Source organism: Tauraco erythrolophus, chromosome 2 (genome assembly GCF_009769465.1).
Source record: "Tauraco erythrolophus isolate bTauEry1 chromosome 2, bTauEry1.pri, whole genome shotgun sequence".
Classification (NCBI taxonomy): domain Eukaryota; kingdom Metazoa; phylum Chordata; class Aves; order Musophagiformes; family Musophagidae; genus Tauraco; species Tauraco erythrolophus.
Window position 1 is genome coordinate 66055094 of NC_141466.1, and position 70752 is coordinate 66125845.

At 48.7% G+C, this 70752-nt stretch overlaps 1 protein-coding gene across 1 annotated transcript; it reads left to right on the forward strand.

Moving 5' to 3' along the window:
* The first annotated feature begins 1956 nt into the window (after positions 1 to 1956).
* On the forward strand, positions 1957 to 36584 carry TNFRSF21 (TNF receptor superfamily member 21). Its single transcript, XM_086625556.1, has 7 exons — positions 1957 to 2010; positions 8026 to 8680; positions 10418 to 10915; positions 26182 to 26447; positions 32873 to 32926; positions 35244 to 35476; positions 36330 to 36584. The coding sequence occupies exons 1-7, from the start codon at positions 1957 to 1959 to the stop codon at positions 36556 to 36558; spliced, it is 1989 nt and encodes a 662-aa protein (XP_086481682.1). The 3' UTR covers positions 36559 to 36584.
* The last annotated feature ends 34168 nt before the right edge of the window (positions 36585 to 70752 follow it).

Genomic DNA, 70752 nt, shown 5'->3' on the forward strand with positions numbered 1-70752 from the left:
GAGATAATGCCTTGATTTGGTGCATCCAGAGGGGCTGAGTGATCTGAGGGTGCTCATAAACCTTGAAGGCCCTGATCAGCCTTACCTGGGGCCTCCCCAACCCCTGCCTCAGTCTCCTGGTTGGACCTTGGATCCACCTTGAAGCCTCATCTCTGTTCCTGTCTCCTGGAAGGACTTTGGACTTATGTGGCAGCCTTTCCAGTCCTGTCTCTTGCCCCATCTCCTGTTCCTCCTGACTCCCTGGGTAGATCTGTTTCCATCACTTGCCATGGCCATCGATGGACACTATGACCAGCATGCACCCTACTCTGTCCATCCTGTTCAGATGCTGCAGGATTTGCCTTTGCTGTGGCCACCCCTCAGCTTCTAGCCAATCCTCATTCATGGAGGGATGTGTCTACACCCTGACGCGTTCCTCCATCACAGGGAATGTGCTACATGTTCAGAGAATCATAGAATGGTTTGAGTTGGAAGGGACCTTTAAAGGTCATCTAGTCCAACCTCTCTGCCATGGGCAGGGACATCTTCAACTAGATTAGGATGTTCAAAGCTCTGTCCAGCCTGGCCTTGAACACTTCCAGGGACAGGGCTTCTATGACCTCTCTGGGCAACCTGTTCCAGTGTTTCACCACTTTCATCATGAAAAATGTCTTCCCTATATCTGTCTGAGTTGGAGAACAAGAATAAAAAAGAATATAAAAATCTCACCCCAAAATTACACCCACCACCCTGCAATTTTTACATGCTCACGGCCTTAGGATGGCTGAGCCCCATCTGAGCAAAACTGCCACGAGGAAGAGAAAATACTCGTACCTCATTTGTAGGGAGGATGACGGAGGGAGATGCTAAAGCAACATGGGGTAGAGATGGAGGAAACCCATTTCCTTCACAGCCCTACACAGAGCTTCCATCCCTGGGGTCCCAGGCAGGTGGGACGTGGTGCTCCCTGGACAGAAGGACAGGCAGCACAGGCAGTGATCAGTGTAGGGTCCCCACTTCCCATATGCTCAATGCGACGATGGATCCAAGGGCTGGAGCACCTCTGCTATGAAGACAGGCCGAGAGAGTTGGGGCTGTTCAGCCGGGAAAAGAGAAGACTCTTGGGTGATCTTACAGCAGCCTTCCAGTACTTAAAGGGCGGCTACAGGAAAGCTGGTGAGGGGCTTTTTACACGGGTGTATAGTGATAGGACAAGGGGCAATGGCTTTGAACTGAAAGAGGGGAGATTTAGACTGGTCATAAGGAAGAAATTTTTTATAATGAGAATAGCGAGGCACTGGAACAGGTTGCCCACGTAAGTTGTGGCTGCCCCATCCCTGGAAGTGTTCAAGGCCAGGCTGGATGAGGCTTTGAGCAACCTGATCTACTGGAACATGTCCCTGCCCATGGCAGAGGGGTTGGAACTAGATGATCTTGAAGGTCCCTTCCAACCCAAAGCATTCTGTGATTCTATGATTCTGTGACTTGGCCGCGGCTTCGCACACCCCGGGAACGGCGGCTCAGCGGAGCGCAGCAGCCGGGCGAGGGGTGCGCTCCGCGGGCGCGGAGAGTCGCGCAGGCTGCGAGGGTCCGCCGCCGTGCTACATGTGAAGACGGAGAAGGAATACGGGAGAAGCGGAGAGGACGCGCTGCGCGTCGCTGCGCGGGGGGGCGCCCTTGCGCGGCCGGGTGACGCCACAAAGGGCGCCCCGCCCCGCCGCCCCACGTGCGCGCCGCCCCGCCGCGGCAGTGCGCAGCCGGCGGCCCCGCAGGCAGGTGGGAGCGCGGCGGGCGGCAGGGCCCCCGCCCCGCCCGGCCCCGGCCCCGGCCCCGGCCCGCCGCCATGGGCGCCTGCCCACGCCGGCCGCCGCCGGCCCCTCGCCCCGCTGCGTGAGGCAGCGCGGCTGGACGGGCAGCGTCTCGCCCGCAGCCCCGCTGCGCTGCGCGGCGGCCCCGGCTCCGGCCCCGGCCGCCACCATGGGGGCCGCCGCGGCGTGCCGGAGCGTCGCCGCCTTCGCCGGCTTCCTCACGGTGAGTGGGGGGGGTGTGCGCGCCCGTATGGGGGGGTGTCGGTCCGTCCCTGCGTGCTCCGGCGGCGCAGCGGCGCCGCCCGCGCAAGATCCGCGCGTCCGCGGGGGGGTGTGGTGGGGGATGTGCTGCAGTGCGGGGCTGCCCGCCCGCTCCTCCTGCCGGGGGGAGAGGGGCACACGTGCTGCCGGGGGGCAGATAGGCAGGGGCGTGTTTTGGGGAGATAAGGGGGGGTTTGGGTGTTCTGCCGTCCCCCGTCCGCGGCGCCGTAGGGTGTGCGGTGCTCCTCTGTGCCTTCCCTGGGGGGGTGCTCCCTGCACCTCCCTAACTCTGGCAGCGGGCACCGGCTGAACGCGCTATTTCCCCTGCTCCATCCTCTCCATCCCCGTTTTACCGCAAGCGGGCAGAGGGCGGCATCTTCCCTTCCCCGGAGCCTTCATCCAGGGCTCTGCTGCGCCTCGAGGTCGGAGCAGATCCTCGCTTCGCCCTCCTGCCCCACTCCCGAAGCTCGGCACCGAGCTGGGGTCTGTCCGTCCATACATCCCCTTTAGCTGCTTTTCTTGCCACCTTTTGGAAAAGCAACAAAACTTGCTGCCGCTAATTGCAGCCAGCTGCCCTGTCTTAACACGGAAATATTTTCCGATGGCTTCACCTCCAGGTTTAACGTCCCAGGTATGGCCCTTCCGAGTCAACCTTTCAGGGGCATGTCCCGTCTTTTTTTGGGGGAGAGACAGTAATTCGGTGTGTCAGGCGCACGCCGCAGCTGCTGCGGCTGGGTTGTGTAACCCAGGAGTGCACTTACTCTTGGATTCAAGGTGGATCTTTGCAAGCTGGTGCTGGCTCGACAGGAATCCCGAGTAAACAATAAATAATCTAAAGCTCGGAGAGTATTAGCTGGGAAACGGCCTCTTGACTTTGAAGGCGAAGGGGGATGGCAGAGCAGCCGGGGTGCGTGCACAGTGCTGGCTGGGTGCTCCTGAGCACTGGTTTCCCACTGGGAGAGGTGAGTGCTGCTGCACATCTAGAAGATGAGATGCTGATGGGGAGCTTGAGATAGGGAGCTCCAGCTGGGATCCTGGAGGTCAGCTGGGAATGGTGGGTATAGAGAAAAGAGGGGAAAAAGAGTGATATGAAGGTGTAGGGAAATGCAACAGCAATTTTATAAAACGAAACTGAGACACTGAGTGAACACACGCGTGTATTGCTTACGTGTGTGTGTACTCAAACCTCCGCATCTGCTCATTGTACAAGGAAACGAGATGTTAAGACAAAACTCCCGTCTGCTCGTGAGCTGACAGGACGCTCCCTTGGCCCCTGGCCGGCGTTTCTTCATCCAGCGTCTTCATCTTTGAAATTTTGGGCAGCTCCCTTTGGCCTTGCAAGGAGTTAATGTCTTTCCAGCCTCATGGAAGTAAAGTTCAGGTCAATAGTTGGTGGGCCTCTTACTGGTGCAGCAAACCCAAATCTCTGGCTGCTTGGGTTTTGAGTGACAGTGGTTGTACAAGGCTGGTGGTGGTCATGGTTTCCCTTGCTTGGCTTGGGCTTTGGGTGGCTGCAGCGAAGTAGTTTCTCCCATCTCCCCCAATGCTGTCACCTCGAACCACCAAAACGCTGCCTGGCTTTGACTTGAGGCTTTGGGGAGCCTGGGGGATTTCAGCTGCTCCAGCAAAGCCATGGGATGCTTGTGAGCTCTGGTCAGCGTCAGCTGTTGGGAATAGCTGCTGGGTTTTCCTTCGTGGGGACCAGATGTGCCAGCGCTGCTGTTCTGGCGCTCTCGGCTGCCTGCGTTTCGCTCTCGAGCCGTAGCGAAGGGACAGCTGAGCAGGGTAAGCCCCAGACTCTCAGTTTCACAATGCCCAAACCAGATGAAATAGCTGGATGCTTTGCAAGAAGCCAAAACTCTCTTTGCTCTTCGATACTCTCCTCACAGGCGACTTTTTTTCAGAGAGTAACTTGATGCTTTTTGCAGTGAGCAGGGCAGGAGATGGGCTCCTCCCGGCTGCAAAGTTACCATAAAACTTCCAGACCAGCTTATTTGCCTTTCTAAGTTTGTTTTATTTTTTTTTATTTTGATTTTTTTTTTCTCGTTAAGTGTGTCGCAAGCGACTTCCCGGTGCTGGTTGGCGCAGGGTGCAGCTGGTCTTCGGGGAAGGGCAGCGGGGCTGTGCAGCCTGTCCCTGACCTGTGCCAAGGCATCGTTGTGGAGCCAGCTGCCGTTTCTGCCGAATTCTGCTGGTTTTGCTGGGAAACAGTTCCCAGAGTATTGTTTGAATGCTGTTGATCCCTGCTCACTTACAGCTCCCTGCTCCTCTTCTCTGCTGGAGTGAAGTGCCCAGCATCTAGTTAGCTTTTTTTTTTTAAAGGTTTATCTCTGCCTCCCCTGAGGGCTGCCAACGGTGGGAGAGGGTGGTGTGGGGGGATCACTTAACACAGCCCGAGGCGTTGAGTGTTTCGAGGTGTCACGCTCTTTTAGGACACAAATGCCTGTTGATCCACCAACTTTCTGCCCTGGTTGACTCACCAGGCCACTGAGCAGGTTTGGGTCCTGAACGAGCCGTTATATTCCCTGCTGTATTCCCCCTGCACATGCCTGGGAAGCTTGTGGCCTCCTAAAAGCTGCTTACTGTGCCAGTTGCCCATTGGGTCTCTTGTGCAGCGTGCGGTTATTTAAGAGGTTGATGGAGGCACAGCTTAGATGTGACCATTGAGATGGAGTCATCAGGCTGGGAGTTGCTAAGGTCGGTTATGCCCACTTCACCTGCAGGGTGCTGCTGGCTCGAGGGTTTGTTTGGAGCCAAGTGTGAGGATCCTCTTGTCTGAGCCGTTTCCCTGATGTGGAGAGGTGAGATTGAGAGCGTTCCCAGGTCTGATCTGCTTTCCTGTTCCCATCAAACCTCCACGTGTTGGACTAGGTGAAGGCAACTGGGAGGTGCCTTTGCCCGCATGGTACAGGGTGCCGATGCTGAGCTGGGGATGCTGTTTGGGATTGTGGCCGCCCTGTCTGGCTTGAGCCTTTTGGCTTCAGTGTTGTGAGCTGGTTCTGCATCGGGCACGGAGAGCAGTGCCGAAACTGCTTGAAACCAAGTCTGCTCTGTAGTGTTGTCTTGCACCAATTCCTTCTTTCTGTTTTGTGTTTTGTTTTTTTTTTTTCCCCTTTGGTATTGGAGTAATGAACTGAAATCCCGTGGTGCTTCATTATTCTGTTGCTTTTGCCACTGAAACTGGGTTTATCAGCCAGAAATGTCTGGCTTTGTGTGCTGCTGGACAGCTGTCAGGATGAAGCACCCAACCAGGAGACATCACTTTTTGTTGAAGATGCCCTCTTGCTCCTGGCCTTCTCTTTCAGAGATCTGAGTGGTGCCAGCCATGAAACCTGAGCAGCTGGATGTTTTTAAGGACCAGAAGCACCAATCTGAATAAATAGCAGATACTCAGCACTACTTAACCTTCCCCCACTGGGACTTGCTGTTGTCCCTAAGCTTGGAAGCACGTGTGCAGCTGAAGATCTGGAGATGTTCAGAAGTGCCGGTGTGACTTTGCTTGAGATAAGGTTTAAAAAAAAAAACCAAAACCAAACAAAAAACAAACCTGGTGCTGTTACAGTGGTGCAGGTGCCATTGACTTTGGTTACCTGGAGGAGTGATGGAAAGATACTGGAGATGGGATGAAAAGGGAGAGCAGGATGGGACTTGCAGCACATGGTTGTAGCAGGGTTGTCAGTAGGTTTCCCAGAGTCTGGCGTGGTGCAGAGGGAAGAAATCAGGATCCGAGATGGCATCACACAGCTCATCCCTGGTGTCATGAAGATTACGGGCGGCAGGTTTCCTTCGAGCCAGCTAAGCACTTCGTTAAATCATGTCTTACGGGAGGGGGGAAAAATAAAATGCATCCTGTAAGCCTTCACTGCCTGCTGGGGCAGCCCCGCTTTTTGTTTTAATTTGATGTGCCGTAATTAGTCTGGCCGCTGCAGGATCCTTGTCAGCTCCTGTGGGCTTGCCTGCTTCTGCCTGCTTTGTAATTGCTGCTTCAGGAGGGGGGAAAAAAAATAAAAAAATAAAAATTGAAGTGTTTTGTAGAAATCCCGAGCCGTGAATTATTTAGCAGGTGAAACAGAAATGTGCTGTGTGTTTCCAGGAAGCCAGAGACTGCACCAAAAAATGACGCGGCGCAGCTTGCGGCTCTGCTGCGATGTGCCTTCTGCAGAGTCATGTTGTTGGAAGGCTTTTTTTTTTTTTTTTTTTCCCTCCTCTTCCAAGCATATTCTTGCTGGCTGATAGCCTGGAATAGGTAGCGGAGTGAGAGGCAAGGGCTTGTATAACATGGCCAAGTGATTTATGTGCCTGGCTGTGCAGTTGAAAAGTGTTAGGGTCTCTGGTCTTTTTACCTTTACTGTAGGAAAACACCTTTGGAAGTTCAAGGTAATGTTGGTTTGTTCCTCTCTCTCCCTCCTCGCTCAACCTGCAGTGGTTTGGAAATATTCTGTTTTTTTTTTCTATTGCTTTGCATGTTGTATGAGGTTGTGTCAGCCTTTCTTTTGATGTACCTTTTGTTCTTGGTGTCTTCTTTACCCTGTAACTGGCATTAAATCCATAAACCAGAGGTCTTCTGGAGAAAGCGGAGATCCTGCTCTGTCCTAGTAGATGGAGCTTGTCTTGGGGATGGAGCAGGCTTGATGCAGAGAGAATAGGTGGGACTGGAAATAGATGGAGACCCACTGTTGGAGCAGGTCCAGAGGAGGGCCATGAAGATGATCCAAGGGCTGGAGCACCTCTGCTATGAAGACAGGCTGAGAGAGTTGGAGTTGTTCAGCCTGGAGAAGAGATGGCTTTGGGGAGATCTTAACAGCAGTCTTCCAGTACCTAAAGAAAACTGGAGAGGGACTTTTTACAAGGGCATGTAGTGATAGGACAAGGGGCAATGGCTTTAAACTGAAAGAGGGGAGAGTTTGATTAGATCTAAGGAAGAAATTCTTCCCTCCAAGGGCAGTGGAGCACTGTTGCCCAGAGAAGTTGTGCCTGCCCCATCCCTGGAAGTGTTCAAGGCCAGGTTGGATGAGGCTTTGAGCAACCTGGTGTAGTGGAAGGTGTCTCTGCCCATGGCATGGGGAGCTGGAACCAGATGATCTTTAAGGCCCCTTCTAACCCAAACTGTTCTATGATTATATGATAAACAGATTTGTAATCGTCATCCAGCCAAGCCCAGCTGGGTGCAGTTCGGTGTCTAAAGACTGAAGACCTTTTGCCTGTATCTGATGCAATGAGGAACTGACTTACAGCGGAGCTCCTTAAAGAGCTTAAAAATAGCATCGGGTTTTCTCTCCCTTTGCTAATGCATCCAGTTTAAAGTGAGTTCAGATGTGGTTGGAGGCTCGAAGCAGAACATGCCTCGCGATCTCACCAAACCCTGTGCTTGCACATGACCCTGCTTGCACAGGGTCATGAAAAATTGTGGAAGGACGGAGGGGCTGAGAAGTAGCCTGGTAATGCCAGCTAACCCGGATTTCATCCTGGTTTATGTTATTTAGAAAGGTAACTATTTGAACAGGTGCAGACTAATAAATACAGAAGAGGAAAGTTTTACAGGTCAGAGCTGCCACCTGCATGTTTGTTTGGTTTTTTTTTGTCTTCTCGGCAAGTGCTTGGCTCATGCTGGAGCCTCTCAGACTTGAAATGCAAAGCTGGTCTGAATTCTCCTGGGATGTCGAGGTGCTGAAGCACCATTAGCAGTATTTTACCACCCTGGCAGGGTTGCAGTGTAAATGATGCTTAGCCTTGCTGAGAAGCGTGGTGTCAAATTTAGGGGATTATAATCGTAGCTGGCGATATGTCCAGAGAGTGCGCTGCTGTCTGCAACGGTTCTCTTCCACCTGGACCTCGCTGAGGTCCCTCCTCTGGGTGGAGAGACATCTCCATGGTCCTGCGACTCTGGGATGTGCTTTGTGATCTCGCAAGGGATCACGGGCAGAGAGGGCTCTAGTCGCGCGCTGTTGTTGACTAATACATCCCATCTGTCTTCCAGCTGCTCATGCTCCTTGGCACTGCTGAAGGTCAGTTGAAGCTCACCTCCGAGCAGAATGCCATCAGCCTCTCCCCTGGCAAGTACCGCCACTTCGACCGTGCCACCAACAAAGAGCTGATCTGCGACAAATGTCCTGCAGGAACCTACGTGTCTAAACATTGCACGAAGAGTACCTTAAGAGAGTGCAGCCCTTGCCCAGATGGGACCTTTACTAAGCATGAGAATGGCATAGAGCGGTGCCACCCTTGCAGAAAACCCTGTGAACTGCCAATGATTGAGAAAACTCATTGTACTGCCTTGACTGACCGCGAGTGCACTTGCCTGTCCGGTACGTTTCAGACAAACGATACCTGCGTCCCTTACACAGTGTGCCCGGTTGGCTGGGGCGTCCGCAAGAAAGGAACCGAGACGGAAGATGTTAGGTGCAAACCGTGCCCTCGTGGTACCTTTTCTGATGTGCCTTCTAGTGTGATGAAGTGCAAAACATACACTGACTGCTTTGGGAAAAACATGGTGGTCATCAAGCCAGGGACAAAGGAGAGTGACAACGTCTGTGGTTCTCCAGCGTCTCTTCCGAACACGTCTTGGACTTCGTCGAGCACCGAAGCGAGTGAAGAGCCCTATGAAGTTCCACCGACTGCTCATCTTCCCAAAGGTAACGTCTACCACTGAAACACAGATGTGGTTTTGGTTGTGGTATTGCGTTCCTGCCTTAGTCGGTGTTGGTTTTAGGCTGTTAAAGGGCAACCTGGTCTAAAGCGTGGATGGTGCTTTTGCTTCTTGGCCAGCAGGCAGCTCCAGAATGCATCAGGTTGCCCTCACTTGTGTTAAACAGCATTTAGTAATGCTTTCACTGAGACCGTAGTCGCGATTGGACTTCTGGCTGTCCTGCTGTTGAGACTGAAAGGACATGATGTTCCCCAGCCTCTTTTCCCATCTGTGTGTTGTGCTGGCGCAAATCCTCGGGCATTTGTGGCAAACCTGAGTTGGGATGCAACAGGAAAACCCAGAGGAGAGAGTGGCTTCGCTCCACTGGACTCCTTCCCTGATGGATTCACTGCTTTCACGCCTGTGCTTTCCTTGCTACATTTTGCCCTGTACTGTGCCAGTGTCTCGGCTTGAATGGGAACCATTGCCAAAACAGCCCTCCAGGAGCCTAGGCTGCCCCATAACTCTTTTTTCTTCAGTCTCCAAGATTTTCATTAGTTACCACTGGTGGGGAGAGCCAGGTTGAATTCCTCGTTCTCTTGTTTAATTGGAAATGGTACATCATCACGGTTTTTACTGAGATGCTTTAGCTGTGGCTGGTTGCAGTGGTGCTGTAGGACCCCATTTGAGGTGACACTCAACACTCACTGGGAAGCAGCTTCCTTACAGTCTCTCAGATGGGGCATTTTGATTAAAAAATGCAATTTTAGGTGGCCTGAAGATTAAGTTGGTAAATACAATAGGACGGAAGTTTTGACAGTGGTAGACTTGCAGTGCTTCTCCTTTATTAGGTCTCAAAGCTTGACAGGGTGTCGGTGCGTCATGGGGAGAGCACAGGAGGGTGTTCCCTGAACTTTGAAATCAACTGTAGACAAACAGGAAAAAGTTAAAGCTTTTTCCCTGTTTGTATCCTGATCGGAGTGTTTTGGGTAACCAACTCAGAGGCAAAATCAGGTCACAGATGGTTACACCCACTCTCTGGCTCAACTGGGATGAGTTATGATGTTCAAAAGCTGAGCTTCCAAAGTGAGCTCTAGTTTTTGCCACAACAGCCCTTCTTCTTCTCACCAGACTTTGGTCATGCAGCTGACTGAGACCTGAGAGCTGTTGGTTGATAAGAAACCTCAATAAACATGGAAAGTAGCTCTTAGGGGGAAGTTTGGTTGCTTCTGTTGCTTCAGAAACCTGTTTTGTAGTTGATGTATCCACAGCTGCTTGTGGTGCTGATAAAGTTTATGCTTCCTTAACAAACCCTGGTAGAGAGATACTAAACCTCCAAATTTTCATGTGTTTCTAGCCCAAATACCACACTTTCCACATTTGGAATGAAACCCGTGTTCATAAACCTAAGAAACCTCAGGCTTGTAGGTTTTCTGAGAAGTGCTGAATGTGGGACAAACAGATTGACAACATGCCTTTAATCTCTTGGTGGTGGTTTTTTTTTTTCAAACAAACTGCCACTAGCCTTAACCAACAAGGGTCAATTTTATCTTGAACCTACCTGTGTAACCATACCCATCTGTTCCTAGAGCCAAACCTTGACTTCACCTCTTCCCTTTCTTCCTGCCTGGCGTTGGGTTTCTGTCTGCTGGCCAAGCAGATGCTCAGGCAGGTCTTAGACTGTGACATGATGCCGTATTGCGTCTCCGGTGCCATGACACTGAACTCTTCTCTCCTTTCACAGGTTTGAACTCTTCAGTTCCTGATTTTGTCCCTTCTCCTGCGCTGCACGCATCCAGCGGCACGGCAGAGCCAGCGGGCTACTACAACGAAACCTCGGCCAACGAGACGGACGACACTGGTGGGACCCTCGCAGGCTCTGGTGCCGCTGGCCAGGCACAGAGCTACCGGCACAAGCAGGCCAGCCAAGCACTGGAGAAGCAGCCATCGCTGGAGATGGCAGGGGGTGAGAAGTCCAGCGTCCCATACAGGCCCCCCCGGCGAGGTCCACAGAACAACCACCAGCACTTTGACATCAACGAACACTTGCCATGGATGATTGTCCTCTTCCTGCTGCTGGTCTTGGTGGTTATTGTCGTCTGCAGCGTCAGGAAGAGCTCACGGACTCTGAAGAAGGGACCCAGGCAAGATCCCAGTGCCATTGTGGAAAAAGCTATTATGAAAAAGTCCACCACCCCCACGCAGAACAGGGAGAAGTGGATCTATTACTGCAACGGGCATGGTGAGCAGTAGTGATGGGGTCTGTAGGGGATAGTGTCCTCCGTGCTGTCCCGCGTGGTGCTTTGGCAGGGCCGCCTCCATGTCCAGTGGCAGATGCTTTTCTGACTTGCTGGTTCTTGTAGGAAAAGGCAAAGCCCATATACTGGCTCTTTAGATGTTTCTTCATCCTTGGCTTCTCCCAATCCCTATTCCTATGATGTGTCTCTGCTCCTGAAGGAAGAGTTTATGGAAGCAATGTCACTTGCTCACCCCAGCTCCTTCTACCAAGGATGGTGGGAAGGAGAAGAGGATCTTGAATTAAGGGTCCTTTTTCTTATTTTTTTTTTTCCTCCTTTACCCCTCCAGTTTCCACTTTTCTTCTGTTTCGTGCTCTCCTTGTTTTCTTGGTGACTCAGACATGGGTCTGGTTGTCTTTTGTGTCATCCTTTTTCCCTCACCCCATCTGTTGCTGGAAGGCTGAGTCATCCCCTGCCTCTTGGCAGCGCCTCAGTTTCAGGTTCTTAGGGCTAAATCCTGACTGCTGGCTTGTGTCCCCAGCCCTTTGCCCACGCTGGAGCCAGGAAGGTTGACCTTAAAGGATGTGTTGTGGAGGCGTACAGCTCCCTGAATGTTGTGAAGTCTTCCTGGAGGCTCTGCTTCGTAGTATTTTCTGTTCTTTTGGTGGTTGGTTTGCTTTTTGATGAGACTTTAGAGATGACCTGTTGTGGTCATTAAATTGAAGTTTGTAAAAATCAATGATAAATTAATAGTGGCATGAACGTGAGCACCAAGCAGCCATGATCTCCTTAGTACGATGCATGGTTCTACCTCTGCAAAGCTACGGTGGCAATTTTGACCCCCCTTATCCTGCTGCAGACAGGCAGCACTGATGAATCCTTACCTTTGGGTTGAGGTTGCTCAACCTTAAGCATCTGTTCACCGTTAACCTTTAGAAAAGCACATTTAACAAGGGGGAGGGGAGCGGGCAAACAAAGAAGGGATTGAAGAAAGATTGGAAGGTTTAAGAGAGATCAGTGCTTGATGAAAGTCATCCTTGAGTGCTTAAGTACAAAGCAAAGGCGGCTTTGAGTAGGGCGTCTTCTGTCATGTACTCTCTTCTCCTTCCTGCTGATTAGTAGATCTACACTTTGTTTGCCTTCCTTAATGCATTTATAGAACCAGTAAGGTCTTGTTAGAATTAGCTTTGTGCCTTCTCTTGTGTTTGTGCTACTTACCAGTTTCCTTTTAACTGTTTGGAATTCTTGTGGTGCAGTTTCTTGAGTTTTTTTCCCTTTGTGATAACTTTTTCCAGTAATCTTTGGCACTCTGTTGTCCCTAAAATCTGTGGTACCCAAAGCGTGGTCCTCATGGTGATGGTGAGTGATCTGCAATGGTGACGGTTCTGATCTGCAGAACCTTATTAAACATCCTTATTTGTGGTCACTGCTAGAAATACTACGTGACTCTGGCCATGATTTGTTGGCTGAAAGCGACTGGTTGTACTGACTTACAGTAACTCTTTCTCTGTGACTTTAATTACCAGTTGGTTGAATTTCTCACTTTCCTATTTTTTTGGTGCAGCGAGTGTTGTTATCTCAGAGCAGGGACTGGATTTGAACAGGGTGGGGTGTGATGGAGTGTGGGGACCAGACTGAATTGCTCTGGGTGGGTACTCAGCTGTTTTCCAACCTGGTGTTTCAGACCCCATGCCGAAATACCTACCCTGCAGCTGGCCCTTCTGGAGACCACACTAGAGCTGCCTTTATTGGCAATGCTGTGTGTTTGGTCATCAAGCATGATTCAGGTTAAAGAAGCTGTGCAGGTGAGAGAAGGTGATATGTGGTGAGCACCGAGGCTCTGTTAGCCCATTTAGCTATAACCCCACCTCCCAGATCTTGTCATCCTTTGGGGGACAGCATCATTCATGGGTCATCCTGTGCTTCCTAAGATGAGTTTTTCCAGTCTTCTCTGTCATCATTGAACTGCTGAATTTAGCTAGTGCATCAAATTAGCAAGGTATTTCCTAATTTTTCCTCTTGCTTGGGAAATAAGCTGGATGTATCAGCAAAAACCACGCTCAGCTGATAAACTGGCCCAGTATCTGATCAAGCTGCTCTGGTCTGGAGGTGAGTTGCCCTGTTATTCCCAGCTCCTGGCTGGGCAGTTTTGCACATCTCTCCCAGTCGTTCTTGCAACAGTCCTGCTGGTTCCGCATTGGCACGGGTGGCTCCATGACTTTCTCCTGCCGCGCAGTGTCCTCAGTTGAACTTTGTGCCACGAAGGCAGGCAGATGAGTGCAAACCAATTAGTGCTTTGTCTCGCTTTTAGCACGGCTCTGATATTGCCTTGATCAAGTTGCATTTGCTGGAAGGGCCTCGCACGTTAGTTCTTACTCGGTGGTGGTGCTCTGTCGTGTCAGATATGGAAATTATTCTTCTCCGCAGTGGTGTATAAATCTGTCTTTGGTTTTCCTGTTGAAATGTCTGGCTCTTAAGACTGTTTACTTGAAGCAAGAGAAGATGTAGTTTATTTAATGACTGGCCATACAGCTAAGATGTACTGCAGAGCTGCAGCACCATGGCTTAGCTTTCTGCTGCTCCAGCAGTGTTTGTACCCAAATTGTGCTTCATCCTGCAGCAGCATTTCAGACAAGGGTGAAAATAGCCAGGAACAAACTTCAGGCTGTGGCAGAGAGGAAATCTTTCCCTTCCTGTACTGCTAGGTGCAGATCCCTCCATGATAGGCAGCCAGAGCAAAACCTCTGTAGATGTGAGGACCACAGCTGCTCCCCAGATCTTCCAGTGCCAGCCTGGTTTGTGGTTGCACTAGGGATGTGCAGGGCAAGCAGTTACGTTTAAATCATCTTCAGGGGCTAGGAGTGAAGCCCCAGGTTCTGGGGCTAGTAGAGTGTGCCGACATCCATATGACCTCCCCACCTATACGTTGGCCGGCTGCACCAACAAGGAGTTGGGGCGTGTTTATTGCTGGGGCGAAGCCTGCGTACGTAGCTGTCACGCCCGGTCTCCCCCGCTTCCTCCTAGTTTACCATCTCCTCCCTCCTAATCCTTTCTGTAAACAGCTTTAACCTTTGAAAGGGAAGACTGGGTCTGACGTCGGTGCCGCAGTCGCTGCTGAGAAGAGCTGTGCCCAGGTGGCTGCCCTCGCGCCCCACCCTGTGTGCCTGCCAGGCAGGAGCACAGCTGGCATCAAGATTTTGCTGGTTTGGAGGATTTTTTTATTGATTAGTTTCCAGAGGTGGGGTTGGCTCAGGACCTGTATTGCCCCCAACTCCCTCCAAAAGAAAAGCCCCCATAGCTATAATGGATGCTTTCACGTTGACTTACCATAGATTTCACTCAAATTCACTGTAGGAAAGCAAAGCACAGGATGGGGAACATACAGGAACCATGGGAGGTGATTCTGCCCCTCTGCTCTCATGAGACCCCACCTGCAATACTGCATCCAGCCCTGGGGTCCCCAACACAAGCAGGACATGGAGCTGCTGGAGCGAGTCCAGAGGAGGGCCACGGAGATGATCCGAGGGCTGGAGCACCTCTGCTATGAAGACAGGCTGAGATAGTAGGGATTGTTCAGCCTGGAGAAGAGAAGGCTCTGAGAAGATCTTATAGCAGCCTTCCAGTACTTAAAGGGGGCCTACAGGAAAGCTGGAGAGGGACTTTTTAGCAGGGCATGTAGTGATAGGACAAGGGGCAATGGCTTTAAACTGAAAGAGGGGAGATTTAGAGTAGATATAAGGAAGAAATTCTTCCCTCTGAGGGTGGTGAGGTTCTGGAACAGGTTGCCCAGAGGAATTGTCTGCCCCATCCTTGGAAGTGTTCAAGGCCAGGTTGGATGAGGCTTTAAGCAACTTGATCTAGTGGAAGATACTCCTGTCCATGGCAGCATTGTTAGAACGAGATGATCTTTGAGGACCCTTCCAACCCAAACCACTTTCTGATTCTATGATTTTTATAACTGATTTCTTTAAGCCCATCAGTTCTAGGTGAAGTGTGGTCATGGTGGCACCAGCACTGCTCAGTGCTGGAGCAAAGATGCCTTGCTGTGGCTGGGCTCCTTCCCAAAAGAGAAGGATTTTAGAGTGGAAGCGGTGGCTCAAACTCTTGCCCAGTTCCTGATGGCACTTGATATACTGAATTGCTTAAATAGTTTAGCGGTGCTTGTTGTCATGGGGTGTTTCACTTGTCCTCATTTTTCCCATGAGCTAGTGGAGCTGGTGTCTATGCCCTGTGCTCTTTCTGGTCATAATACGTGCCTTAAATAGCAGCCCAAACTTAAAAATAGTAGTAGCTTGGGAGGCTGGTGTTAAAATAAGACCCGTGTCCTTAACATGGACATGTTCCAGCCAAGATGATGATTCTCACTGGATTAAATGGTTCAGAGGTCTGGGAAGAGCTTACTATGACTAATGGCCTGAGTTAGCAGCTGGCCTACCTCCACATCTGTCCTTGCGTCCATCCCCATGACATGGGCTCTCTTAAGAAACCCAAATTCTCATCTACAGGGGATCGAGGAGGTAGAGCAACACCAATGATGCCGCTGTGGTTGGAGAAGCTGGATCTCTCACTGCTTCAGCTGACTCTTCCTTTCTAGCCCTGCAGATGGGAAACTAAAGGGGAAAAGCATTTTGCCAAAGATTTCCAAAGACATTATCAGCACAGTGCCTGAATGACGTGGGTACCGGGCTGATAGTGCTCTGTGGGTTTAACCTTGTATGACTTTGTTTTAGAAGATCAAGAACAGCCTACGCACTGGAAACACTTTCTTCTAAACAATCCCTTTGTTTTAGCAAATACCCATTGCCTTTCTTCAACTGTTTCCAAAGGCAAGAAGTTGAGCTTACAGAAGCCTTTTAATAAAAATTGAGAATTGAAGCATGTCTCTTGAAGTTCTTGGAAATGTCAGATTTGGTGTCGGTCTATGCCAAACGTGAAAAATGGGTTTGAAATCATCTTGCAGAAAATGCTGATAATGTGGCTTTTGACTTTTACTCATTGAGTAGCAGCAGATGAAAAGCAAAGACTGCATAAAATGTTACATTTTTAGGTATAACCTTCTGCATGTAGAAGCAGATGCCTGAAATGATGTGGCAAGAGAAGAGTTTGCTGGGTTTTTTTGTTTGGTTTTTGGTGTTTTTTTTTTTTTTGAGTTGAATGACTGAATAACAGATCTTGGCAGCACTGGACTGGCATGAGATGCCGCTTCCCTTTTATTTTTCTTCAAGTCTGGTAATTGCACATTATTGCAGTGGGTGGTGAGACCGAAGCCAGGAAGCCTCTGGTTAAATAATCAGAGAAATAAACAGTTCTGCAAAAGCTGTTTGCAGCCAAGATGGAGCTGAGGCTTGAATGCAGGTAGTAGAGCATGTACTGAAAATGACTCAGGATCGAAAGCAGAGTGTGGAGTTGAGGGATGGTGCTGGAAAGATGGGGAGTGTTGGGTCTTGGTTGCTCAGCTGTTGGGATGTCCGGTTGTCATCATGCTGGGAGCTGTGATCTTCTTGGTTGTTGATTCGTAGGGAATAGTCCTTGCTGGAAGGCCCTGGAGAGCCTGGCCATGCACTGCAGCTCGGAAGCATCCTCACGTGAATATAACTGACGGGTGTGTTGGCAGTACGCGTCGGGACGTCTCGGGTCACTGCAGGCTTGTCTGTATGTGGAATCAGATACTCATTTATGGGTAATCTTGGAAGATGCTTATGAGAGTAAAATTACTTGATTTTGTTTTTTTTTTTTAAAGAGACAGCACGTCGACTAAAGGAGCCCACACATAACAGTAATCTTTTCTATGGATCCATCACCTAATGAAGGGAAGCAAGTGCATGGAAACAATGCAGCAGTGGATATTCTTCCTCAAGCCTGGTGTCACTCCCTACTCAACTGCTGCCCTAAAGAGGGAAACCCAGCTGCAGGGATGGCACTTGCAGGTCTACGGAGTGACTCCCTGGAACGCTATTTTAGGACCCCTCCTTAGTGCTTGTATGGGTAAAAGATGAAAACCATGTAAGGTGTGGGGGTTTTTTCTAGGGTTAGTTTTCCCTTTGATCAGCTCCTGAACCGGTCCCATCTTGGTGGCAGGAGCATCACGCTGGTAGGCAGGGCGAGGATGGTGGAGCTGCTGTGAAAACACACCCCTGGGCACTCCGTCTCTCCTGCACATCTGTGGAGTGTGGGAGGAGCGATGGAGTTAAAAGCTTCACCAGTCTCAAACCGTGGTGGCCTCGAGGTTTTGTGCCTCAGACCGAAGGTAGGGCAGAGATGGCCAGCAGCATCTTGTGGGGCAGGTGTGCCCGCTGCTGCCAAGGGAATTTGGTAATTGTGGTTACGCCTGGAGAGGAGCAGCCCTGGGTTTGTGTGCAAACGCTAATATGACTTTGGCAGGCAGAGCATGAGATGAGGGATTAATGTTTGTCTACTTGCCAAAACAGAGAGGCAGAGGTGTTGGTTTTTGGTTTTGTTTGTGTGTTTGGTTTGTTGTTGTTGTTTGTTGTTGTTTTTTTTTAAAGCAATCTCTCTTTTGGCATCTGCAGATAACTGCTGGTCCTCTAACATCAGCCTGTCCGCCTCTGCAAAGTGAGACTCAGGCAGAAAGGGAGCCTGTTAAATTGGAAGGGGCAGGTATGTGCCAGGCACCATGAGAAACATGGATGCTGTGGTACTGCTGAGCCTTAGAACAGGAAAGGTCCCTCACTGGAGCTTGTTCAGCTGCCCAGGAGCTCTGTTTTTGCTGCTACATTTGCTCCAACATGGGCATGATGCTCCACTTCGGAGTGAGACGAAGCAACTCTTCTTTGCTCCCTCTGCCATGAGAGCTTTGGGGTGACACATGATGAGTTCGAAGCATCATCTTCTTCAAGCTACTCAAAACTTTGCTCAGGTTTACCTCAAACTCATCCTTGACCTTTTGGGAAGCTGTGTGGTTTCCAAAGGGTGTATAGAGGAGGCTTTCATGTTGAAAGGCAGCATTGGAAAGGACAAATGAGGGAAGCTGCGGTTCTGCTTAGGGAGGAGGAAACCTAATCATGAGCAGGTTTATCATCTCTTGCTCCTCAGCCTTATTGCATTAGCAGGCCTGAAGATGGATTCTTGATCACTTTTAACGCATGTTGCTACATGAGGCATCTATCTGCAATGTGCACGGGGCTGTGCGGAGCTGCCTTGGGGAGCTGGTACATTCGCCCCACATCTGATTCCAAAAAAGTAGGAAAAAATAAAAAAAGGAAGGGAAAAAAACCACTAGCCCATAGTCAAAATTCCTGGGTGGCCCCTGCATTAATTTAATAAGGGATCAGGATTTGTGCCTGCCTGTTAAGGTGTAGGGCTGAGTGTCAGAGCGAGGCAGCTCTGCGGGGAGAGGAGCATTGCCCTTGTAGAAAACCAGACTGAGCCCACCGTTTTTTTTTTCCAAAATCCCAGCAGCGTTTTCTGTGCCGGGAGGCTGTGGTTTCTCACATCAGTAAGCCTCTCGCACATCACTCCTCGAATAATAAGGCAGTTGTCTTTTTCTTTTTTTTTTTCCTCGTTCTCCAAGGCAAATTTAATCCTCAGGTTGGCATCTGTGGGTGTCTGGATGTTTATACGGCTCTGGCCGCAGCAGTGTGCTCGCTTAGGGTCACCAGCTGTCTGAGAGGGTTACAATCAAGATTAACTCTGCGAAAGCCATTTAAAATTTAATAATTACATAAAATGCTTAAGCTGGCGATTCCCTTTTAAACTGAAGGAAGAGCAAGTCCACTCCACAGGTCCCCAGTGCCGGTGTAGGGAGACGTGCAGGGAGAGCATCCCGTGGTGGTGGGCAGGAGCTCGCGTAGGTCCTAGAAGGGTTCGACCAAAGGTGCTGTTATAGAGGTGGCTTCCATGGAGTATGTGGTGGGAGGGGAGGTCTTGTTGCGTTCTGACCCTCAAGTTCCTGGATCTGAAACATGTTTGTAACCATGTGTGAGTGATCGCAGACCTTCCTTGACTGCCTGGTTTGGTTGAGTTATTTTCCAGAGAGCGTGTGGGAAGTGTTTGTCAGGAGTCCCTTTCCGGCCCTGCAAGATTTTCGGTTGTTTAGGTGTGGGTTTTTTTTTTGTTTATAAAAAAAAAAAAACCCCAACAAACCACAAACGTCAGCATTTAGTGGTTTGTTGCCCAAACAGAACTTGCTGAGGATGTGAATCACTGGGTCCTGGGAGGATCTGGAACCAGCGCTGTCCTCTATGGGAAAACTAGCACGTTGCTAACAAGTCTTCAGAAGTGTGTCCGTTCCTCCTGTCTGAGCAAAGGCTTTTGTTAGAGTCATGGAAAGGTTTGGGTTGGAAGGGGCCTTCAAAAATCATCTAGTCCAGCCCAGCCCCTCTGCTGTGGGCAGGGACATATTTCATTAGATCAGGTTGCTCAGAGCCCTATCCAACCTAACCTTGAAAACCTCAGGGATGAAGCATCCACAACTTTTCTGGGCAACCTGTTCCAGTGTTTCACCAGCCTCACAGTATTGAATTTCTTCCTTATGTCCAATCTGAATCTATCTTCTTTCAGTTTAAAACTGCTGCTCCTTGTCCTGTCACTACAGTCTCTAGTAAAGCCCTTCCATCTTTCTTTAAAGCCCTCTTTAAGTATTGAAAGGCTGCTAGAAGGTCTCCTCGGAGTCTTCCCTTCTCCAGGCTGAGCAACCCCAACTCTCTCAGCCTTTCCTCATAGGAGAGGTGCTTCATCCCTCTGATCATTTTTGTGGCCTCATCTGGACCTGGTCTAACAGGTCCATGTCTGTCTAGTGCTGAGGACCTCAGGGCTGGACACAACACTCCAGCTGGGTCTTGTAAGAGTGGAGTAGAGGGGCAGGACTACCTCCCTCAACCTGCTGGCCATGCTTCTTGTTATGCAGCTTTCTGAGCTGCAAGCGCACGTGTTGGACTCATGTCCAGCTCTTCATCCACAAGTATCTCCAAGTCCTTCTCCACAGAGCTGCTCTCAATCCCTTCATCCTCCAGCCTGTGCTGATACCAGTGATTGCCCTGACCCAGGTTCAGGACCTTGTGCGTCTTCCAAACCTTATTTAGGACCCGAAATATATTTGTGAGGGAGATATTAAACTTCCAGTAACCTCCTCTTTTTTGGCAGAGATTGGTGAAATTTTCACATTTTGAGAAGGTATTTGTGTTGGAGATCTGGGATTTTTTTTTTTTTAAGTCCTGGTTTGGCCAAGCCATGGCTGTGTCTTGTCAGCTGGTCTTTAGATGTACACGCAGGCTCTGGGTCTGTGCTCGGAGGTAAAAATAGGCTGCCGTGGCTGTGTTTGCCATGAGTCAGGAGGATATTTGGAGGAGGTAGGTGGGCTGAGCTCGGGAACAGAGCTGGGTTTGCAGTGATTCAGAGCTTTTATCTGAAGGTAGGGGAGGGTTGGGCTGCATCACCATGGTTCTCCTGTCTGGCTTGCATGTGCCCTCAGGCTGTGCTCTCCAGGGTGGTGCTTCATCTCCAGGTCTGTGCAAGTGTCGCAATCCAGCTGGCCTGTCACAGTCAGGATTTGTCACTGCCTGTGGCGTATGAATTAATATTGCCCATCTCTGGGATACCTGTGTCAGTAGGTAGATGGTGGAAGCTCCAGATGCTCCAGCTCAGATTGGTACTGAGATGGTGAAGGTCAGTTCTCATGGGTGTCATTGGTGGACTGATGGGACCTGTCCCTGCTGATGAAGGGCTGGAGCATGGAGTCTCCTGAAATCCAGCCTTTCTGAAAAACCACGAAGCTGTCTCTGGAACCTTGGATAGATGAGTTGCTTACTAGATGGGACAGTGTATGCCACAGTTCCTGGAGGATCTCCTGGACTTTGCTTCCCACCTGCGTAAGATAGCCTGTGAGACTTGAACTGATGTTGTGTTAATCCTTTTCTCTGTGATACGTCCCTTCATTAGCAGTGGGATAGGAGGACACATGGCTTGGGAGGGCTCTGTAGACTTGAGCATGAGATTTCCCCTTAAAGGCAGCAGCTTCTCAATGAGCACTTTTCTGAAAAATACCAAATGACGTTTGGCTTGAGCTCTGAAAATGAAAATAATGATGGCTTTTTGTTGGGTGGGGTGGGGAGAGGAAGGAACTGAAGCTCCTCTGTGGCTAGGCTGTGGTTAGACTTTACTGTGTCTCCTGCCAGGTGCTTGGGTGTAGCCTTCTAGTGGGGTGGCTTTTCCACTCCTCTTGATTTTGCTTGAAGATGTGAAAAAGTATTGGCAGAGAAGAGAAACAGTCTCTTGCAGCTGTTGTATGTAAGCATGCCAGCACTGCTGATCATGGCCCCACTTTACACTGGCTTCTTGCCCTGCTTGAGGCCAAATGATCCTTGAGGAGCTGGGTTTGTGTCCAACCTGTAAATAGCAGGGCTACAGGAGACGAGTGAAGCTTGTCCAGAGCAAGCTCAAGAGAGTCATCAAAGCTCAACCAAGTCCCATGCATTTGAGTGATGACTACCTTGGTGATGTTCATGAGTGGAAGGAGCAGCCGCTCTGTCTACACCAAATGGTGTACCGTAGTGAGGCGGGACACATCCAAAGGGGCTGGGAATAGGTGGAAAAGATCTTGAACCAGAATCAAAATAAGCAAATGGAAATCACTGAAATAAACTGAAATGGTGTTTATGGGGAAGATTGGGATGGAGGTGAGCAGTGTGCTTGGAGGCAAGAGAACTGTCTGTAGACCTGCTCTGCCTCTCCAGGAAGGTCCTTCCTTCAGCTCAGCATCTTTGTAGATGAGCTGGACGTGCATTCAGCAGTGCTGTTTGCTTGTGCTGCTCTGCAGGCGTCTGTCCGACCATGGACTTGTCTCCATTTGTCTTGGTTTGCTCTGGCTGTAGACATGCCTGGTTGCACCCACATTCCCATGTGTGTACATCCACCCTTGGGCTTTGCCTTTGCCTGCGTGCAACATGTTGGCCTGGCTTGAAGGGGGGGTTCTTCATTGCTCTGAGATTATCACCACCTTAAAATACTGGGTGGTTACATGGAGCAGCCCATAGCAACACTCAGAGAATTGTGGTGTTTAGATAGAATCATAGAATGATTAGGATTGGAAGGGACCTCAAGGATCATCTAGTTTCAACCCCCCTGCCGTGATAACGGCAATTGGACTGCTACCTGCTCAGATTCCCAGGACACGCATGGATGTCCTGGATGCATCTGTTGGAGTTTCACAGCAAGGGCTCCTCTTTAATTCCTATGGCTGAGGCAAAGAAAGCTGGGTGGTAAATGGTGATGGTCCCTGATGGTGCTGATGGAGAGGGGGGCAATGCCTCTTGCATTAGCAGCAGGGTGGTGGCAGCTCTCCCAGGCTGTTCCTGTGGCCCATGTTAAAAAAGGAGGAGAACTCAGTCTGTTCTCTGATTATTTGCAAGCTCAGAGCAGCTTTAGCATCATGCTGACATGGCTGTGACCAGCCTTGTGTGGGAAGTGTGAAACAGGTGGGTTAAAGCAACATCTCTGCTGAGCTCAGCCATTCTACTTGGGATTGCTGAGGTCTGGAGGGCTTCGAGCATCATCTGCAGCCTGGGCATGCAGATGACCATGGTGGGAGAAGGTCTGCATGATTTGGTGGGTGGAGAGGACCCAGGACCTAAAGTGGAGCTGCAGTTTTTTTGCTCTGTGCGTCTTAGTGGGCATCTTCCCATCCCAATGGGACTCTCTGGCACTATTAGTGCTCTGCGGAGTAACTTGTAGGTTTTCTGGAAATATGGAAATAGTAGGACTGTAAGCTTATTATAAGTATTAACATTTTATTTTGGTTTTGAACAAGTGAATTAAGTTACTGTAAATGTCTTCAGCAGTAATACTTGGCAGTGTGCAGCTGCAAACTTGTCATGTAACGGTTTTAATCTTATTTTTTCAAGAACAGAGGGAGCAATGGTTTTCTAACTGACTGGAGCCAAATCTGCGCTTGCGTCTGTGTCTCTTCCATATCTCTCTGGGGTTTTGTTTGCACAATATTGTAGTGGATGTAGCGAACATATGGGGCTTAAATCCATTTAATAGTTGCAAGAAAATGAGTTTAAGGTTCTTATAGTATTAAGGTAGACGTTTCCAAATTCGGTTTTAATGGAACATTTGTTCTCCAAAGATTATTACGCGCCATTAAGTCCTCTGCTGCCTGGTGCGTTCTCGTGCCCTGGGATATTATTGCCAAGGGATATAAACATGTTTATGAGGCCACTTTATTGAACGGTGAGATTAAATATACTAAACTTGAAAATGTCAGGAGGAGCATGAGTGCTTTGTGTTGTAAATCTTGTGTGAGGAAGTCGGGACATAAATGTCATGCCACCCCGTAAAACTGGTGCAAATCAGGTCACGACCAGCTGAGAACGTTTCTCACCAGTACAGCAGCTGTAAACACTGGGGTTTATCAGCGTTAAATACGTGGATGGGAGCAGGTAGTATATGGGTTTTTCCTTTCCCGAGAGGACTAATGTGCCATGCAGGGGTCATAAAAGAGCAAATTATGTTTTATGTATGTCTGGTGTGTGTGGGAGTGGGTGTGGGCGAAGCTCCCACCCAGCTTTAATGCTTCGTCTCAGTGCAAGGCAGCATTGTTGGGGGGACTCAGCTCTGCTCATTTTTTTTATATAAAAATGGACAATGTTATCTATATATATAATGTCACTCAAACCAAGAAACAAAAAATATTCCTGAATATGAGAGTAGAAAAAGCTTTGAGATAACTTATGCACTGAGATAAGGATTTATGTATTAAGATACATCTATGCAGAGATATACAGATATACATATACAGATGTATGATGGACAGCACCAGACCTGCCTGTCCCTCTTTGTGTTGCTGTTACCTTGGTGCATGAGCCTTGCAGAGCTTTTTCTACCCTTGTACTCAAGAATTACCTGTTTATTTTTTTCTCCTGGGTTAAGTGATGGAATTAAACATCACTGCATAAACCTAGTGTTTTTCTGCTTTTATGCCAAAAGCAGGTGAATTTGCTGGCTTAAGGGATCTGACTCCAAACCCAAGGTGGCTTTTGGGCTTCTTAACTGATATGAGTGTGTGATATCTGAAGGCACGGAGCTTGGCTGCCAGCGCTGTATATCCTTCCCACGCAGGACTGACAACCAGCCCCAACACAGAGGCATCAAGGGAGAGGAATTTAGGATTTGCCTGGGAGCTCACAAGAGACCTGTGTCCGCTTGAATTGAGGACCGCTGGGTCTTTCTCTGAGTAACGGGAAGAGTTAACAAGAGCAGCCTTAATTCCTGCTGCCCTGTTGAAATTCAGGTGGGCGATAGCATCTATTTACGTGCCTCAGATAATAAGCCCCATCATAAATCTTAATAACGTGTTCGCAGCCTCTTCTTGTTCCTTAATGCTGGGAGATGTTCTCTTTGTCTTGGGCTTATTTTGAATAATGAGGATGGCTTTTATTTTTTTTTCCCCCTTCCATCCTGAACCTCTCCGTAGTTAAAACCAAGCCCTGTGATTGGTTTGGTTTTGGGGCGGCTGCGTCCCCCGTGCCGGGCTGGTGGGCTTGAGCTTTATGTCAGGAGAAACCTTGACCCTCGCATCTCCGTGTGAGATAGTACCTACACATAGCCATAAATCAGCTGGGGAGGGAGGTTTAGCAGTTACGGTGGGAGGAAGGGCAGGGGTATGCAAACTGTGGTTTGTATTTTGGTGTTTCTGCTTGTAGAGCTGTTGGAACACCAGCTGCGGATGTCCTGAGCTCCCTGGGGTCATGGCCACGTTATCTAGCTTGGAAGTGAAAACTAAAGTCTGTGTATAGCAGGTCTTGATAAACTTACTTTAGCAGTGAGAAGGATTTAGATAAAAAAAATCTACATGAAGCTGTATAATTTTTTGTGTGTGTGTGTGCATATAAGCATATATATATATGTACACACATGCATATATCGATATCATATAGAGATGTAAATATATGGGTGTATATGTACACACAAAATATATCAGGCTGAATATATTATATATATGTGTATGAAATATATATAAACATAAAAATATGTATATATACACGTATATATAAGAAATTATATCAGGCTGTATAGTTTTATTCAGGGAGATATCTATCTAAATAGATATCTATCTACATATCTATCTAAATAGATATCTATTTAGATATCTATTTATGTATCTATGGTTTTTATATATGTATGTATTTATTTGGCTCTATAAGGGCTGAGACCTGAAGTTGCAGTTGGGAGGTTTGGTCTAAGCTGTGTTAGAAGTGGCTAAATTTTAGGCCAGCGGGAAAGACCCTGGCTATGATATTTCTCCAGAAGCAGCTGGTTTTTTGCTGATGCAGCTGTTGTGCCTGCAGAGGGAAGGAGGAATAGTGCCTGTAGCGATGGAGGCACGCTGGCTTGCGAGGAAACCCAAGGTGTGCTTACCTCTCTGGAGAAAATGAGTTTCTCTTTGCAGCTCCCCTACACCAACCCTTGGAGTGGTTGTTGGAAACAAAGTGGTGTTCGGCTTGATAAAACAAGGTTAATTAACTGTTGTGGAAGAGGTATGGCTTTATTAGAAGATTTAACTCCTCATTTCTTAGTAGACACAAGGATGAGCATGTTGATTGCGTTGCCCTCAAAGCTAAAGGGTGGAAGCTCTCACTGTCTTGAACCAACATGTGTCAAGGGTTTTTCTGAGGGAAGCTCTGCCTTTTTGCTCTCAGATCCCATAGCAGATCTTCCATTCGCCCAACGCTCGCCTGGTGCAGAGTCTCCTATCACCTGAGTCATCTCACCAGTCTGCACTGGAAACGGCTCTAAATTGTAGCTGCTGTAGGTGCTCTGTTATGGAAATATTAATCTTTGTGGAGGTGCTTTGGTGACTCACCTCTTAATCCAGCTCCTGTTTAAAGCGGTAGCTGTGATGGAGGTATGTGGGTGAGTGTGTTGCCATCTCCCATGTTCCTGCAGCTGTGCCCTGGCTGAGTACCAGGCTTTTTCCTGTGCTGAAGAGCGCAGGAAACTTTAAAATTAACCTTGTTAATTTAACTGTAGAGTGCATGTGCCTTGATTGGAGCAACCTATGGACCTGTCACCTCTTACTTGCATAGCAGATGTTGAGCATGTTACAGGTGCTGCTTGTTTGCAGAGCTCCTTTCAGCTGGGGCTCATGAAAGGTCTTAAAAATTGTAATAAAAAAATCTTCAAACTAAAACCAACCAGAGAAAGGCAAAACATGGCTATGTGGGGATAGGGGAGGTTTTGCTAAAGCTTAGATCTGCAACATCAAGAGGCTGCAGACTCCTGTGCCTCACCTGTAGCTCTTTCTGCCCCACAGGCATCGACATCCTGAAGCTGGTGGCAGCCCAGGTGGGGAGCCAGTGGAAGGACATCTACCAGTTCCTGTGCAACGCCAGCGAGCGCGAGGTAGCAGCTTTCTCCAATGGCTACGCGGCCGACCACGAGCGCGCCTACGCCGCCTTGCAGCACTGGACCATCCGCGGGCCTGAGGCCAGCCTGGCCCAGCTCATCAGTGCCCTCCGCCAGCACCGCCGCAATGACGTGGTGGAGAAGATCCGAGGCCTGATGGAGGACACCACGCCGGTAACGACGGGCTGGGCTTTGCGTGCTCTCGTCTGATGCGTTGCACGTCTTGTCTGGCTGTGGCAAGCGTGTGGATGTGGCTGTGGCTTTGAGGTTAGCTGCTAGGCAAGTAGCTGGACTCTGTCTCCCCTTGGAGCTACTCAGGGGCTTATATTTAACAATACATTGCTTTTGAGCAAAGATACACCAAAGTTGGCTCGAAACCTTGGCCAAGTTTTGACAAGCTCATGAGTCCCACGTGTTGTGGTTTGCACGTGTCTTTGAAGGTCACTGGGAGAACTTGATCCTTGAGCCCTTGCGTTAGGGCGGTGGAGGAAAAATCATTCCCCTTTCAACTTGCTCTTAAATGCTGCTAGTAAATCCCCAGGATTTTGTGAGAAGGGCCAAGTACCTTTGAGCCCTAAATGTTGTTGAAGAGCAGCAAGTGGCTTCCTCCAAGGTGGCAACTGGTGGCATAGGGATTCCATGCATGCTGTCCTCCAGAATTGTTGCCCTTCTGTGGCAACTCTGGCCTTAAAACAAGCTGTCCTGTGTTTTGAAAGAATAAATAAATTGCTGCAGAATGTCTTGCAGCAGGGTCTTGGCCGGTTGTAAGTCATCAGGAGCTGCCTCAGTGACCTTTGGGGTTTGTTTTGGCCACCCCTGCCTCACCTGTCAGTGTGCTTTTGTGTTTTTTGGCTCTGATAATTCGGTGGTCTTCTGAAAGTGTTCATAAAGGTGATGAATGGGGCTTCTTCTGAACGTGGAAGCCAATGGGGCAACACGTGGATGGAGGTGAGGGCAGTCAAGGGAGGGCTCTTCCCTCTAAACCAGTTGGTGAAACATCTATTGGCCTTAGCAATGAGCCAGACCCAAAGGGGAGTGGGTGGGTGCCTGCAAACTTCTCTGGGCACTTGATGGACCTTCATGTACAGCAGAGCTTGTGGGGCAGAGCAGTTGTTGTGGCAGCGGATTCCCAAACCCCATTTTGACTATCTCAAGCTTCCCCCTCTAAGAGGGACTGTGGTCTCTTCATGTGACTTCGTTTAAAGTACCAAGCATCTTGGTTTCTTGTAACCACGGTGTGAAATCACAGGCTTTGGTGTGTTGGCAGGAGTCCTGGGCATGTGTTTTTGAGACCCCAAGTCAGGTGTGTGCCGAGCACCGCCTCGTGCGTCCTGCCCAAGTTTTGGATAGGTTCACTTTGCTGGTTGCATGCTTGCTCCTGCTCCTGTTCAGTCGCTGTGTGCCTCCAGATTCGGTTTCTTTCTTCCAACACCTGGTAATTAGGCAGCATGTAGCTTTCTCATTTTCCTACTGTGTTCCAAGATTTATGTATTTATTTATTTTTAATATCAAAGATGGAAAAAACAAAGCGAAAAGCCTGAGACAAAACTATAGTTGGGAAGAGAAACGAGGCAGAGAAAATTGTCACTTTGCATGTGTGGATTGAAGTTTCCAGTATGTGTAATGTCCCAGAAGGACACGTTGTCCCCTTACTCTCCTGGAGCAGGTAGTACCCTCTGTCCTCCTAGTTACTGCTTTGATTGTGAATGCTACAGCAAAGTGCTGGGCTAGGACATCAGATAAAGCATTGTGTTCGTCAGCACAACGCCTGATGAACAGATGTGGGCTGTGTGGTGCCCAGTGCTCCTGAGCGTTGCACGGTTTCTGCCAAGACTTATTGGGCACTTCTCAAATAGCGCAGAAATGCAGGTGGTAGCTTCAAGAACGGGGTTTATTGGTTGACCCATCAGAACAGTGGACTCCTGACAATGAAGTAAACATGAGCTGTTTCCTTGTGTGTGCCCATAACTCAGAAAATACAGTGAGCAGATGTTCAGGAGCAGGGGCAAACCCAGATCTCATGGATGCTTGTAGACTTGTCTTCTGGACTTCCCAACCAGCTCTCCTGGAGGACGATTCTCTGTTTCTTAAAACAGTGTATTTTGTTCCTCAGTGTCCAGCAGCACCTGGAGCCTGGTGGTTCCCTGTGGCTATCACTTGCCATCCTACAAATCGGTAAAATTGGTTTGCTGGTCTTTTCAGAAGGTGGCTCAGGTGGGGTCCACATGAGAAGCAAGACTTGTTTCAGCAAAGGAGATGTCCTTAAAAATTCTCCCTAGCTGGCACATCTTCCTTCTCTGTGCATCCGATGGGGTTTTTTTTTTGAGCATCCCTCATGATCAGCCTGAAGCATTGGCCATTCCCATGCAGTCCCTCTGTCCTGAAGGTCCTCAGCCAGTCACTGAAGTGGCACGTGGGATGTCAAAACCTGAAAGTGCCCCGGGGTGCGTATTCAGCAGCATATGCAGCACGCTGCATTTCCGCAAGCTATTGCCTGCTGTAACCTGCCTGCCTCCTCTCCCTGGTTTGGCTCCTGCACTGTGGATGCAGGTGGTGGTGATGGAGTGGCCCTGGGAGGATGCCGAAAGCTTTGGGAAACAGCTTGTGCAAGGGAAATTGAATCCCTGGAGCCTCATGCCAGCGGCTGAGATGCATCGCGGCGGTCCGGACCATCAGCAGCCAGGGAAGCCAATTGCTCAACGCCAGAGGCAGGTGTTGAAGTTATGTTTGGGATTCTTTTAATCTATGCTGCAAAATTCAAGCAAAAAATAAGTAAGAAAAAGAGCTTTTTGTGCTGTGGAGGGAGTGAGGACTCTCATAAGCAATGCAAACGCTTGCAACCTCCCTGCAGCCAACGGCATGAAGCCCTTGGGGTGACCCAACCCAGCATCAAGAATTCAACGCCTGCTGGTGTATCTTAGATGGGCCTGGGGGTCATGCGAGGGTGGCTGTGCCATCCCTGATGCTTTTGGCCCTTGCCTGGCATCCCTGGGTGCAAATGAGTGCTCCCCCATCTCTCCCTATGGCACCGTATCATAAAAAAAGCACCAACATCCCCCAACTCATTGGTAGAAATTGTGTTATTGGGTGACACAGTTCTCAGACAGCAAGTTGGTCCCGTAAACCCAGCCAGCCTCCCGTCGCCATCCCATCCTACCCACTACCACATCCTTGTCCCAAATCCTTTATTTGGTATCTGGCTTCAGCCTGTGAAGCCTGCGGAGGCGAAACTGCTCCCTCCCGTAGTGCCCAATTCCCTCGGCAGCCGTTCGGGCTTCCAGATCCAAATATTTTCAACCACCAATAGCAATAAGGGAATTAACGGGAGTCTGTGGAGCGTTAACAGTATCTGGCAGGGATGTTTTTCCTTCGGGTAGGGAACAGCTCCGCCGAAGGCTCGCCGGCTTTTTTAGCCGTGGGAGATTACGCCGGTTTCGCGTCGCGCTGAACAAATTTAGGTTAAAACGAGATTAGCCCTCTCGAATCGCTTCGCTGGGGTTTTCTTTTTTTTTTGCAGCTGATCCAGAAAATACAGCAAGCGCAGCAGCTGCGAGAAGGTTTCTTTTGGGGTGTGTTTCACTCATGGGGCTCCTGGTAAAGGTTGTGAACACTTCTCCAGCTTGAGGTTTGCAAAAATCTCTTCCCCTCGCAGGCGCGCTCGTGGAGCAGCAGCGTGCGAGCCCGGGCACTGTTCAGTGAGCACAGGCACACCCCGAATTAGTGGTGCTGACAACAACAAAAATAGGAGATAAAGAGGGGGAAAAGGAGACGTTTTTCACTGCTATCACAGCAAATTGCAATTCTCTGTTTTGGGGTTAAAAGCAGAAAAACTCAGTGCAGCACAGGCGCTGGGTAATGGGATTTTTTTGGGGTTTATAACAGCATTTTGTGGATACCAAGGGGTGTCTGTGGTCACCCAGGCTGGCCCTGGACGCTGCTGGCACGACTGGCCACAAGTGCTGCTGTAAGTGTCCTACCGTGAGCAATGCTTTAAGCTCTTGTCTTTTTATTTATGGCTCTGCTGGCCTCGGCTGGAATATTGCAGGGAGTGGATGGAGGGGAAGCAAACAGCCTCGCTCAGGGTTTTCGACTGTGCAGCCTCAGCAAAGCTTTAAAAATAAAAAATAAAAAATAAGGGAAACATTAAAAATGGAGGGCTGGAGCCCTGAGCCTAGCGAGATGTAGGTCTGTGGCTAATTGCATGCTGTGGATAATCGCGTGAATCAGCAGATATGCCAGGGCTGGCTCTGGTGTGAGGTTAAGCCGTGGGGTTTTTGGAGGGTGCTGGAGGAGAAGAGGATGTGAAAGCAGTGCCGTGTCCAGGCACGCGGCACTGGCAGCGCCTTTTGGCTCCTTTTCTTCCTCTTTTGCAGGTCAAAACCCTGGGGTGGGGGGGAGAGGGATGGAGGTCAAGAGCCTGGCGCAGCGTTTCCCAAATCCAGCCCCAACATCTCCTGCCTGTTCCCTTTGTTTCCTCTTTCAGCAAAGCAGAACTGGGCTGGACTCAGTAATTAGCGATGAGTGTTGCGCTGCGTTAACCTTGCACTTGGTGGCAGAGCAAGGGTGAAGCTGTTCGGTGGGTTTTTCAGCCCGGGGAGGGGGAGTTGCGGTCTGAGGGCTGGGAAATGCCCAGGCATCCAGGAAAAAACAATTGCATGCAATTTTTCTTTCTGGACTTGCAATCAGGTTTTATTTGAGGCACAAAGCTGTAGGATGAAGTGGCCAGAGCCCTGGGGAAAGGGGGTAGGGCTGTTTGGGTTTTGGTGGAGTGGGCATCACTGTTTCCTCCAGGTTTACTCTAAACCATGAGTTGGTTTTCAGCAAACTGAGATTGCGTTTGAACCAGGCTGGAGAACTTGCAATAAACAAAAATCTAATAATTTATGAAGTAATACAAATATAAATAATATAAACACAAAATTAGAAACTTTATAGTGGTTGTGGCTGTACTTGAGGTTTCCCTGCTGTGGTAGCCACATCTCCTTGGGTCTATCTTTGCAGTATAATGGGCTTGAGACTGTAAGATGAAGCTAGATGATGGTGAGGTTATAACAAGCCGAACTTGGTACCGACTTACTCAGCCTGTAATTGAGTTTGTCAACTCTTCATCATGGTTCGAGTTGAAAAAGTGAGTTGGTAAATCCATAGAAAGGAGAAGCCACCAGGAGCTCCCATGGAGGCACCATCTCCTGCTTGGAGTAGCGCTTGGCCCATGAATGGCTAGGGAGGAGCTCTGTGGATGGCTATGTTTTGGTCTTGGCATCTAAACCCCACTCCAGACCCAACATTGCAAGTCCTGGGTCATGTGAGGCTTGACTTGAGTGGCTCTTCTGCAGGGCTGCCTTCTGTTGAGGGATGCCAGCTCCACCACAGAAGTGATGTCAAGTGCTCTTCTGAAACCTGTCCAGTGAGGACACCAATGAGAGGACATTTGGGTGTTGAGGGTGCTGAGCACCCTTATGCCCTTCGCATCCTGGCAAAGGGCTTGCCTCCTGCTTTGCAGCACCTGCATGCCATCGCTGCATCTCCCTGCCATCTTGATGAGACCTTATGGCCTGGCCAACAGTGTTTCATCTTCCAAGGTCTGGACTGCCCTGAAGGTGGAACCTCAAACACCACGTGCATCATGAAGCTGTTCATCCAGGTGGATCCTCCCTGTGCCTGTGGGGACCATAGCGAGAGCATCCACCACCACCACCCTGCATCCACAGCGTCACCTGCCCAGGGCTGCTGCCCAGCTCACCTCGCTTCATGTGCTGGGGTTTCTCCTCCCGTGTCCGCTACAGAGGAGTAACAGACCTGGGAATAGGGCTGGTGTCAGCTGGGTGTCATTTTTTGGCAGGGAATCTGGGAAACGGCTGCCTTGGTGCTAAATTTATCCCCTCATGTTATCCCAGGAGTGTGCAGAGCCGCCCTCTGCGGCAGCAAACCTGCTGCCGGCTTTTATTACCGCCTGGTTGCTGCAAGAGGAATTACAGGGAAGCATCGCCCAAGGGAGGTTTGGTTTTTTTTAATGCCCATGACTGTTCCTTCCTAACATTAGCCCAGCAGCTGTGATCTCTGTTTGTCCGAGTTGATCCTTTATTGCGGTACAGTAAAAGGAGGACAGAAAATGGGACCAACCAGTTCCGACAGAGCTGTTGAGAGCAGCTGTGAAAAGGAAACAAAGCCAAGCTTATGTTGTCTTCTGCACCCGTCCGCTCCTGTCCTCTTCTCATCCTTTAGGAAGGACCTTCAGACACCCTGAGCTGCTTTAGAGCATCCTCCCAGGTGTATTGGGATCCAAAAGGACGTCAGTGCTTGAGCCGCATCCTAAAGGGTTCCAAGTACACAGGAGCTTTTAGGATTTTTTTTTTTTTTTTGGCATTGCCAACCTCTTGCTGCAGTGCTAAAAAAAAACCACAAACCAACAAACAAACCCAAAGCCCAAACGAAAAAAATCCTAAAAAGCCAACCCAGTAATAAATTGGCAGAGCACTCTGGTACGACTGACCCATTCTTGGTTGCGAGAAGCTGCGGATGCGTCAAAGCCACCGCGGTGCCTTCGGTTTTGACGCTGGTCTGTGCGTCTGACAGTCTCTGTTTGTCTGTCTGTGCAGGTGCAGATGCAGCCTCAGTGGCAAGTGCCGGACCCCTGCAACGATGATGGAAAGGTGAGAAACATGGTGGCTTGGGGAAGGCAAAAGGGCTTTGGAAGAGGTTTGGGGTTTTGGTTTTTTTTTTTTCCCAGTCAGAGCTCGGTTTTGCTCAAGCACCGCGGTTCTTAGAAACAGGAATGGCCAAGGTTGCTTCAAGCAAATGACTCATGGGCTATGAATAGTGGGTTTTTTTTTTTACACCTATTCCACAGGCTTCACCTCGCAGCAACCTTTTGCTTTCCACGGCCTCTCAAATCCCTCATTCCCACTTGCTTTCTTCCTGCGGTTTAAACATTAACACGCATCCAGGCATCCTGTTTGCTTTGCCTCATAAGCTCGCAACCATTCAGCAATTTGGAAAGCTTTGGGCTCCCGGGACGCCTACAGTCAAATAACCTCAGGTGGTTTGTTTTTTGTTTTTTTTTTTTCCTAACATGCTTTAGTAGCTGTTTAATTAAACTCCAAATGACTCGCACGCTTCTGGGAAGGGTTTTACCCCTCTGCTGGGAAGGCAGAGCCGGGGCAGCCAGCTGCTCCCTGCCTTCCCTGTAATTGCTCCTTGGCTGTTGGGCCCCTTTTTGGAAATTAGGAGGTGGGCTTGTGGCTGGATATTAGATGAGTTGCATGGGGTAAAATTAACCCCTAAAGCCTGTCTCGTTGGTATTTTTGGATTTTTTTTTTTTTAGAAGGGGAAATCAGAATGTTGCAATTTGGAAAGCGGCCAGCCGCTGTCCTGGTCCTTCCCTTGGTTTTCCCCCGATGATGGCAATGAGCTGATTCTCGACAATGAGGGAGTTTCAGAGGAGAAGGCAGATTCTTTTAATTAAAAATTAAAGCTGACTTTTACTTTTAACGTGCCTATTGCATAACGTGCTGAGCTAGAACAAATCCTCCCCTGTTTATTTTCAATGGGGAGAGGGGGGAAAAAAACAACCCTTTTATTCTACCAAGAACAAGCTTCAATGTTAATTTAATGTGAACTAATGGGCGTCTCAGCAGACGTGTAATTTGTGGGTGGTGAATTCCTCCACACGAATGAGGAATGCGCAGGCACGTCCATGCTGGTGCGGAGGTGGCTCAGCAGCTCCCTGTCCCACAGCCTTGAATCTGAATTTTGTGGTTTAATCCTTGGGTAATAAGGCAAAAACGTGTTAGCAGGAATTACCTGGCCTTCCCTCTGCAGGAGGAGAGCACAGGGTTGTAAAGTGCTGTTGGGAGAGCGGGTTGCACGTGGACAGGGCTGCAGTTCAGGTTGAGCAGGGATGCAGGGTTTGGGAAAACGTTAAATATTAGGTGGTCCTTAAAGCAACCTGCTTGGGGAGGGACCTGGGGACCTGCAGACATGCCCAAGCTGCCGGCCGGGGATGAGGGGATGCTGCTCTGAGCCTGTTGTCCCTGTGGGGAATGGAAACCAGAAATGCTCTGCTCGAGGTTTGCACCCCAAGGGGATGCTGAGAGACGGAGATGCAAGAACGAGGATGCAGAGCATGGTCAAGCTAGGCAGTGGGTTCACACTGGCACTCAAATGGTGCTATGTCCCAGCAGTGCTTGCTGCTCCCTGTGTCTGGGGGGCCATGGCCCCAAACGCTTGCCCTTGGCTCGCATCGGGGTAGCAGAAAGCAAAGGCACTGGAGCGATGCTGGGGTCAAGGCCAGCCCCTGCTTGTCCTTCCTGGCCCTGGACTTGGAGTCAGGTGGGATGGATTTCTCCGTCACGCATTAATGGGGTGCTCATGGGATCAGGGACAAGGAAATTATTAACTTGAAATGTTCCCAGCATAGCTGGTACAGAAGCGTGCTGCGGTGGAGATCTCCGAGGGCTCTTGCCCTGTGGCCTCGGCACCAGTTGGAGGCGAGGAGCCGGGCCATGCCTTCCTTTTAGGAAACAGTAGCTGCAGAGCAAGTTTTTGGAGGCAGCTTACCTGCTTGGGAACATCAATCACCCTTAGCCCCTAAAAGTGGTACTTTGGGCTTTAATAACCTGAGAGTGAGAGGGAAAACGAAGGTAAAATGCTCTGTTGTGGTTGCACACAGCATCCCGGTGTGGTTGCTCCTACCAAGAGTGGAGGTGACGTTACCCCTCCTGCCTGTAGATTTCTCGTGTGCCAAATGCCAGCCTGATGTCCACCCCAGGTCAACTCTGGTGCCCATTCTAGGTCAGCAGGTCCCCTGGGAGGAGGAGGAGGCCACCCAAACATGGGGACCACTCACTGAGGATGGGCTTGGGGCATGTTGAAACCGGCTGCGAATCCCCATTGGGATGGTTTTGAGCACGAGTCCATTGCCTAGCATCCCCTCTGAGTTAACTTTCCCTCTCTTTCCTCCCCACCAAGCTGGAAGCTGACAGACTGGCGCTGCCGGTGAGCCCCAGCCCGCTCAGCCCCTCGCCCAGCCCCAAGCCCCCCGAGGCGACCGTCCTCACCGTGGAGCCCTCTCCTTCGGAGAAGAAATGCTTCTTCGTCGACGAAGCAGAGCCCCTCCTGCGGTGTGACTCGACCTCCAGCGGCTCCTCCGCGCTCAGCCGGACAGGCTCTTTTATTACCAAAGGTACCAAAATCAGCCCGGGGTGCGGGGAGCGGGAGGACCGAAGGGATGCCATTAGCACACGTGGCAGAGCTGCCCGACATGATACCGTTAAATCACTGGGAAAACTGGCTCTCCAGGATACATATATCGTGTCCTCATTCCGGACCAGAATATCCTGTTGGCAAAGATGATTGAGATTTGAGAGGGCAAAACACTGTTAAAGGCTCTTTAACTCTTAGAAGTGCTGCCAAAGAAGTTGTAGCATCCCTGGATGTTTGAGGGGGTTTTCCCCTGACTGTTGGCTGTTGTGTTGGTCCACAGGTTTTTGCATGAGATGAAACCTGAAAGAAATGTATTTCAAGATTGAATTTATTACCCCCCCTTGGTCCCACTTGCTGCAGCGTGTGACTTGAGATGTAAAACACCATTAGTCCCCCCTTTTTTTAAGGAGGTTTAATTTACTGCATTTGACTTGCTGCATTCAATGGTCTTTAACTTCTGATAAAGGTGAAATACTGAGCTTGGTCAATCTACGGAATTCATACTCAGGTGTGGAAATGAAGGTGACCCAATGAAAACAACTCCAAAGAGCAAGATTCAGCTTTTTTGGCTCCCCTTCCTCTTCACTTTTCCATATTGGCCATTCAGCATTTATAAACGCTGTGTTTGCTCTAGTGGGATCCTGGATTAGGTGCTTCAGCAGTGCTGGCTTCTCCATCTTCTCCCCTCCCCATCACACATCACCCTCCACCTTGTCTCTGGATTCTCCTGGCAGCGTGTCCCTCTTCAGAGGTGGCACCAGGGGATGGACCGAGGTCTCTAAGGAGATCAAGCCCTGGTCAACAGAGGTTTCTTGAAGGATTTCTTGACCGTCCTCTCCTTTCCTCCTACAGAAAGAAGGACACCGTCCTGCGCCAGGTGCGCTTGGACCCTTGCGACCTGCAGCCCATCTTCGATGACATGCTGCACATCCTCAACCCCGAGGAGCTCCATGTGATAGAGGAGATCCCGCAGGCTGAAGACAAGCTGGACAGGCTATTTGAGATCGCCGGAGTCAAGAGCCAGGAAGCCAGCCAGACCCTCCTGGACTCTGTCTATAGCCACCTTCCCGACTTACTGTAGGCACTGGGTCACCATGCACTCTCTGAATATCTGCTAGAGCTAGCTTGGCACTCGTTAAGATGACCGACAATACGCAGGCAGATTTTGTTGTAGAATATATGGCCAGTATTTTCATTGAGGTGTCCTTGGTTTCTGGAGGGGGGGCAGTTTGCCAGCGTTGCACCCCTCCACCTTAACTCTTTTTGCTCAGTCCAAGTCTTTGCACCCTCTGTCCCCTTTCCGAGTCTCTGTCCTTGTTCTCATTCCAATCAGATCAGTCAATGCACTTTAAAAAAATAAAAATAAAAAAAAATGCTGTTAATGAACTAAAAGACCACAAATCTGGTGTAATTTAACACATCAAATTGGGGATTGCTGTGTAACCCACTTCTTCTGTCAAAGCTATTGCTCGGAGTGACTGTCTCTCACCACCTTCCTTCGCCTCAGAGCGGTAAATGGCAAAAACGCGCAAAGAAACTCAAAACCCCAATCGTTGCTGGTTACTGTCTCTTAACACAGCTAGGCTTCCCATACGAGTTGACATTTATTTTTTTTAAATGTACTATGGTGTAGCTCGTATCCATCGCTGAGATTTTCCTAGCACGGTTATTTATTGTATGGTTTTCACCCGAAACAACGCATCGCGCTCTGATAAGCTAAAGCAGAAGCGTTTTAACCACAAAGAAAAGGGTTCAGTCCCACTCAATCTTGGAGGTGATGGAAAGGTCCTTTGCCTTCAGTCGAATGTAAGGAGTTATCTTGCCTTGCTGCTTGCAGGGATGGCGGGATCCCGAAGGGAACCGGTGCTGGATGTGGGGAGGTGAAGGCGGCCATGGTGGTCCTGCTCTCCTCGTGGTGTAAGACTGCAACCAAGCTACGCTTTTACACTCGTGTCTCTTTGGGTTTTTTTTATACAGACATGGCCGATAGGTTTTCCGAAGACCTTCCTTGGTCTTAATAATCTCTTCAAATCACACTTCACTTTTTATTAAAAAAAAAAAAAGGGGGGGTGGTGGTGGGAGGGGACAAGCTGCATCGTAAAAAGTCTGTCTGATTATATTTGCAACTGTTATGCTCCCGTAACGAACAGTCTGTACTACGCTCAGTTTGAAGAAATCCTGATATGAGGGTGGCCTGTGCTGCCCCATGGGAAGGGGTGGGAGTGGGGGAAGAGGGGAATGAATTGAAAAAATTGCCTTCCAGTGTACTAATTTATTAATAAATACTAGGTGTTTGTTACTTGACATGGATCTGCGTTAACCTCCTTAACACCCACCTCTACTCGGGGACACCTGGGTTGGAGCAGGAGCTGCTCAGGGTGCCCATGGAGGGGTGAAGAGGGAGCTGCCTCCTTTAGCTTCGGGGCTAAAATGGGATTACTTTCTGTTGATGACACTGCCTTGAGTCCCCATGGTCGCTGCTGGAGCTCCCGGCAGTCGGGGGGGTGGAGAGAGGGGCGGTGGGGATGCTTCCCTGCGGAGCAGGTCCGTGCACCCAGCTGGGGTGGGTGCCGCATGTTAATCCCCGTAGTGGTGAGCAGATCGGATGGCTGATGGGGCTCCCAGGGTTGCTTTTTGCAAGCTCTGAAAGGCTTTGCAGGCATTTTGGAGGGGCTGAAGTATTCATTTTGCAGGCTGCAGCTGCTGTGCTGAGTCACTCCTGAGCGAAGGTCTTGCAGTCACAGTGTTTCCTTGCCTTGTTCCGTTACCGGTGTCCTTAAAATCTCTGCTTCCAAATAACTTGTGCCTTGTTATTCTGTCTACGAATGGACATGTTAATGGGACAAATGCTTCTGGTTTATGACACTGTCATTTTGTATACTTAGCTCCAAAATGTTTTCCATTAACTAGGGTGCTGTGTTTTCTTCCTGGCTGGCAGTGAACATTGCTGTTACAGGACTATACATAGATACAGGATTAAAACTTTTCAACACATGGACAGATGAAATACAGTGCGAAATAGCAAGAGCCTTTATTGGGAGCGCTGGGGTGGGATTTTTCCCTGGCTGGCACTGAAGCATCAAGCTCTGCGTGGCTGCAACATGTCTCCAAAGCATCACGAAGAAATAGCGAGCGTGGCTCGTGTGCCTGGCATCGACTAGCTTGCTAAAAGCAGTGTTTTGAGACGGAGCCCAGTATCACCCTGTTGGCAAATGGGGTTTTGTTATCTCCATGTTGGGAGCAGTGGTGGCTGCTGCCGATCCACCTGGGCAAGAATTGACAAGGCAGGGGGAAGGTGTGCAATCATATGCTCCATCTATAACTTAGAGCAAGCACAAAGTGCTGGCTTTAAATTATCTGTAGCAGGTTCTTGGAATGAGTCTAGTATGGAAACTGGGGAGATTTGTCCTTTTCTGATGGTCCAGGTGCTTTCACTTAAACCCATAGGCGGTAAATGCTGGAGCCATCGGAGCCACCTTGCGAGGACACTACCAGCAGCTCTGCTTCCCATCCCAGCAGCTGCTTGTGTTTTCTGATGGGATTTGAAAGTAAAACAAATGATCCTAGGAAGAGGATTTAGCAGCCAGCTGAAGAAACATCATGAAGCAGGTATGTCATGGAGGTGCCTGGGCCAGGAGATGCTGGGGAGGCATGAGGAAGCTTTAACAGTGGACACAGGTGGGTCCCTGGGTGGTTTGGGCACATTTAATTCATCTTGGTGGCAGGTCGTGGGACAGGCCAAGATTTGGGCAATCCTTGGCTCCATCTCTGCTATGCACATCTCCAGCATCGCTCCCTCCTTTGCTTGCACCTGGATGTTGGTCTTGTCCCTGGCTCCATTGTTTCCTGTTTTTTAGCTGTGTCCTCTAAGCAGCCATTTACTGTATGCATATGTGTGTATGCATTATATTTTTTATTGTACATAATTAATATATAGAATCATATTAATATATGCTACATAAATATTTTTGTGTATTACTTTTATGTTTTTTTTTATTTTATTATTATGTATTTATGTGTGCTATAATATATATCTCAAGATTTTGCGTATCTGGGGGTGGGCAGGGGAAATGTCTGAGAGCAGCTGAGCCACCCATATAGGCAGGGTATTTCCTGGTGGTGTGGGAGGTGTGAGAAGCCGCAAGCCCAGCACTCCCACCCTTCCTGTGAAGCCAGCTCTCTTAATGCCTCAACAAAATAAACCAGGCATCCATGGCTTTGTGACCCGAAGGCATAACTCCAGGGGGAAGAGATTGTCTTTGTCCTTGTATGTGATTTATTTGAGGCATCAAGGACAATGCGTGAACTTTGCATGCTGCAACACCAGTAGTGTGCAACTCAAATGGGTGAAGTTTTTGGCTAAATGGGTGCAGCAAGGCAAAGCCCTGAATATAAAGACCTTGATAAATACATGATTTAAAATGCATTTTGCATTTTATGCAAAATATGCATTAAAAAATTACTCTCGGGGCTGCATCGCAGGTGAGAGGTGCAGATTTGAAGTGTGTGGCTTGGCTTTGCCCCTCGCCTGGCGATGCTCGCTCAGCCATAGGGTTTGCTCCTTGGGTGCTGTGCTCACGGAGCCCGTTAAACCCGAGGGGACAGAAAGCAATACCAGGATCCAGCCGTGCTTCTCTGCTCTGTCTGCTCTGGGCATCTTGCGTCCAAGTTTCTTGTGCTCGCTATGGGCTTGGACATGAGATGTGAAAATTGTGTCTCCTTCCCAAGGTCACAGTGTTTGCTGGGACAAAACCCTCCAGCATGGCCTGGCATCCTCAGGACTGGATAGCTCTGCCGTTCTGGGGTCTTCTAATTCCTTTTAATTCCAAATGAGGTTTGGGATTATTTTTTTAATATGTTTTCTTTTTTTTTCCATGAATCCCAGGCAGTCCCTGCAGAAGAACAAAGCATCGGGTGCACTTTCCTCCTACACCAGCCCAGCTGGAGTTTATCCTAATGGGGAATTAATTGCAACCCTCCGGGTGTGGTTGCTCATGTCTGGGTTGGAAAAGCACCTGGGATCTTCTGGGAGGTTATTGAGCCCTCCAGCTCCTATGACATCAGCTAATTGTCAGTGAATTGCAACACAGTCTGTGTGTCAGAGGAATGTCTGTGCAGCCTTTGTGTGAATAACCTGCAGGAGATGGGTGCTGATGCCACCTGAAGATGCCCCATGGGCTTGGCGTGGGATGCAGGGGTTATTCGGGAGGGGGGTGTCTGTGCCCATCCCCAGGGCTGCGGGGCTGAGCCATGCAATGCGTGGGATGGAGGCAGGTTGGCACAGGGACGGCTCACACCGAAATCCTCCTCTGGCATGGCCAGGCTGTGAACTTTAAGTCATGATGGCTTCGCGGTTTGGTTTTCTTCTCTTGGACTTTGCTCCTGTGAGTACCATGACGGGGGAGTTTGCAGGGCAACTGGTAGGAAATGGGAAGATGGAGGAGAAATAAGAGAAGCCATCACTTACGTATTCATCGAGTACTTGTCTAGTGGTGGCACCCCATGAGGTGTTTATCAAACCAGCCTTTAGGACATGGCTGCTGCTTCACCATGAGAGCATTTCTGAGGTTTACAGTTTCCTTCCTACTGCTGTAATTTAATTTTCCCTTCTGCCTTCCCTCCCTTTCTCAAGCATTTTCTTAACCAATATAATCCAGTGTTGTGGTTCAGCCCCAAGTGGCAACTAAGCAGCACGGAGCTGCTCAATTACTCCTCCCCCCCACCCAGTGCTGGGGGGGAGAGGAGAAAAATGTAAGAGGCCTGAGGGTCCAGATAAGAACAGGGAGGGGTTACCCACCAACTACGGCCTACGGCGAAACAGACTCAGCTTGGGGACAAACCTATTTAATTCATTAACAATTACTTGAGAGAATAACAAGAAGCAAAGCCAGATCTTAAAAACACCCCTTGGCCCTACCCCTTCTTTCTTCCCAGCTCTAGCTCCTCCCCCAGCGGCAAAGGGGGACGTGGACTGGAAGTTGCAGGTCAGTTCGTCACACATTGTTTCTGCCGCTCCTTTCTTAAAGAGGAGGACTCTTTACACTCTTGCCCTGCTCCAACATGGGGTCCCTCCTCATAGGAGACAGTCCTCCACAAACTTCTCCAATGTGAGTCTCTCCTGCAGGATGCAATCCTTACCCAGCGGATTGCTCCAGCACGGGCTTCTTCCCCATGGAGTCACGGCTTCTTAGGGTGCAGACACCCGCTCCGTCACGGAGTCCTTTCTCACAGACTGAAGATGCATCTCTGCTTCACTGTCAGTCTCCAGCGTCAGGGAGGACCTTCCCACAGAGACAATCCTCTATGGCTTCCCTTAGGCACATCCTCCTGCTCCAGCGTGGGGTTCTCCATGGGCTGTAGGTGGGTCTCTGCTCCACCATCAATCCAGAAAAAGGGGGATAGGAGGAGGAATTAAAAAGTTAAACCAAAAGCATCTGAATAATGTGGGATCAGCTGTTGCTGAAGGTGCTGGCTGACAGGGATGCTGTGGGATTTCCTAGGCTTACATCAACCTTTCTGCAGGTTTCGGTGCCGTTACAGCTGGGTGAGGTTCTCTGTTGCTGTTCTTTAGGTGCCTAAAATGCTCTTGGACTATCTGGCTTCAAAGTCGCTTGAGCAATGTTCCTTATCAGAGATGTTCTTCTTTGCTTCTCAGATTGTTTTGGTTGCAAGATTTACCTGTAATAGTGATCTAATTCAAAACCAGAAGGTGGTCTTTACTCTGATTTTTTTTTGGAGGAAAAAAGTTTATAGGTTTATAAAATGTTGCAAGCTTGGAAGTGTTTGGTTTTTTTTTTTATTTTTTTAAATTTATTTTAATTTTTCTCTATTCCTTTTTTTTTTCCTTCCTATTTCCCTGATGCTAAAGAAAGAAATCTCTTGCTTCAGGCATGACTGAAGCCTTACTAACCCCCACGTAAACTCACAGTGGGTGATTTACAGACACAAATGCACAAATTCCAGCACTTTCCCTTTGGGTTTTTCTACCCTGGATGCGTGTGAGCACTGGGAACAGTCGGGAAAGGACTGGAGATGGAGGACAGCCCTAAGGTCATCCCTTTTTATTCCTAATGTTTGGGAATAAATTGCCCTGCACTGGTGGGAGCTCCTTGGTCAGTGACAGCAGGACCCTGTGGGGAGCTGAGCCAGGCAGGGCTCCTGCCCAAATTTTTGTATAAAAAGTGGGTGATTGATTAGACCACGGAGGAGGATGGAGGAGATGTGTATTTAAGTTCTTCTTAGCCCAAGAGGGGTGACTCAGTAATGTCCCGGACGGGCGTCCTCTTGCTTTCCTCTGGCAATCTTCTACCCTTGCAGGTCCATGGATCCAGCTTCAGTGCCAGGAGGGAGAAATGCCCTTTTAATTGTCGGAAACGTCATCATTCCTCTGCTCACCTCATCCCTAACCTCAAAACACCTTGTGTCCAAGATGAAAGACTTCCGTTTCACTATAAAAATCATGTATGTTGTCTTGTTTTCTTCCCTTCCTCTTCAATAGCAGGTTTGTAGGGGCTTGAGGCTGTCCATTAGGAGTTTGAGGTCTTTATTAAACTTTGTGGAGGCCCTAAGTTGAAACAAGAGAGATCCCAGGTAGGTATAAGGAGAAACTTTGCCACTCTGAGAACAGTGGAGCAGATCAAATGGAGAAGTTGTGAGCAGATGAAGCCACGAGCAACCTGATCTGACCCCAGGGCTGGCCCTGTTTGAGCAGGAGATTGGGCTGGAGACCTGGGAGATCCTTTCCAATCCCAGTTATCTATGGTCCTGAAAGTTACAGTGCAAAGTAATTCAGCTTTTTTTTTTAATTGTTATTACTTAAAATTGTTTGATTCTTGAATATTATGAGGCAGCAGAAAGCATTTGCAACTTCCTCAAAGACAGCTTTCTCTGGATTCCTATGTACCTACCAGCTTGAACATCAGCAGTAAGCTCGCGTTTCTTTCAAAGGGCTTCACCACGTAACAGATTTTTATCCAGAGCTCTGCTAAATATCAGGAACGTATTTTTCTGGGCACCCAATAGTGCAAAAGGTGCAACCCAAACCCAGGACCTGCCTTGGGATTTTGCCAGCACTGTCCAGATCCTCTGGGCAGCTGGAGGGCTGTACACCGTGGGCAGAGCACTGGCATGTGAGATTTGTGCCCTGCAAAATGAAAGCAATCTCCAATTGAGCAGTTAATGAGATTTAGGAAGAAAGGAGCAGCTGTGTCTGAGAGGGGTGTTTCTGGAAGGTGTTTTCCGAAGTGGTTGTTTCACAACACGGTGACTTAGATGGCAAAACCAGCTGAAGGACTTCCTGTCGCTGGGTGCACCCCTGCACCTCCATGGTGTGGTTCACCTCTGTGGTGCCAGGACAAGCTGTGTGGCTCCCCTGGGACAACCTGGATTAGTCCATGAAGCCACAGGAGGAATGAAGCTGGTGTAAATCCATAAATCAGCTCCATCTCTGAGGTCAAGCTATGGTGAACCAGTGCAAACAGCTAGGACAATCACTCTGTAGGATCTCAAAATGTTCTAAAGGCTTACTCATACTTTACAATCATTGGAAAATTTAGAATCATAAAATTAACTTAAGCTGGGAGGGACCTTTTCAAATGACCTCGGCCAGCCCCCTTTTCAATGCAGGAACAGCTTCAAAATTGAATCTACTGTCAGGCTGAGATCAGGTTGCTCAGTGTTGTGTTCAGTTGAGTTTTGAGCATCTCCAGGGTTGGATGCCCCACATCTTCCCTGGGCAACCATCCACAGAAAAGGCAAAATTTTCCATTTTTTTCCGCCTGTATTTGCTGTGAGAGGACAAGGTTTATGTATCACAGCACATGAAACAATCTCGGGGAAGGGTCCACTTCAGGAAACTCTGTGTTGTTGGAACCATCCTGGGCACAGCCTGGGCTTCCCAGCAATTCCCACTCATGGTGCTGGAGCTCTCTCTGGCCACAAACTGCTGCTGACAGAAGCCTGGATGTGTCCTGTTACCATCTCAGGTAACTAAGAGGGTCAAATGGTGGGGACATTGCCAAACTGTGCCAGCTGGTCTTCTTTTGGACCCCTCGGCACCTTCCTGCCATCTCACAGAGGTTATTAGATGCAGAGCTGTGAAGGCCTTCAGTGGGGACCTGTCAGGTTCAGCAGGACTGCGGGCAGGACATTAATCTGCCTGACTTTGTTTCTGGCAGCTCAAATCTTTCCAGGCTAATACTTGGTGAGGATTAGATTGATTAAACCATTAATCTTCCAGAGTGCTCTGGTGGGCTGATGAGCACTTCTCATGGTAACTGCTTTTTCTCTTTTACTGATAATATTAATTTATTATAACTCCTTGTCTTTCAGCTCTCGCAGGGAGTGGAGCCCAGCAGTGTTATTGTCATTTTACAGGTAGGGAAACTGAAGGATAGAGAACAAAACTTCCCACCAGCAGAAAAATCAAGGGGAAATTCAGAGGAAAATGTCACCTTAGCAAACCCCACATCAGCCTCCCTAGAGAATTGTACAGGTAAGATTTGGGGTTTGAACTGCTGAGCCCCAGCAAATGGAGAGAGTTGGAGACAGTGTTCCCAAACCATGCTTTCCATTAACTAATTTAATTTAATTAGTTGCCCATTAAACTAATTTTTGAGCTGAAAATAAATCCATGTCTGCACTGGCTCCCTGGTCAGACCATCTGCCTTCCTCTTATCCTGTGTCACCAAGTGCAAGTGGGAGGAATGTCGAGCGCTGGAGCTAAATCAACAGTCCTCCATCCTCTGCCTCTGTTTCCCCCAGAGAAAACTACCCACTCCTGCCCAGCCTGTTCTGTCTCCCCAGAGCAGGGATGCTCCTTCCCTCTGCCCCATGCAAGGGCACGGCATGGCAGTGATGCCTGGATGGCTGTCGGTGGGAGAAAGGCTCGAAATCCGTGAGCAGAACCCAAGTGGCCACGAGGATTCACATCTGGAAATCACAGCTGGACATGAGTGACAAAAGCCTCTTCTTTTTTTTTTTTGGGGGGGGGGGAGGGAAAAGGGAATTAAAACTTTTGAAATGCAACATAGCAAATAAAGCATTTAATGCATTTTTATCTCCTTTTGTGTTTTTTTCTCTTTTTCATCTTTCCGTTCCCAAGGACCTCCCCACCCCATCTGGCCATCATCTCTGCAGTGGGAGGATGGAGGAGCAGGGACTGGCAGCAGTAGGAAGGGGATATACTGGTGCTATGTCAGAATCTAGGATGGGGGGGCACCTCCAAATGCCCCTATGAGAAGGGAGCACCCACCTGCTGTTCCCAGCTTGGATGAGCTCTGAGAGCTGGTTGGCACCTTGCAAATTGACCTGCACCAAAGCCAGGCTAGGAACTGTCCAAAATGTTCTTTACTGGACAGTGAAGATGAATTAACCAGAGCAAATGCAGTCAGACCACCTAAAGTAGGTGTCATGACAGGGCGTCAGCCCTTTCCCCGACCCTTATTGTTGCTATCTCATATAATTTCCTTTTAAAAATGATGTTTAATCTTGAAAACAGCTTGCTTTTTTTTTAATCCCCCTCACCTCTGCTCTCTCATGCCCTAATGGCTGGGAAGTTTCCTCTAATTAAATGTATCCATGGACAGATAATTCTGTTTTGTTCTTGTGTCAATATGGTCCTTTAGCTAAATTAAATATTTTCCCTGCCTGATGTTTATCCTTCCCTGTCTGCCCCTTGGCTCCCTCCTGGAGATATTGGAAGACTGTGATCCAATGCCCTCTCTTTTTTTTTTTTTTTTTCCTTTTTCTCAAGCAGTCAGGTTTTCTCAGAGTTTTGACTCATGCCTGTTCATCCAAGGAGTTCCCATCCCCAAGCATCTGCTCTCCTCCTCCAGATGTTTTCACCCCTGTAGCAGAGATGGGGAGAAGGAGTCGGTCATCTCCCCAGCTGCCACAGGTAAACCCATCAGAAACCAAGAGCCAGAGCCCCTTTTCCTTGACTGAGCAAGTCCATCCTTGTCTGTTGGACCCCCTCCAGCTCAGCCCAGCTGTGGTGTTGGAAAATAGGACTGTGGCTGGTGCTGCTACTGCTCAGGACCTCAGGGTCATCCTCAATATGACCTCGGGAATCTTCTCCTTTTAGCTTCCTTCCAATTTTCTTCCCTGCTTTTGCTTGACTTGGGTCAATGGATTGTAATTTGAGCAGTTAAATACTTGTTGAATGCCTGCCTCTGTTCTGGGGCTGCATCTAGCCTTGTCTTGAGCTCCATGTTTCTGTATGGGGTGGTCGGTCTTCCTCCTTGATGCTCTTTGTCATTCACCAGGCTGGACTCCTGGCTGCTCCCCTCTCCCCTCCTGTTGTGGACATCCAAGGGAGGGTCCTCACTGCTGGTAAACCCTGGTTACTTTAGTTCTTTGCAGTCTTGTCATTTATTCCTAATATCCTTGAGAAGGAAAGTAAACTCAACAGTGCCAGGGCCAGCTGGGATGATGTGACCGCACCATCTGAAACATTAACTCTCATCCTCTCATCCCACAGGTGGCCCCATCCAAATTTCCCCAGGGACAAGGTGATGGCCCCATCCTCTACCAGGAGCAGTGCACAGGAAACCTTTGGGAGGATGTGAGATCTCCTGGGCCAAAACTGGGCCGTGGATGGTCCTTACATTGGTGGCATTTGCAGACAGGCTCTAGCGATGCTCAGTTTGAGAGTTTTGCCCTTGTGAAAATAGCAGCCTTCATCACGGCCCTGCATTTGCTAATACTTTCATTTCACTTGCATCAACCACCCTGTCTGGACTAATTCAGCCTTTCTCTCCCCTAACTTTCTGTGATTGCAATAATTTATGTAACAGGCTGAGTCAGGATTTGTTGCCTGGGATAAAGCACACAGGCTTCTGCAAAACCTGTCTTGGTCTTGCTGTTAGCCTAGAAATAGGGCCACTAATGTAATAAACACGTAATAGTCCTGGCTCTTCTCCCTCCTATGGTAACATAAATTGAGGGTGACACTCTTAGTAACTGCAGCTACTCGGTTGTGTCATGAGCACATAGGATGAAGTGCCAAGGAGACAAACCTCCAAGGTTTTCTAGATCTGGCAGGGAAATAAAAGCTGGTCCAGCAGGGACCAAATCCTGGCAGGTCATCAGCAGATGTGATCTTTGAACTCACGAGCATAGGCACGTGTTATGGAAGAAGCTCAGCATGCCCCTTGGGTACGCAAGCAATTCCTTGGTGGGGGAAAAAGTTGTTTTGATGGGAAAAATAAAAGTAACCTGTGTTTTCTGTGGCCTCATACTGAACATTGTCCTCGTCTGAACATTGTCCTTTCCCATTCCCTTTGTATTGCTCCACTTTTCCCTCCCTACAGCAGCATCGCTGGAGGACCTCAGTGTGGAAGGATGTGGGCTGGGAATGGCTGGGGGAGTCTGTTTTCCTGCATCCATCCCCAAGGTGATGCACTCCTGTACGTCATCCCCATGGATGAATAATGCCAACAATGCTTTGCTGCTGTGAACAGCCATGTGGATCTTGGTCTGAGCCTGATGTTCTGAACCACAGGTGCTCTGCTCCATTTGAGACCCTTCTGAAGGAACCAAACTAGGATGGCACGCCAGATTTTAGATGAATACACATGTATCTGTGGAAGAGGCAGTGATACAGCAGCTGGCTTGTATCCTAAAATAGCATTCATTTTCACTGATTTCGGGATGCTTATCCTAGTGTACCATAGCTGAGGGAGACTGAACGCTCTGGCTTGGATTTGGATGTTTGCAGGAGTAAAAACACTTCCCTTGACCGCAGAAAAGCCTTCCTTTGGGGTTAGCCTCTCTAATGTCACCCTGGCACTCAGTGCTGCCCTGGTGCTTGGTCCCCAGGCCAGGTCCCAGATCCCTTTTCAAGTGCCACCCACTGGGGTCTCCATACGAACCCCACTAATCAGACCAGTTAGTCGCTGTAAAAAAACAGCACCTCCGTTTATAGGGCAGAGAGACCTGTGCTCAGCAGGGCTGGACAGACCTGGGGAAACGGCACGATGGACGAGTCACCCGAAATAACCCCTCATTTGTCTGGAGTCCCAGCGGCTCCTGGGAAATGATCTGAGCGAGTAATGCTGCGGCATCAACACACGCTGACACAGCATGGCTAATTATAGAGCCGAGGCTCAAGCAAGCACAGCACAATTAGCATTTCTCAGACGAGGCTGCAAGACGCGTGAGTGCTGCTCGGCTGGCCCCAAAGCTCCTCCAGGCTGAAGGTGACAGCACGATGCCCACCAAGAGCTGCCCCGCTGCTGTGGCAGCACAGAGGCAGGTGGCACAGATTTACACCCTGCTGCTCCAAGGGTGATGTTCGGGCTCATAGTTTAGCCTTTAGTATCAGAGCAATAAATTGCACGTGGTTTTTGGAGGAGGGCCAGGTGCTCCCCATGGGTAGCTCCAGCAGGAGGGAGAGAAGTGGCTGGAGTGTGACATTAAAGCTTTCAGCGGCTGTCCTCTGCGTCATTCATTCGCATTGTTCCCCGAGGCTCTTTTAAAAAGCACGAGGTGTAATTTTCAGTGCTGAAATGCTGGCAGCTTACCACAGCCCATCTCCAAATGTGCAGCCATTTCCCTCCAGAGGAGACGTTTTTCTGAAGATTAAAAAAAAAAAAAAAAAGTGTATTTTAGCTAGAGTAAGCAGCAATTTTCCCACACTTGCCAGTTTTTAGACTGTTTGACAAATTGAGCTTACCACATTAAAGTTCTATCCAATATAATCATAGAGTCATAGAATCATAGAATGGTTAGGGTTGGAAGGGACCTCAAAGATCATCTAGTTCCAACCCCCCTGCCATGGGCAGGGACACCCTCCACTACACCAGGGTGCTCAAAGCCTCATTGATCCTGGCCTTTAATCCTCACCGTAGCACCCCATAGACATCCCATAGACACTCCATGACCAGCACCACTAAAGCACCTGAAATTTTTCATTAAAGACCAGAGATAGTCCCTGTGCCCCAATATGTGATGCCGGACACGGCCATGACCTGTGTCAGCCTCGGCATCAATTCCAGGCTGGGGTTTGAGGAGATTAAGTGGTCCTTTTTAGCAGGGCGTGCTGACATAGGACAAGGGATATGGTTTTAAACTAAAAGAGGGTAAATTCAGACTAAATATAAGGAAGAATTTTTTTACAAGGAGAGTGGTGAAACACTGGAACAGGTTGCCCACAGAGGTGGTAGATGTCCAATTCAAGGTCAGGTTGGACAGGGCTCTGAGCAACCTGATCTAGTTGAAGATGTCCCTGCTCATTGCAGGGGAGTTGGACTAGATGATCTTTAAAGGTCCCTTCCAATTCAAACTATTCTATGATTTCTGATCAAATGCTTGAGCAGGACTTGCAGGATGTCCTTGTTGGATGTAGGTGCTGAAGTCCCGTGCCAAGGACCTGCACCCGCTATCATCTGAGGAAATGCCGCAGAGGAAGTACCATCAAGCCACATGTGGCTCTCCTGGGACACATGGTGGTTTGTAGGTCATCCATCCCCATCGCCACAGTGAGCAGGCTCTCCAGCATCCCCCACCTTGCAGAGCTGAGTCCCCACGGGGTTTCGCTGGGCGTTTCGAATGAGTTCAATGCCCAGCACATCTCCGCGTCACATCCCACACCTGCACATTTTCCTACTGCTTCCACCCCTGCAGCTCTCAGCACCACTGGAGCTGGTTAATCAGTTTGGCTGGAGAGTTTGATATTTAACTAATTTCCGCAGCCAGGCAAAGGCAGGAGAGGTGACCCAACAAGGTCTCGCCCTATTTCGGCCAAGAAAATCACATCCTGTTCTTTCAGTAGAAAAAAACTTGGCCACAAAGAGGTTGCATCTTGTTGTGCGCTGGAGGCATCTACTCCTCACCCGGGCTGGTGTTACCTCCTCTGACCTCTGCAGTGATGGGCTAAAAACAAACCCACTGGCACAGCCTCATACTGATGCACGTAACGGCCCAGGCTGTTGGCAATTTTAAAGGGTGGCCCACATGGTGCTCATAACTTAAGAACAATCTGCCTTGTGCCTGGGATTGGGCTTGCTCCATCTCATCCCAGCAACGGTTTTGGGTTTGTGCCTGCCTGCGTGTGCAATTGCACATCCCCATCACAAATGGTTTAACGAATCTGAGCAAACGAGCACAAAAACATCGAGCCGTACCGATTTTATGTCACTGCCAGATTTTGCCAGGGAGATAAAACACAGCTTGTTTTGTTGATGTGAATGAGGTTTAAAATTCAGGACAAATTAATTGCATCTGTGTTCTTTGATGGGTGAAAGCAATTTCATGAAGCATTTGTTGAAGATGCCACTCAAGGAGGAATTTCTCAACTGCAGAAGCTAATAACTTTAAAACTGCTGCTCAGACTCCCTGCAAATGAAGCTTTGTGCTGCAAATCTCTTTGAAACTCATAATTCAATCCTATTTAGAAGCAAATTTCTTAGATTTAGAGCAATGAATATTTAAATACTACCAGTTGAAACATTTTCAATTTTGAGATCATTTCAGAGCCAGGAGAGTTTATAAGCATTCAGCTACTCTGCAATGCTTTAGTGTCTGAATTGATCTGAACTGTAGCCGAAGCTTAAGCAGCTTAAACAGCTATAAAGGGTTAGAGTAGTTTATAGGGTTAGGGTAGTTTAAGCAGAATATGTTTTTTTCAGGGCTTTGGTTAAAGAACTGTGAGTGCACAAGCTGTCAAGTCACACAGCTGCAGATGAAGGACCTGACAAGCATCGCTAGAAAAACTCTCTGAAGCACGCAGCATGTTCTCTGCTTTCAAACCTTGTCTGCTTTATTTTTTCTAAGGAAAAAAAGAAAAAGGAAACAAAACAAGCAGGTTTAACATTCATGCAAAATGCAGAATAAAGGAAAAATATTTGGCAAATCCTGTGAAGGTGGGTTTGCTCTGACAACAGGCTTGTTGCTGCTCCCTGTATTTGACACTCGTTTTTCTTCAGTACAAACCACTTCAAAACACAGTAACACTCTGAAAAGTGGCAATGAAAAAACACATGAGCTTTGCAGTGCTCCTGTTTAGCCCCTTCAATATCAGACATGCACAAATTAAAAATTGAAAGACAGAGCTTTTAAAAACTCTTTATTGAGCACAAGCCAGTTCTACGCAAGCATTTGGCCAGGATAATTATTCCAAAGGGGAAAGAAGAGAAAGGGAGAAGAAGGTCGTCTTTTTTGGTAAGATATATTTGTGCCGGTGCTAGCCATAGGAAAAAGCCTGTGTGTACCATTATAATTTATTCCTCTCGACTAAAAGCCATGCATATTCCAGTACAGTTGCTCCATCTGTGCTGCTAATGCTGGACTGTGCAAAAAACAATTCAGGATTTATTGAATACAAGATGAGCTGAGGCAGAGGAAAGACTCCTTAGTCTGGTACAGGCAGATGGATGAACGGGGGGAGTCTGTTTCCAGGTGTTTCTCCAACTGGACTGGCATAAGGACAGCATCTGTGTGGGCACAAGCCACCCACACCTGTGCTACAAAAGCAAAGTGAGAAATAGTGCAACCGAGGTGAGCCTGCAAAGGCTCTGCCCAGGGCTGTCTCTGCTGCAGCTTCTTCATATCAATCGAAGGCTTATAAGAACGGGACAGGACTGCTGTACCAGGCCACTCACATGTCCCTGTCACCCGCTGTCTTGTCCCTGAGACTCACCAGAAGCAGATGCCCTGGGAAAGGTGTAATAACAAGTAATGATTACATCTCTCTCATGAGACCCCACCTGCAGTACTGCGTTCAGCTCTGGGGTCCCCAGCGTAAGAAAGACATGGAGCTGTTGGAGTGGGTTCAGAGGAGGGCCACAAAAATGATCTGAGGGCTGGAGCACGTCTCCTTTGAAGATAGGTTGAGAAAGTTGGGGGTTGTTCAGCCTGGAGAAGAGAAGGCTCCGGGGGGACCGTCTAGCAGCCTTCCAGTATCTAAAGGGCCTACAGGAAAGCTGGAGAGGGACTTTTTACATGGACATGTAGTGATAGGACAAGGGGCAATGGATTTAAACTGAAAGAGGGGAGATTTAGATTAGATATAAGGAAGAAATTTTTCACAGTGAGGGTGGTGAGGCACTGGAACAGGTTGCCCAGAGAAGTTGTGGCTGCCCCATCTCTGTAAGTATTCAAGGTCAGGTTGGGTGGGGCTTTGAGAAACCTGGTGTAGTGGAGGGTGTCCCTGCCTGTGACACGGGGGTTGGAACTAGATAATCATTAAGGTCCCTTCCAACTAAATCATTCTATGATTCTATGATTCTATGGCATTTCCTCAGCAAACCCTCCTGTTCCCAACCATTTGCGGCTTGGAGAGAGCCAGAGGCAGGTCGTGTTTCTGTGTGCCAAGTCACCCTCCATGGGTATCTCTCCTGTGATCACCCAGACCCCTCTGAAAAGAGCAGGACCAGCCTTTGCCACCAGCCTTTGCCACCCAAAACTTCCTCTGACAAGGAGTTTCACAGCTTAACCAGACCTTGTACTAAATACCTGCTGATTTGTCTGGTTTGAGCCTGGCAACTTCAGGTGATGCCCTTATTTATTTATTTATTATTATTTATTTTTTATTGGAAGAAGCAGTGAACAGCCTGTCCCTTCCCAATTTCATAAATTTCACCATGTTTCCCTTCCAACCATCTCTTTTCAAAGACAAGGAGCCCTGACATACTTATTGCAGGAGCTGTTTGACCTCCCTGCATCCCTTTGCCAAATTTCTCCTCTTCTGCCCATGGTGAGCTGTGATGCTGCATGAGGCAGGACCACATTCACACCAGGATTATGCCCTGACAGCACTATTGCTGCAGAAGAAAGTGCCAGCTTTGACAAAATGTGCCCTCCGAGGCTATTTCCAGGGTCGTCATCAGGAATGGCATACTTAGTATTGCCATGGTAGAGTCCAGGCAACCACTCAACTGGGAAAATAACTCAGGTGCTATGTAACAAGATCTGACAGAAACATAGCGCTAAATGATTTAATGACTCAGTTTATTTCAGTGATGGTGCCAGGATGGATGCAAAGGTGCTGGGTCCTTCCAGCTGACAGCAGCATCCTCCCATAGCCCGGCAGCAAGCCTGGGTCATGCCTGTGGCTTGTGGCTTCCCATCTCACCATAAATATACCATAGAACTTAATTGTACTATATAGAGTAAGTATACTAATAGTATAGCTGGTATATAGGTATGTACACACACTGAAATATTTGGTACACTGAGGTCTCCAGAAGTCTCATTTCTCCTTCGGTCACCTTCCTCAGCCCCATTTCCCATCTCCTCACTCCCAAACTGCTCCTGTCTCATTCCATCTTGTTTCCGTACCCTCTTAAAACACTTTTTTTTTTTTTTTTTTCCAGCGGAGAGCCAGAAATACCTTCTCTGTCCATGAGTATGATATTCCCATCAGTTCGTACTTTCCCAGTTCCTTTGGAGACATATGCAAAGGACTTGTTTTTCAGAGCAGGCACTTGACATTTCACAGGAATTGGATCTCTTCAACACGTGACAATGTTTTCCTCAAAAGCATCCAGCCCTTGCTTTAATACTTGCTGTCCTGGGATCCATTTCTCCATCACTTTGGGCTGTGGGTTAGGGTTAGAGCACCAGAATACTCTGATCTGGCAGGATTTTCTGCTCCCTCTGAAGCTGGCAAGTGGCAGATCCCCTTCTTCCCTAAAGCACTTTGCAAGGAAACTGCTTGTACGTCGTATTGAAAAGGAGCATAACGTCTGCATCAGCGGCGTTGGGATTTTCCTACATAGCCCAGGATTTCTGGCTTGGGGACCAGCTCCCGGGGCAAGTCATTGAAAGAATTCCCACCTGATGTAAGTCACTAGCCAATGTCATCATCCCAAAAGCTTTCCAGGAAGCCCTGAGTCAGGAGTTCGTCTTCCCCTTCTCTCACCCAGCACATCACCCTGACCTCCACAGCAGTGGTCAGGCTTGGGGGCCGGAGATGTCATCACAGAAATGGGCAGGAAAATGCACAATTTTAGGAGAATTCCTTATCACGGGTCTTTCTGCTGTGGTTTTGGAAGCGGATTGTGGAGAAATATTCTGGCCGCTGCAGCATCCTGTGAAAGTTCTTTCCCTATGCAGGCTGGCTAAGAAACACCTGTGGCTCGTTACACTGGGAAAGTTGCCTTGACACAGGTGCTGTAGCATTCAGCCAATCACTCTGGGAGATGGATGGTCAAGTGACCAATAGCCTTGACCCATCTAGTAAACCATGTGACTTCAGACTAATTAAGGCGGGGTGCTTACTCTGAAGAGTGAGGCATTTCCTCCTGAGCTTTAGAGGAGTGTGGGCTTGTTTTAGAGTAGAGCCTGAATCCTTCCTGTTGCATTGGAACATTGGTCTGCTTGGAGCTGCCTGAAGCCTTCCTGTTGTGACTACTGGTGACTCTGACGTGATCCAGCTGCAACTAAGATCCGAAGGTATGTGCTTCTGTACATGGGGCTCCAAGGGATGAACTCTAGATTAGAAAGATGGGACAAAACTCCACAAAAGAGAGAATGATGTTTTCCATCCTTAAATCTGCAATGACAGTTGCAGGCGCTAAAATAAGTGATGAAGCTCTCTGTGAGCTACTAAATTGGGCAGCAGAACATGAATGCCTGACTGACCTTAACACCCCCTTTAGCTCGGAAGCATGGAAACAGTTAGGGGATAAGTTAATTTATGAAACAGTGCTTGGATGAAAGAACCTGACTGGCCTATTATGTATTTGGGGGACTGTATATGATGTAATGCAGAGATGGACGGTAGAAAGAAAGGAAAAAGAATTGCCAGATTCTGATGAATCTGCAAGTGAAGTTTCTGAAGGGGACGATGAGTTATCTGAAGGGGGACTGATCCCAGACAGCACGGACAGTGCACCAGTTGTGCCCCCGCTGTCCTCAGATACTGAGAAAGTTGTGGGGACTGCACAGAGGCTTTACCCCTCCTTGCGAGATTATGTCCCAACCAAGTATCCTCCTCCACGTGATTTTACGATACTGGAATACTCCTCCGGACAAGACAAAGCATCAGAGTGTCCCCCACCCTTTGCCCCAACAGCCCCCCCTTCCTCTTCTGCATCACAGCTGGTTACTTCGGCCAATATAGCAGAACCTGTTCTTCCTACTGCTCTGCCATTTGCCCCTCAACCGGGCCAGGCACCACAAGGACCGTTCCCGGGCATGGCACCCTGGTTTTCTGCAACTTCATGTCCTGCGCCATCGTCCATAACACCCGGCTATCTACCATGGGCACAGGTGGAGCAACCCCCAACAACGCATTTCGTAATACACCAGGTTATGGCAGTATTGCAAGGAATGTCACAGCAACTAACAGCATTGATGGAGATGTTGCGGCAGGTTACTGCTGCTGGATCCGTTCTGGGACAACCTGGGCTGGCTGTGCCAACCAGCCCAGCAACGGCCCTGGAAGTGGCACCAAGCATGCCACTGACCGCTCCGGCAGAGCTTCAACAACCCGAACTGCATCTCCGTGGACTGCTCCACAACCAACCACAGCCTCCGCCTCCACACCACCCATTGGCCCAGCGTCTGCACCCTGTCAGAAACCATTGGACACACCCCTGCCTGATGATGTTTTGACACTGCAGGAAGCCGTGGTGACGGTCAGATGACAGCAAACATGGCTGGCCCACAACCGTCCCTGGACGCTTCCCGAATGTAAGGTGACCGTACGTCCAAAAAATTCAAAACGGTTCTGGAAGAAGTCAAGAGGCGGGCTCTGGAGGCTGGGGATTGGGACCTAATAGAAAAAGTCGGGTTGCCTGAAAAGGGACCTGAACAGGTTGCTCAGGGAAGTAATGAACCAACAGAGGATATTATCCAAGCCTTTCCGGTACAAAAAGTGCTCAGACAGAAATGTTTCCACAGGGCATGGTACCAACTCAGGCCTACTCAGCCAGCTTACAGCCAGCACCAAGGGATCAGCCGGGGTGGATGTGCTCACTGCAACAACAGTCGTCTTAGAATCCTGTCGTGTCTATAAGGTTCCCTTGGATTAGAGTTTTTGAGTTGAATAGGCTGCAGAATTGTAGCCAGAGCAGATTTATAACTTTCGGATTCCAGCTTAGAACACGCTTCAATCATTTCTGTCAGTGTGGGTTCCCCTGGCATAGAATTTATGATTTTCCTACATTCTTCATTGGCGTTGTCTTTTGCCAGCAGCTTGCATAATAGTTGTCTCAAGTTTTCATCTTCAACCTGTTTTTCGAGGGCTGCAGCAATTTTCTCTACGAAGGACAAAAAAAATGTTCTTTCTGCCCCGATATATCTTCACATATCATGTTTTCAGAGCAGCCGTATCTATGCCTTTCAATAGGGCTCCCATGCTGATCTTTTGAGCTTGCTCAAGAACTTGAGGATGCCATGTAGCTTGGAAATCAGGATCGGCAAAAGCATTAGCTCCCAGTAGGGCATATGCTGGAGCTCCGTATCTAGGGTCAGTTGGAGGTAACTGCATATTCCTGGCTGCAGCTCTCTCAGCCATTCTTCTCCAATTGGCCTCAAAGACCGTATATTGTACTGGTTGAAATAATACCTGACCTAGATGTTTAATGTCGAATGGGGAGAGTAGGTCAGTAATCAATATCCTGATAATCTGCATGACCTGAGGAGAGTCTAGTCCATATTGTGCTACTTTGGCTTGCAGATCTTGGACTACTTTCCAGGCAATAGTTTTATGTTTATCAATTTGGCCTGAGTTGGGAAGTGTTTTTGCGGACTTGGGCGTGCCTTTTTCTATAAAAACCAATAATGGCCCGGCCTATGTCTCACAGAAGACGCGGCAGTTTTTACACCTATGGGGTGTAAATCATACTTTGGGTATTCCTCATTCTCCTACTGGCCAAGCCATTGTTGAACACGCTCATGGCACCTTGAAGTGTGTTTTAGAAAAACAGAAAGGGGGGATGCATGGAGAAACCCCACAGAGTCACCTAGAAAAAGCATTATATACAATTAACCATCTCACAGTGCCATCAAATTCAAATAATCACGTTATTTTGAATTACTCTTTCATTGCAGTCTTCAGGTGAGACGCACCTGCCCCGAGCGAAAGTCTGGGTACGGGACCTACTCACTAAGACGTGGGAAGGCCCATATGAGCTTATTGCTTGGGGTCGTGGGTATGCTTGCGTTTCCACAGATACTGGGATACGATGGCTACCCGCAAGATGCGTCTGCCCTGACCTGCGGCATCAGAAACAGAACAGGCAACGTTTGAACGATGGCCAGAACGCAGATCATCAATCGAATGATCCTTCTGATGGAAATAATGACATCGGCCATCAACCTGTTCCTTCTACGAGCAGAGACTAAATTTAAAGTCTCCGTTGGAGTCAGAATGTTAGAGCCCTTAAGGCTATTTAGAATTGATAACTGAATGTATAACTGGTTTGCTAGATGTATCTCCCATGGCATTGCTGGAAAATCTCCCTGTCCGATTTAAATTAATCTTAAACAAAAAGGGGGAATTGTGGAGAAATCTTCTGGCTGCTGCAGCATCCTGTGAAAGTTCTTTCCCTGTGCAGGCTGGCTAAGAAACACCTGTGGCTCATTACACTGGGAAAGCTGCCTTGACACAGGTGCTGTAGCATTCAGCCAATCACTCTGGGAGATGGATGGTCAAGTGACCAATAGCCTTGACCCATCAAGTAAACCACATGATTCCTGACTATTTAATGCGGGGCGTTTACTCCTAAGAGTGAGGCATTTCCTCCTGAGCCTTGGAGGAGTGTGGGCTTGAATAGAGTAGAGCCTGAATCCTTCCCGTTGCATTGGAACATTGGTCTGCTTGGAGCTGCCTGAAGCCTTCCCGTTGCGACAGCAGATCACTTCAAGCTTGGCTGGAGCTCTTCCCAGCGTATCTCTGAATGGTTTTCGCCCTCTGGAGGTTAACATTAGGAAAGCAAATGCAAGAGGAAAAAAAAAAAGAAAAATGGCTCAAATCTGACATTTGCGGAAATGCAGCCCCTATGAGAATAAACCTGCAAAGAGCTGATGGGTTTCAAAGTGCTTCTCATGAAAAGCTGATCATGGGCAAGGACAACTCTTGCATGACACCGAAAACCTCAGTGGGACCCAGAGGCATTGAGCTCGGCCTTCACATTGCTGCTGCAACAGCACTGAAAAACGCCCAGATAATGTTGAATCATCCTGCCTTGACAATTCCAGATAAGACCTGCTGATCTTGTTCATTTTACAATGATTTCATTTCCCTTTTTTTCTTCCCCCGTCTTTGCCATAGGTTGTGTGTTATAGTCATACAATCATAGAATCATATAATGGTTAGGGTTGGAAGGGACCGTAAAGATCATTTAGTTCCAACTCCTCTGCCATGGGCAGGGACACCTTCCACTAGATCAGGTTGCTCAAAGTCTCATCCAACCTGGCCTTGAACCCTTCCAGGGCTGAGGCATCCACGACTTCTCTGGGCAACCTGTTCCAGTGCCTCACTATCCTCGAAGTGAAGAACTTTTTCCTTACAGCTAGTTGAAATCTCCCCCCTTTCCGGTTTAAAGCCATTACCCCTTGTCCTATCACTACACGCCTTATAAAAAGGGCATGTAAAGGACTACTTGGAGGCTAAAATACACATGACATTTCTAAATTTTCAAAATTAAATGTTTGGATATCCTTTGAGATTCCTGTAGTTTGTCCTCATCAAACACAGCTCTGTTCATTTGCCTGCAACATAACCAGGGGAGGAAAAAAAGTAGCTGTTTTCCTTGATGCAAAATACTGAGGTAAAAGCAGTGACATTGAAAACCTGAGCTTGAGGTTGGTTTGCACCAGGCTTGGTCTAGCAGCATCTACATACCTGTCTGATTTTATTTCCCTATGTCTTTCTGCTGTGACTCAGTCACTTTCCTGAAGACACTGAGCGCCTGCATGGCCCTCCTGTTCCACTGTATTTTTCTTGCCAGCTTCTAGTACATCCTCTGTCAAGCTAACACACAGCTCAGCCTCATGAGTCTCAGGAAGAACACAAAAAGTGCTGTGCATGGAGGCACGATGCCAAGAATATGCCCGATGAAGGCTGTTTTCCAGGCATGGGTGATGTGATTCAATGAGCTGTAGGCAGAGATGCGGAACGTACCCTCCTGACCAATGATCCCACGCAGGACACCCTGTATTCTGTGTTTGCCCTCCTCCAGCCAGGCCGGGTCCTTGCATGCCTGCCAAAATGACAGGTTGAAGCCAGATGAGTGAAAGGTAGCTAGCACCTAGCTCCTACCAGTGGCATAAACACCCTTGGGTGTTGATGTAGGTTAGGAGCCTACATAGGAATGACGCTCCTGAACACCTTTGTGGACCTGGATCTTGTCTCCAGAACACAAGGCACATAACAGATGTGAAGAGCACCAAGTATGATTAGATTTCCATAGCCTTAGAAGCATTTGCCAAATGCTTCTTACACCGACTGTTCATTCATCCGTATGGAGGAGTTGCCCACCTGTGATCTATACACCTCAAGAGCTCAGAAATTCCCATATTGTCCCAACATGTCACAGGTCTGCATCACCACTCATGGTTGGAAGAGAAGATATGCAACACTACGAAGCAGCCAAGTGTCCCGTTCTTACCCTGTCCAGCTTGATGCCCAATCTATATGAGGTGCCCACCTCCACCGCTGCAACATTCAAAATTTCTGTATAGGGTCAGCTCCATCCCACTGGGCGGCCCAAAGGAAAGACACAAGCCTTTTCCAAGGGGAAAACCAGAGATTGTGGGAAAACAAAGTCCAGACAGGAGATGGATGGTAAGGAAAACCTAGATGGGATTGGCCACCTTCTTGGTTCTTGACCCAGAGAAGTGATTAAGGTTTACCCAGTGCCACCTGTCCAGTCCTACAGGCTAGGGTTGGGTTGGCCTTTAGCTTCTCTGTGGGGCTAACTTGGCTTCCCATCCTTGAGCTTGTTGAGATCCTGCTCTGCTGCCAATACAGGATCTACAGGCCACTCAATCATCCACAGGCTAGCTCATCAGCTGCCCAAGGCCACCACCAGCCACCCTGGTTCTTTGGTGCCCACACCAGCAAGCCTGTGCAGGGATCAGCTCAATAAGCTTTGATGTTTCTTAGTCACTCAGCACCTGAACCCACAGCCATGAGTTCAACACCCTGGATCTTCATACAGGACTTGAGGAGATGTTCATTTACCTCCGAGAGTGACTCTCCCCATGCTCGGATAGGTCTGAACTTGGGAAAAAGCCTTCTACAAGGCTAATAAAAAGAAAAAAAAAAAAAAAACCACAAAACAATTCACTTGCAGCTCCCTCTATCTCAGTAAAAAAGCAAGATCATGTCCTACTGCGCACTATTGGGGAACTATGTGCGTTCATGAGACTTCAGGGTAGCTCAGAGGCATTGTAGGCAGGTAATGATGGCAGGTAGCTCCTCTGTGGGACCTCTTTTGGTGTATCAGCAACTATTTGGTGTGAAGAAGTGTGCTACTTAGTTGGGTTTGCTCTCAACGATTCCCAGTATAAGAACTGTGTGAAGGCACATGCGGGTGGGAATCTGGAGGTGGAAGCAAGTTGCTCACTCTCAATTTCCATTTTAGGAGGTTTGGGGGCAATTTTGACAGCATGGCTCCCTGGGCATGGCACTGGTTGTGGGTGAGGGTTGAGAAAAGAGATTTCCCTCTTTTTTTGGGGATATGTATAGCGTCAATGAGCCCTGTTACATTTTAGCAAAAGAGGAGGACCTGTCACTACGCAGCAGAGGGACAAAGCTGGCACAGGAGACACTTGTCACAAAACCCCCAGCAGTTCTGGTTATTGCTAGAGTAGGGAACAGGAAAGCATTAGTTAAATCTGACTATTGCAATACCTGTGCAGCCCAGCACCTCCTAATGCAGGCACTACCATTTCCAGCTCCTGTAGGCAGTAAATTACTTAATAATTTAATACTGTGCTCTTCAATAGAAGTAAATATGTTTTGGTGGAGGTAAATGCATTTTAGTGGTGGAGTACATCTGATGTGTGCTGGAGTCATCAAATAGAAGCAGAAGCCAGAATGGCACTTTCATTGCACACGGTGAGAGGGGTACAGTCACAGCAATGTGATCATTACTGCAGATTTGGGGTGGGCTTTGTCAGTGCTTTACAAGGAACCCAGGAAGGCACCAGCAATGTTTTGAATTCTATCTATGGGGCTAGGATTTGTACAGCTGAACAAGTTTTAATGTGGTGTTTTCCGAGGCAGTAGATGTGGAAGCCCAAAGTGCCACTATTACAAAACTCCAGTCCAAGCAGAGGCACATTTTAAATAAAAAATAAAGATGCAAGAACAAGTCAGTACTCAATAGCAGTTCCACTGGAAGATCACAAAGCCATGACCAGGCACAACCCGATTTTTTATGCAGGTTAAAGTAATAGGAAAGTTGCCTTGTACCTGTTCCTAATCTTATTAAAGGACTTGCTCCTATGAGGACAGACAGGGTCATTTTTCAATGTTGCTAGCACTCTGCACAATTTCTTGGCTAGGTTTCACAGTGTGCCAGTAAAGTTACCTGCTTACTTACTGGAAAAGCAAGGATTTCAGACCTTCTTTAGAAGATGATTTAATCTTCTTACACGTCACTTTGCACTTGGATAAGTAGGTCAGCAGCCAAGGCTTGAACTGACGGTAGGGTCTGCCGTAGCTTTACTATCCACCTCGTCCTGCACTGGTATGCAGGAACAAGGAAATCGAGGAGTGCACATACATTGCTGAGTCTCTGCAGCCTTTGCGTGCTTCCTCATGCCTGATGTGCACATACCATGTTAGCAAAATGTGGAAAACTGACGCAGCTTGGCCTATGCTGAACATGAGTTGGAGCCCTAGCCAGTAAACAAACCCATAAGTCATTCTCCAGCTGAGCTGCCAAGAGGCTCTTCAATACCCAGGCAGAATTCAATGGGTGCCACACTGCCAGACCGCGTCCGCAGCCCGCCTCTAATAAGGAAAAATCATCACACTTGAGCTCTCCTTTGGTTCATCTCAGTGTACATGGAGAGCTAGTTCTGCGGACTAATTCTCCACTGGCCCAGCCGTGGGAAGAAGAAAGGGAAGGTCGTTTTTGAAAAAGCAGCACAACTTTGCCTTGCTCAGCCTGCGGTCACTCACAAGGCAGAATTGCACCATGTCACTGTGACCCCAACGGGTTACACCAGAGACACAGACATGCCACATGACATCCAACGCATTTTAGGAAGCAGCCGGTACTTCCACTTTGTCCCAAAAACTGACTTTTGCCGTGCTCGTGTTGTGCACTGTGTTGTGCCTGGTTGAGTCATCACCCGCTGGGGAAGCATAGAGATATCCTTGAAGTCAACTGTTGCTTGTGAGTTAGTAACTCAAAACCTGGCCTTCCTCATCTCGGTAAGAATGAGAGGAATTAGGTCTGTGTAAGAAGTGAAATCCAAATCCAGGAGAATGAAATGCTGGTTTTCCACATTTCTAAGTTGGCTCTCAACCATCACCATTTTCTGTTCCTACGTGTCCACTGTGAACACTGAGTGAAGGCATCTGCCTTCACCTCTGCTGGGGTGTCATGGCTAACCCAGCTACTTTCACCACTTGGCTGGGAGCTGCAAGGTTCAATACAGATGGGCAAATGGAGGTTTTTTGAGAATGTTTACCCATACCTGCTGTCCTGCATAGCATCTGCACATCACTTGTGTGTTGTTTGCCTGTCCCATGAATGGGGCATGTGTGGTACATACCACCGCTTGCAGCAAGAACAGGGACAGGAGAAAAATTAGATAAGGAGGGTAGAAAAGCTGATGGTGAGGAAAAGAAAAATACAAAAGAAACTATGAAAAACAGGAGAAATAAAAGACAATCTCTGCAGAAAGCTACAGCAGAGCTCAGCAAGACGATGGCACGTCTCCCTCTGGGTTCATTAACCACTAATAGGATTTATGAAAAGAATTTGTCACACTCTTAGGAGTATTTAGGAAAAATGAAAAAATAATCTGGAAAGAATCTTACACCCTATAAACATCTATCCTTTCTAATGAACACTTTATGCTTGTTAAAAGTGGAGGAAGTAGAAGAAGCCAAGTGGAATCTGAGCAGGGTCTAGTTTGAGATGAAGCCCCTGAGGTGTGTAAGGACGTTCAGGGAACTATGACCTTCAACCCTGAGGTGTTGAAGGACATGGAGACATGGAGCTGTTGGAGTGGGTTCAGGGGAGGGCCACGAAGATAATCTGTGGGCTGGAGCACCTGTCCTCTGAAGACAGGCTGAAAGAGTGGGGGCTGTTCAGCCTGGAGAAGAGAAGGCTCCAGGGTGATCTTATTGCAGCCTTCTGGTATTTAAAGGGGCCTTCAAGAAAACTGGAGAGGGACTTTTTACAAGGGTATGTAGTGATAGGACAAGGAGGAATGGCTTTAAACTGAAAGAGGGGAGATTTAGATTAGATATAAGGAAGAAATTTTTTACATTGAGGGTGGCGAGGCACTGAAACAGGTTGCCCAGAGAAGTTGTGGATGCCCCATCCCTGGAAGTGTTCGAGGCCGGACTGGATGAGGTTTTGAGCAACCTAGTGGCAGGTGTCCTTGCCCATGGCAGGAGGGTTGGAACTAGATGATCTTTAAGGTGCCTTTCCAACCCAAGCTATTCTATGATTCTATGACCTGTAGTCCTTGACTCGCACAGGTATTTGGGGCTGTAAGAAGTGCCCTGAGCATCTAGCCTGACCTCCAGCCACCACTCAGTGGCTGTTGATGCCCCACATGTTGTCCCTGGAGCCCATATCTATGTCTCTGATGCCCATGAGCCCCTCAATGATGCTTAGGGCCTTCAGTGAAGCAAAGCAAAGGAGCTTTCACGGGCTTTGTGGTATAGATGCTGCAAATCTAGTCTAGGCTTAAGGGCAAGAAAGGTCACATCCAGCTGCGGGGGATGTCAGAACTGAAATGGATCAAAATCCTCCAGTGTAGAAGGGACAGTCTAAAACGTCTGCTGGGGAACCAGGAGATACTCACTCTTGCTTGAGGAGAGAAACGCCAGGCAATGACCTATCCTAAAGAAGCTGTGCCACCAAAGCCAGGACTGGAGACACTGAGGTGTTTTCTGTTGCACCCCTGACTGCCCTACAGAGCTGAACTTCTTGGGGTCTTTTTCATTTCTTCTAGGCTTTAGGAGTCTTAAATGCAAACCAGTAAGTAATGTCTGAGGCATTTTCAATGCCCTGAGCAAAACCACCCTGATGATCCTCAGCTTTCAACACAAGGTGGCAGGATGTCCTCAGGATGGGGAGCAGCCAGGGCAGTCTAAGGGGCCAGAAATGGTCCTTTGTCACCACAGAAAGGAAAATGCTGCTCCTTCTTGTCACCTTTTAGAGCAGGGAGGAAGGGGACAGGTATCTGTGTGACTTGTGGTGACTTAGGGAGAGCTGTATGTGGTGACCAAAGGCTCGTTGCTGTGAAAGGCTTCCTTTAAGCCTGAGCTCTTGTCCAAAACAACCTACTAACTTTTGAGGAAGGAGACTGAGAGGTGCCCACAGTCTGGCTGTGGATACAGTGGGTTACTGCTGTGGATGCATCTCCTCTGCCTGGAAATTAAGTACTGGCAGCACCCTCAGTGCATCCTCTTTAGTGGTTTGGCAACCAGGACTTGGGGACAGACTGGAGATGGAACAGCTGAGGGATGTTTCCCATCGTTTGGACCTGTCTCGCCCATATGGACTTGTCTGATGACCACTGGGCTGTGTCTAAGCCTGGTTACCCTCACTAGGTCTGACCCTGACCCCGACCCTGACCTGCAGGCTGACTTTGCAGTGTGACCTTGGACCTGCCTTATCACCTCAACTTACCTGAGGACCTGGACTCCTGGTTGAGCCTGACCACCATCTCCAGGTCTGCAGCAAACCTGCACCGGCCATTTTAATAGGGAAGAAACAAGAGCTAGGGAGGTGCCTTTGAAGGCCTCTGGCCAGTGCAGACATAGCCCTGGCTTAGCTGTCCAGGATTACCCCAGGAGTTTATGCCTGGGGACATCCACCTGCTCCCCACCATCCACCGATGAAAGAACGCAGCACCCACATTGAGCACAGAGCTCCCTGTGGAGCAGAAGCTTCCCATGGCTCATGGGGCTCCTTGCCCTGAAGTGTATTCACAGGAAAATTTACATTCTATTGCAAAGAGTGACCAAACGTGGTGGGACCATGGAAAGAGCAGTCTAATCCATGGAGGCTCACATCTACAGTAGCTGCTGGCACTAGGTGACTGGCGTGCTACCTTTGGCTGCTGATGTCACAGCCCGAAGGCTCCACACTAATGGCTTGGTGCTCTGCCTTCCCCTCGCCCAGCTGAGAGCATCCCTGCTTCATTAAGCCAATTTGCATACAGCTCTATGTGAAGTCATTAAGAAGAGCCAGACACAAGAGTGAAACTGGGTGAAAGCTTCACCAGTGGGAACAATCAAAGGAAATCCCAGTGCTCGAGCTCCAGTTTGCCTCAACAGAGGGGAATCCAATTAAGGGCTGATTTGATTGGTGTAGTTCAGAGAAATGACAGCTGACTGGGTGTTGGATGTATTTTTGGCTCTGAATCAGTCATAAATACCAAGGATTGTTTTAAGCAGACTGGAACAAACATGATGGACCAAGCCCATCTCCAGCTGCCCGCTAGGGAGTCAGGGTGGCAGTGGAGGAGGCAGAATTCCCCCACACCTGATGTGTAACTGCTCTCAGGGATTGTCTTCTCCACACACCCCTCTCTAGAAGGAGACCCTGCAGATTTTGGCTGTGCTGGATCTGCCCTCTCCTCCCACACAGCTTGCTTGTGCCCCACAGCCACCGCCCGCAGCGGCATCGTTAGACCTCAGAGACCCACACAGTTCATGTCACTGGAAACGCACCTTCTCACTTCAAGAGCTTTTTGATCTCACAATTGCCTCTCTGGGGACACTGAGATAAGGACAGTAACCAGTTATGATCAAGCTTTGCAAAAGTGATTAGGTATCCGGTGTTACTCACGATCTTCCTGTTATCGTTTTCTTTTCTTCCTTTGAAAAACTGCTGTTTGTTACATCAACCGATTCATCCTTTGCCAATGCACCGGACGAGCAGTGCCCAGCGTGGTTTCCTTCTCCTGGGTTTCTGGCTGGAACGACTCAAGATGGGTGGTTTCTTAGTCATCTCCCACGTCTGAGCCCACCTCTGATGGGGACCTGTTAAATGCTAGTAACTGTTGGTCACCCTAAAGCCTGGGGGGACTCACGCCCTCTGTGAGAGTCCAGCGAGATTTAGCTCTTGCATGCAAAGAGCTGCTGCTCCAACAAAATTAATGACAACTCTGCTCCCTGAACACAAGGGCCCCTGTGCAGCTGTGTTGCTGTATAAACACGGGCCAGCTCACGCGACTCCCAAGGGGACCTTGTCTGTCCCCAGGGTCCCTCTGTGCCTGAAGGTGCTCGTGGACTTGCAGCGCCAGGCAAATGCCAGTTCCTGCTCACATTGGGAGCTGAAAAGCTGCACTGAGCTGCTCACAGTTCCCCAGGAGCTATATCCATGGGGCAGGATGAGGCCTGGAGGCACAGCCAGAGCCACTGCTTGATCACTGTAAAAAGCACGAGGCAGATGGAGCAGCCCTGGGTAGCAGGGAGCAAGCACTGCTCAAATACTAGCATGAACAAGGTGTTCATTTAATTCCCTTAATGCCTCATGTGTGCATGGGAAGTTAGCAGCATTAGGGGGTCCTTCTTGAAGGAAAATTCATTTGCAATACAAAGCAGTCCATTGGGTTGACAACAGGGAGCTTTTTTTATTTGCCTTGTGAGCAAAATGGAAATGCACAGCCCCAAAAGGGAACAATGGACTGATTTAAAAGGATTTGTCCTTTGCATCTTAAGAAAGTTATTGGTGCTGTGCCTGAGGTCCCATGAGAAGTGTCTGCGTGAGCCTCTTGCTTGTCTGCATAAAATAAGGACTTCTTGGTAGGACTGGGTAAAATTCATCTCTAAATAAAATATTTAACTGAGGAAGATCGTAGAATCATAGAATGGGTTGGGTTGGAAAGGACTTCAAAAATCATCTAGTTCCAACCCCTCCACCATGGGCAGGAACACCTTCCACTAGACCAGGTTGCTTAAAGCCTCATCCAACCTGGCCTTGAACGCTTCTAGGGATGGGGCATCCACAACTTCTCCGGGCAACCTGTTCCAGTGCCTCACCACCCTCAGAGGGAAGAATTTCTTCCTTATATCTAATCTAAATCTCCCCTCTTTCAGTTTAAAGCCATTGCCTCTTGTCCTATCACTACACTCCCCTGTAAAAAGGCCCTGTCCAGCTTTCCTGTAGGCCCCCTTTAGTTACTGGAAGATACAAATTTTTTGCTGAAACTGCTCAAACAGGAAAATTCCTATTGATGAGATCATCTGACTTCTTTTCCTCTCCTCTATATGACACAAGGGCTTTGACAGAGCTGATCATTTCTTCCTATTCTGCGCTTAGCTGTGTCCCCTCCTTTTCCTCTGCCCTGCAGCATCTCAAGTGCTCAGCCAGTTCCTCCATCTTCTGCTTTGCTTCGTCTCGCTACAGTGGCCACAAACCAGCCCAGCAAACATGCGTGAGGTTTCCTGCCTGCTCAGTGAGCTGAATCAGCTGTCCCACCAAGGCATCTGCTGGGAGATGGGGAAGAGGAGGAGGCAGGCAGCAAAAGCAGCCATGCTCACTTACGGCAGGGGCAGGCTGCTAGGGCAGGGTTATTCTTAAAGTTGGGGAGGGGGTTGAGGAAGTACTGAGTGGTGATTGTGCTATTTGGAAGAGTTGGGTCCACCAAAGACTTTGAATATTGCTGAAGCTTAGTGCTTCATGTCTTAGTTTCCGTAATTAGAAAAGACGCCAAAGGCTGGCTGGATTCGCCTGGGCAAATTCTGAGTCTGAGTAATTGTAACATAGAAGTGGATAGGCAGGCTATCGCCAGCCAGCTAAGCAAACGCTAAACCTATCTTTTTCATTACTTGGCAAAGACTGCATTTCGTACTAAATAAATATTGCACTCTTGGAACCATTTCCCTATAAAATGAGCAGCCTGGATGAAATGCTTCCCTGGCTCTCCCAACCGCAAATTATCCCCAAGATTTATTTTCTTGCTTGGCTGTGCAATGCTGGTGGACAACTGTACCTCAGGTTTTCCTTCCTGCTTCTATCATGTCTGCTTATCAGAACGTATCACCTGTTTACCCAAGAGAAGACAAACAGAACTTTACCGAAGTTCATTCATCTGAGGCCTCTCAGAGACATCCTGCGAGCATCCTTTGTAGCCTGAACTGGGCAACCTGCAACCGACAGCCCCATGAGCACGCAGCTCAGGCTGGTTAGATTTGCCGGTGTTTTGAGCTAGATCAACGTGTGTTTTTAAGCAGAATCAATGTGAAAGCTGGGCTGTGCTCCACAGGGAGAATCTGACCAACTTTAAAGCCTTGAACCTGAAGGAGAAAGCAAAAGCTGCTCTTCTCAGAAAGCAGTGAGGGCTGGCGCCTGTCCCACCTGACCTTGATTTTTGGCCATGGGAATGGACATTGTGGCCATGTGTAGACAGATCGGTGTTGTCCCATGGCCTCTCACAGTTTGTGACTCACACTGTTGGACGTGAATAAATGGCTGACCATGGACGGGTAGCAGCATGCAGACTAAAACCTGCCAGCAGCCAGTGGCGCTGGTCTGTGCTGGCTAGTGGGAAGGGAAATGATGTTTTTCCTTTGGGACAAATCCTTCACCAGACAGCATCACTGGAGAAAAGTCTCACAGCAACCACAGCCTGCTCATCCACCCCAGGAGCACCAGCCCCGTGCAGTCAGCAGGGCAAGAGGGTCATGTTTAATGCACTCTGTGCTCGAGGTTCTTGCTCGCGCAGCTCCCAAGGTCATGCCTATGCACCCGCGGCCTCCGTCATGCATCTCAGCAGCACCATGTCATGTTGTCCCCTGCCTCATGGTGCTGGGACCACTAGGATGGTGGATTTGGATGAGCCAGCTGTGTGCTGAGCCAGCTACTGTGCAAATGATCTGGGGAAAGAAGAGAAAACAGAGGATGTGCCATGTCCATCCGACAAAGTTGCGCTACGCTGTGTCTCTTTCACCTGCTGCCAGCAGCACTGTTTCACTCCCCCAGGAGACCCCTCTGAGGTGTGTCAGTCACAACACATGCCCCCTCACATTCCTTGCTGGGGTTAGGATAGTGCCAGTGTTTTTGAGCTTAGACTAGTCTCAAGAAATTTATCTTGCCAGCTTCCCTTTCGTAACAGGAAGGATAGGGGGCAAACAATAGTTGCAGGAAATGTACAACTGACCCAGGCAAAGGTAGAAAGTTTGCTCTGGATCAACCTTGCATGCAGATGGGAACAAGGAGAAAAAGCCAGTGCTGAAAGCTTATGGGTCTCCTTCTGGAGTTTGTTTTTTTTTAGCTGAGAAATGATATTTTGTCACAGACGAAGTCTTGTGGAAATGCGTCTGTCTCCGTAAAACTACAAATGAGACATTGACAGGGTTATGTGTACTAAAAGCCAACCTGCTTTCTCACCACCCATGAGCCTTAGCCACCATCACTGATATTTCCAGGGAAGCCCTGCCCAGCAGAGCCCTCCCATGCTAAGGGTCCCAGGGTGTCTCAGACCCCTGTTAAGGAGCCTTGGCATCTTAGACACCTAGGATCCACATCTTGGACGCTTGGGATACTCAGCAAGCAATAAGAACACTTCTGAGCTTGATGGAAGGCTCTCAACACCTTGTCCCAGGGCAATTTTCTTCCAGTGCTCAAACTCTGTAAAACTTGAGTATTCACTGACTTGTCTGACAGCTAGCAAAGATGAGAGAAATCAATAGCCATAGATAAACCTCTGTTTCAATACCAGTAAAATTTATCAGATATCTAAAATTATGCATTTTGTTTATTTCAGAACACTTTTTCCTATATTTTCTTCTCTTAGATACCCTATTAGAGATTCTCATTTAAGGCCCCAGAGCAGGATATATTTTTTACAGTATGTGATGACTTTCAGCTGGAAGGAAAGATCAGTTTTCAACCACCCCTAATTCCAGCTATCTTCATCCTTCATTGCCCAGCCCCTCAGACAGATTGGACACTCCAAAAATTGGACTAGGGGAGAGCCTGGGATGCATCAGCCTTTCTGTAAGGATCAACATGTTCAGTGACCTGGGGCTTGAGGAGGAAGAGTCCCAGAGGAGGGGTTTCTCCTGCTAGTCCGCAGATCTGGTCCTCCTCTCCATCCACCCTTGCAGATGGAGGGTTTACACCAGTGCCAATGAAATTATGTTGGTGCAAAACTGATGTGAGAGGAAATTCGA

What these genes read in the sequence shown, in the direction of transcription:
- TNFRSF21 (XM_086625556.1), top strand. Translation starts at nt 1,957, where the DNA reads ATGGGGGCCGCCGCGGCGTGCCGGAGCGTCGCCGCCTTCGCCGGCTTC. An exon ending in CTATTACTGCAACGGGCATG is followed by an intron (nt 10,916 to 26,181) that starts GTGAGCAGTAGT and finishes TCTGCCCCACAG; the next exon opens with GCATCGACATCCTGAAGCTG. An exon ending in GGTACCAAAATCAGCCCGGG is followed by an intron (nt 35,477 to 36,329) that starts GTGCGGGGAGCG and finishes TTCCTCCTACAG; the next exon opens with AAAGAAGGACACCGTCCTGC.